The following is a 72,089-nucleotide window of genomic DNA, read 5'->3' on the forward strand; positions in this document are numbered from 1 at the left end:
ACGTTTAAACAAAATTACGAAGCCCGAAGATATTCAAATCTACAAGAATTAAATCTCGGTACAAATTGAGACTATACAAATGTTGATTAAAGACAAAGGATATATAAGGAGAAATTATGATGCAAAAAATGATGATTAAATTATGATTTTATGAACTTAATTTTATGAACTTAATTTTTTTAATCTTTGATTTTTAATTTTAATTTATATTATTTTATTTTGATTATGTTTTTATCTTAGTATTTAATAAAGATTTAGTATCATTTTAGTTCTAACCTTTCTTTATTTGACGAATATTATAGAAATGTATATATAATCGAGGATATTAGTCTGATTTAGTATCATTTTAGTTCTAACCTTTCTTTATTTGACAACGGTTCTAACCACCCAATCCTTCTAAAATCTTCAAAATATTACATTATTGTCACAACGCGGAGATTTGTCATTGTGAATCAAAACCTAAATATAAAAAGAAATATATATATAAAAAAGAAATTAATAATAATTAGGAATGTTGAAAGTAAGGCTTTTGAGACCTAAAAATAGAAAACAAATATATATATAAAAAAGAAATTAATAATAATTAGGAATCACGAAATCAATTTAATTCTTTATTCAAAATTATAACATTATCAAATTAACAAAATTATAAAAGTAAAAATAATAAAAAAGATTAATAAAAATAAAAATAAAATACAAAATATAAAATACAACAAAGTTAATAATTATAAAAGATCTTTTTGTATAGTAAAAATTGGCCTTTTTATACTTTTTTCAATCTTCTTTATAACTAATATTCATAACTATTCAAATATAATATTTTTATCACGCGTTATAGTAATAAATCCAAAAGAATTCTTTATGCAAATTAAATATAAAGTACAAATTTAACTAATCTAAAATTTACAACACCTCCCTACTTAAATTAGACCCAACATTCAGCGAATAATCAATCTTCTTTCGATCTCGACTTATTCTTCTTAATCTTTGCTGTCTTCTAAGTTCTAACGAAGGCTGACTCTTGTCTAGTATTCTTAGTTTCGAACGACCGTTTGTATCCGATTGTCGCTTGAAATTTTTGAATTCTATCTTCTGTCGCTTGTCACCCTGTGCAACGATCAGCTTTTTATCTCTGTAGGCCACTGACGAACTTGATACACGCCTGTCTTCCACTATTTACGATTGATGAACGATTATCGATGACATCTAGTTTCTTTTTCATCTCTTGTTTTTTGCTAGTCTGTCTTAATTTTTTTTACAATTTATCGTAGCGTGTTTTCTATCATTCTCTTGTAATCCACGATTAGCTCTTTATCTCGATCAGTGGCGTAGCTACGGGGGTGGTTTTCGGGTTTGGACCCCTCCCAGAGCAAATTTTTTTTTTAGATTATACGTTCAAAAGATTTAAAAGTGACTTTGTATCAAATAAATACCATTAATATTTATATTTTTCTGGTTTTGATGTTTGTGAAAGGATATTATATTACTATTGAATTTATTCTGGGTAGTATTATTATAAAGTCATTGAGAATAATCTACTAAATTATAATAACATTATCTACTAATTTATAATAACATTATCTACTAAATTATAATAACATTATCTACTAAATTATAATAACATTATCTACTAAATTATAATAACATTATCTACTAAATTATAATAACATTATCTACTAAATTATATTAACATTATCTACTAAATTATAATAACATTATCTACTAAATTATAATAACATTATCTACTAAATTATAATAACATTATTCATGCATTTAAAAATATTTATATATATTGTCGAAGATGTGGTTATGATTTTTAAGATAAACCCGGCCGAAGGCCGGGCAAAAGGGCCGAAGGCCCGTTAAAGGGGTCTGGGGGCGAAGCCCCCAGGATTTTATATGTATGAACCCCCTCTAAGGAAAATTCCTAGCTACGCCACTGATCTCGATAAACAATTGATTGGTCTGCGATAAACGATTGTTTTCACGAATTCTTGTTCCTATGATTGTCGATTTCCGTATCTTAGACTAAAGTCTCGGTAATAATTGGCTATATTGGTCAACGATTAACGATTGTAGCATAAAGTCTTGACCACTTGTTCTACCTAGTCGCTTGTCCAGATATCCACGTTGTCTTAAGATCTCTTATACGATAATGATTTCTTGTATCTTTTGATCCAAAATAAAAAATCCGAAATTGAGCTCGATTGCGGCATAAATTTTCTAATGACAAAAAGCCGTATCTCTTTATGAAGATTTTGGTTAATCAACAACCTGATATTTTGCTAAATATTATCAACTTAAATAACTGTTAACCGTATATCTTTAATAAAAATTTATAACGAATTTCTTTTAGCTACATCGATCACTTGTACATATAACGATCTCTTGTGACGAATTCCTTTTAATTAAACGACTAATTCTATTCTTTTTCGAATTACGACCATTGATATTGACACCATGTTTCATTGACCTAATTCTTTGTCTTTGTGTCGATCGTCATTTCATACATTCCCTTTCCCCTTTATTTAAAATCTCCTTTCAGAGTTAATTAGACTGAATTATTGTAAAGGGCCGGTCTCCTCCGCTCTCCATCACTAATGTAACATCTAGATGTTTTTTTAAGGATTGAGTGATTAGAACCGTTGTCAAATAAAGAAAGGTTAGAACTAAAATGATATTAAATCAGACTAATATCCTCGATTATATATACTTTTCTATAATATTCGTCAAATAAAGAAAGGTTAGAACTAAAATGATACTAAATCAGACTAATATCCTCGATTATATATACTTTTCTATAATATTCGTCAAATAAGAAAGGTTAGAACTAAAATGATACTAAATCTTTATTAAATAATAAGATAAAAACATAATCAAAATAAATTAATATAAATTAAAAATTAAAGATTAAAAAAATTAAGTTCGTAAAATCATAATTTAATCATTTATTCAAAATTATAACATTATCAAATTAACAAAATTATAAAAGTAAAAATAATAAAAAAGATTAATAAAAATAAAATACAAAATATAAAATACAACAAAGTTAATAATTATAAAAGATCTTTTTGTATAGTAAAAATTGGCCTTTTTATACTTTTTTCAATCTTCTTTATAACTAATATTCATAACTATTCAAATATAATATTTTTATCACGCGTTATAATAATAAATCCAAAAGAATTCTTTATGCAAATTAAATATAAAGTACAAATTTAACTAATCTAAAATTTACAACATATATCACTTATCAAATTCTTTAAAATTATTTCAGAAATGCAAGACATACATTAAATTTATCTGAAAAACAAAAATAACCCTATATAATAAACAATATATTTTTTAGATATAATTTTAATTGATCATATTACAAATATTTTATTTGTCATGATTCTCTAATAAATGGTTGCCCAGGCCTTCCCAATTTCCCTTAATACGGAATTTACATGTTTTTTTCCCATATTAGACTAATTGGTAAATCAGATATTTACCGTCAGCGTCTACATGGCAGAAAATTTGATGGAGGCAAACCCCTCCAAAATCTACCCATACCCACCTAAAAAAAATCCTGCGGCCTTCGGCCGCGAAATTTATAGACCTACGATGGTATAGTGATTTTATTTAAAAAATCTTATCTGCCACCATTTATAACCTTACAACATAATTCTATTTACAATCTTTCAAGCCTATTTAGGGAAAAAAAATTTAAAAATTTGTAAGTGATAATGAACTTTTATTTAAATAATGCAATCTTTTCATAATTTAGTATTCACTTTATTTTCATAAAATATATATAAGTGAATTAAATGAGATAACATATTAATATTTCTATGAAAAAGATCTAAAATATTGTAAAAAATATAAGACGAATAAATTTAAAGAGGTATATTTAGCTTGATTCCACATAATTAAAAACATGTATTGTAAATAGAGCTATTATATAAAATATTAGAATAAAATGAATTATAGTATATTTTGCATTGAAATTATAAAATGTTAAATTAAATATACATTATTTAAAAGCCTATATATTCGCTGTGAAAAAGATACATTAATTATTTTATTAATAATTTGGATAACCTTATTGATGTTAAAGCAAATTGTGTTATAATATCATCAATTGTAAATTTTTCAAAAACATCAATTTCGCTGGATATTAACAGTAAATTTTCCAAAAATGGGTCCGAAATTTTATTCCGCATTCGAGTTTTGTTAATTTTTACTTTACTCATGGCTCTTTCGACTGAACAGGAAGTTGTAGGAAGGGTTAATAAATATTTATATAATAAATTTAAATTTGAATAAGAACTTAATTGATTTAAAAGTCGGTATGGTAATATAAAAGAAAATTTTATCCATTTTTTTATTTTGGTCATGATTTCGCTGTTGATATTTTCTTTGGTAATTTGATCGTTTGCAATACCTTTAATTATACACAATTACAAATAAAATATCAATAAATTACTTTCATCAATATATAACGCGTCATTCTTTTTAACTTTTAAAAGATCTTCGCAAAAAATGATTTATTGAGACTCCAAATATAAAGAGCGAAAATCATTATATTCATCAACAATGTTTTGGACATCCAATTGATAAGTATTACAAATTTCGGATATTTGCCATCCTTCTATTTTTTCATTATCCATAATTCCAGCGGGAGTAAAAATGGATATCTGTGATAAAAAATTTAAACAATCATAATTAAATCGATCATTTAGGTGATTAATTATTGCATTTAGAACAGGGAAAAATATTTCCGTTCTATATCTATAATAATAAATAATAATTTAAATTTTTTTAATTTATTCAACTTGTTTTTTTTTTGTTCAACATAATTATTGAATTCTGTTTGATCCAATTTGAATATTGATTTCATATTATACAAATCAGTTATTACATTATTCTTTTTCAAAAAACTATTAGATAAGGAAAGTAATTTTAAAAATATATTGTCTCCATTAGCTATATTTTAAAATTATTTATAAAAATAGTAACTAATATTAACCTTTTAGTTTTTGTAATTTATTTTTTGTATGTTGTATTAATTTGGTTACCAAAGCCAAATCATTACCAACTGCCTGCATTTCAATACAAGCCTCATGTGTACATTTCAATATTTCTTTCAAAATAAAAAGACTTAATATAAAATTTTCATCTTTAATTCTTGATAATAACCCATCGGCAATGGAAGAGGTGCTTGGGTCATTAGAATCTTTTAATTCAACTAATGATGCTAAAATATGTTCATAAACATCTAAAAAGATTTCTACAGATTTGTAGGATGATGACCAATTTCTGAAAATATATAAGTTTCAAGTTTCATTAAAAATATTTTATTTACCTTGTTGTGTTTTTAATTCTTTTAAGAGATTTCTTGGACTTTCTCATTTGATATTTAACAAACACACCTTGACGTCTAACTTCATTCATAAAATTATATAACTCATCTAATATTCCCATTGCCTTTTTCATTTCAATTTTGCATCCACAAACATGAGCAACTACTAAATTTAGCCGATGTGTATGGCACCAAATATAGATGGCTTTTGGAGCCTCTTTCAATATTAAAGCCTGCATTCCTTTGTATACTCCTCTCATATTCCCTGCACCATCCATACTTTGTCCAACCAAATAATCAGGAAGACCAAGATCATTTAACTTAGAAAAAACATGTTTCTTTATATTTTCCCCAGTGGTTTCTGATGTTGTAAAAACATGTATGATCCTTTCTACAGGATGTGGATGCAGATCATCTTCTATATACCGTACAAGCAAAGCTATGCATTCTTTTTTAGACACATTATATGTTCCATCTAATATGATGCTATAGGCACGATTCTCTTTAATTGTTTGAATAATGCTTTTTGTTATTTTTATCTTAATAATTTCAGTTATTTTTTTCACGTGGCCATATGACAGTAAATTTATATAAGGTCTCGAAATTTTATCTGATTTTTTTCTCTGCAATTTTTCGTTGTTATCCATGTATGCACGTAAAGTTGGAACCGTTTTTGCCATTAATTTTATGAGACACATAAAATTACCTTCATTCGAATTAGAACCCCAAAAGGCTATATTACATTTTATAAGGTACATAATGGCATTGATAATATTATGAACTATATTACGATTTTCCATGATTATGTCAAGCTTATTTGATAGCAAATGATCTTGAATGCGTTTATTTGCAAGCCAAGTCATGTTTGCATATTCACAATCTTTATGAAGAGAAGATGCTTCGTGTCTCTCTAAGTCACGCTTTATGTTTTTCCAATTATTTACCCCATGTTGAGTCCAAAAAGTATTGGACTTAGGGCCACCAAACATAATACAATATAGACAAAAGACTTTGTCTAAAGTAGTGCTATAAGATAGCCAATTTCTGGGGTTGAGGGAACCATCTATATTAACCTTTCTATAATAGGTTATATTCATGCTCCTGTTTAAAAAGTAAAAAAAAATTTATTGGTATAGAAATAATGGATGGGTAAAAATTAATGAAAATAAATATTATTTAAAACCTCTTGTTAGTAACAGGATATTGAAATTTATTTGTACATGGCTGACAAGGGCCTACAGCAATTATGAAATTTATCAAAATATTTGTCATCCTAAATAATATAAAGTGAAAAGGGTCATTTGGTTCCTTTTTTTTGTATAGCTGAATAAGACTTGGACTTTGAATATCCTCATAATTTATTCCCTTCAAAAGTCATTATATAAATTTTATTTAAATATAATGCCTCATGCAAAGTAAGTGCCTCACTAGAACCGGGGATTGGATGAGGAGATAATACAATTTGTGAATCTTCAATATTGGAGATTTGCTATAAATAAAGAGTATAATTTGTTTACTTATGAAAATCTATTTTTAATATAATTTCAGCCAAATGGTCATTTTATTCTTAGCTACATTATAATTAAGTTAATCAATAAATGTTGGAAATATTTAAATGTCCTAATTTATTTTCTTCAAAAGTTATCATATAATTCGTATTTAAATTAAATACCTCATCATGCAAAGTAAGCGCCTCACTGGAACTGGGGATTGGATGAGGAGATAATACAATTTGTGAATCTTCAATATTGGAGATTTGCTATAAAGAGTAAAATTTGTTTACTTATGAAAAACTATATTTTTAATAAAATTTTAGTCAAATGGTCATTTTATTCTTAACTACATTATAATTAAGTTTTTAATAAAGGTTGGAAATATATAATTAACCTCATAATCATAATTTGTTTCTTTCAAAAGTTATCATATAATTCGTATTTAAATTAAATACCTCATCATACAAAGTAAACACCTCACTGGAACTGGGGATTGGATGAGGAGATAATACAATTTGTGAATCTTCAATAACTGAGATTTTCTATAAATAAAGAGGAGTTTAATTTCTTTCCTTATGATAACTATATTTTTAATAAATTTTTAGGCAAATGATAATTTTTTTTAACTACATTATAATTAAGTTTTTAATAAATGTTTTAATTCTACATGAATACATGATTGAGAAAACAGGTATTAAAAATATTATGAAGTCCAACATAAAGTTATCAGGTTACAATGGAAAGATGATACAAGTAATAGGTAAAGCACAAGTGAATGTAGAATACAAAGGGAATTCACATATTTTGAACGCAATAATCATAAACATCAATATGACTTTGTTAGATCATGTAAAAACATTTTTAAAATATACTTGAAAGATTCATAGGCATGATAGATGCAGATTAATATAAAACTGCGATCAGATGAAGAAATCATAAAACAATATTATAATGACTATAAAAATAAAAACAATATTAAGTATAAATAAAATTGTGAAATTCATGATGAAAGTATATTATCTAAAGATATTCTAATAGCTAAATAAAACAATGATAATAAACATACCTAATATAACACATAATGTAAATAAAGGGGATGAAACTCATAACATTTTGAAAATAGTTGATTCCAAATCATATTTTATAAGATTTATATTTAAAAAAAGTAAAAGAATTTGAAGTCTTAATTCAATTAAAGATGAAAAGATTTAAATTTAAAAATTCCTAGAAATTAACATTACCTTATTTTACTACATTATATTAACTTAATAAGTTTTTTTAATACTTTGGTTTTAAATTATTATTATTAACTTATTAAACATATTGTTAAATTGAACTTTATAAAGTATAAATAGATATAAAAATAGTGTGATAAACAGTTAAAAAACATTAAATAATAATATATATAATTTATTTTCTCTATACCCTGACTACTTTAATATTAATATTATTCTGGTAAAATTTTAAATCAGTTTCTATTAATTCACAAATTTATAGTTACAATAATAAATAAAAATATTACTTTTTGGAAGTAAGATGTTATTGTCTTTGCAACTGGGTTTCAACTCCATTTGTGATATTATATGGAATATCACAATTTAAAGATACCCAATTATTATTATCTCTTTTGATGGCTACCTTTGTAAATTTCATATCAGCTGGCTTGACATGAGGATGTTTATGTTTATAATGTTCATGTATCTTGTCACTTCTTATTTTAAAAGTTTTGCAATTTTTAATATTACACTTAACTTTAAATATGGTTTTGTTACTTGGCATCTAGAAAGAAATAATTATTATAATATAATTTTTTACATATTATGTTTTTTATTATTCTTTGCTTGCTGATATATGTTTTTATGCATGACTCAAAAAATTACCTAAAATTTATCCTGCTAAAATCTATAAATTTATTAAAAAACATAATATAAATATATTAACCTCTAAGAAAAGTACCAAATAGGAAATGTGTAAATATTAACTTGATAAAATGCTAAATGAAAATCGTTGACAAAGAAAATTTATATTATTTATTAATTGACAAATATCTTTACTTTAATTGACACTTTTCAGAAAATCAAACGATAACCATCATAATCGTATCAATTAATGGATTAAAAAAAGATTATAATTCAAATCAAAAATTACCCACCAAAAATCAATACCTACCCCCAAAAAAATAATGCATACCCCCAAAAAATTAATATCAACCCCTTAAAATCGATACCTACCTACAAAAATGCTAATATATTTTGGAGGCATTTGTCTCCTACCCCCCCCCCCCCGGCCATGTAGACGCTGTTTACCGTTCATGTGATGATATTAAAAATTTAACTATCTCCGAGGCGGGAAAAAATTTTCAAAATTATAATGGGTAGGACTGGGTTTGGAACCTCAAAATTAATATTAGCTTGCATCTGACTTGGGAATATCTTTTACAAATTATTAATGGTTGAGCTGGGCTTGATAAACTTTTTTAAAATTATAAGATCTTGGATGCTCCCTAATATTGTGAGCTTAAACCTGGCATGACATCTATCGTAAAAAATGAATAAAAATCTCATTCCCCGTCATTTTTGACGGGCTTTCTACTAGTATAGTTTATAAGGCTCTATTATATACAGTTGTTTATAAAATATTACATAAAATGCCACTTTTATAGACGTTTTTGATAGTTATATAATATATTACAGTTAATATTATAATGAATTTTATATAAATGCTTTTGATAATAAATATAATAACAATTTGCATTTAAGTATTTAACGCCATCTATTTAGTTTATAAAAACTTTAAAAGTTTAAAACATTTTATTATCCATACAACAATAGATGTAATAAATTTGATATCTTTTCTTCTCTTTTTTTAAGTGTTTTTAGGAAAGCTATTTTTTTTTTCGAAAAACAGTTTGAGTCAAATTTTTATATATTTTGATATTATTACAAACTACTATTATTTTAAGATATAATATACCAACTAGAGGTGGTGCGACAATATATAAAATCTTAATTGTTTCATCATATCTTTCTGGTCCTTATTTTATATTTAGAAAATATTCCACTTCTAATATGGCATCCTTGCCGTGTAAATAATTTCAGGCTTCAATATATTTGCATAATTATTTCTTCCAAAGATTTTTGGTGTTTTTATTTTATCAATTTATCCAACATATTAAATTATGATATTAGTTTACATCGTGAGTGTCATGGCTATTACTGCAAATTAACCAGCGTCTATTATTTGTGTTGCTATGTAATTTAAGATTATTACTACAGCTGCTGAGAGCATTTGATAGCATAATTTAGATAAACAATAATGGTCAATGTGTAGTCATTTATATCTATATTATAATTTTCCGATGTCCTCACTACGTCATTGTGACGTCATGTCATCGCAACGTCATGTCATCGCAACGTCATGCCATCGCTACGTCATGTCATTGTTACGTATTTATTTATTTTTATTAATTTATTTATTTTTTATAAAAGCAAGACTCAAATATAAGCAACTATTATATCCTGGTAAATAATATTTATAATTTATAAAAAAAATTATTTATTTACTTTTTTTATAGGTGAAATATTTTGAGAAGAAAATCCAAGAAAGCAAGACTCAAATAAAAAGCAACTATAATCTGGTAAATAATATTTTTCAATTTATAATATCAAAAATTAAATATCATTCAATTATTAATTCAACCCATATTCATTTTGAGAAGAAAGGGTAAATAATATTTTTAATTTATAAAAATGAGTTTTTACAAATCAAACAATCACATACCCTTATTTTCCAAAAAATGAGTTTTTACAAGGGCTAATATTAAAAAATAAATATCATTCAATTCTTTCAAGTAGATTAAATTATAAATGCTTATATTTTTTTTTACATTTAGAATACATCAATTTTAGCTTTTGATGAAATTCCCACTCTTTCTAGAGAGTTGAACCTAATATTGATTCCTCTTCAGGTTTAATACATTAATATTTTTAAAAATATACTATTCTATTTTCCTTTCCTTCCCTTTTAATTTCTTTTATTATCTTCACCTTTCTCAAACTTATTAATTTCCTATTTCATTCTCTTTAGCTTCCTTTCCCTTTTAATTTCCTTATTTTCTTTCCATTTACAATACTTAGTATGATATTTTTTATAATTTAAATAAATTTATATATCTATTTTAAGCATCCTATGTATTTTTAAAGCTATCCATTTTGCCGGGCCACACAATATGTCCTTTTATCTCTTATAAATATTTTGTCTAACTAACAGAAAAATATCCAAAGTACAATATTTTTAATATTTAACTAAATTAATATATCAATTTTTAAGGATCCTACTTTTTTAAAAGCTTGCCTTTTGTCAGATCCACAATTGCTCCATTCTCCATACTGATTATTTTGTATAATTCACCAAAAAATAAGTACATTATTTTTATTATAAATAATTTTATATAGGATTTTATATCTATCCAAAAAATCGATATATCTATTACAATATTTTTTTTATTCAATTAAAATTTTAAATTTATTCATAAGGATCCTACCTTTTTAACAATACTCCTTATTCTTACTAATTTTTTTGTATAACTCAATAAAAAAGACAAAACGGGGTTTTCTATCTTTAGGATTCCAAAACAAAATACATACTACGGTATTTATATTATTTAAAATATTCTATATCTATTCCCAAGTTTCCTATTTTTTTTAATTTGCCAATTGGACTCTCCGAATGGTATTTTATTTTAATCCTACCTTATAAAATTAACTTAAGAATTGTTTTGTTTTTACTTTAGTTAACTATCCCCATCTAATTTCCTCTTTATAATTGTTCAAATATTGATATATCAGTCATTAATTATGAACAAATGTAAAATAAACCTTTAAAAGAACATGATAGGCTTGATAAGTCCCCCCCCCAAAAAAAAAAAAATTTTTTTATTATAGCCCCCCAATTACTAGAAATATACTTCAAATATTGACTTCTCTACAGGTTTACAGTATATTAATGTTTGTTTAATTTCAACAATAGTTTATTTATATTTGTGGCTGATTTATTTATTTGTCTAGGCTAACCCAATCTTAATCCCTCACATTGTTACAAAACATGATAAATCTATTGATAAGCAAAGAAAAAAATGGCGATTCAACAAACGCTTTACCCGTTCTAGAGTTATTGGTGGCCAATATAATAAGGAACTGTGAACTCCTCTGGAGGTTTATTTTGTTTTTTTTCTAATGTTTTATATCTATATGTTTATTTTATATTCACCCAGTTGCCTCCAAATGATATTTTTTATCACCACTACCACAATCCCTATGCCACCTCTGCCTAATTTTTTAACAAATATAAGCATTTAATTCCACTATCATTCACCTCACTAGGAGTTAATATAAATAATACTTTATCCGATTCCCTGAGGAACTTTCATGAATATTTAGAGGGATGTTCAAACGTGAAGGTGTAGTGCGGTCAATTTCATTAGCATTATTAATGGGAAAATATGCGGTAGTTTTGTCATGGCCTTTATAACAATACTTACGACCGTTTTATGGTTGAGTTGACAATGTCGTTCATGATTCTATTTTAGAGGGGGATACCAAGACTGACACTTTGGCAGAAATATCATTTTGCGTTCTTCTTTTACCAGTACCCAAGACCTCAGCTTTATCAGCACGCAATGGGTGTTGTACACTGCTTTGGTAATCCGTCATTATTCATTACTTTCACCTACAACCTTAAATGGGATAATATTATACATGAATTATTTCCTCTGCAAACGACTGCCCAGATTTATTTTGTCGCTTTTTCCATCAAAAATTAAAATGTCATAAACGATTTGCTTTTAATTTTATCAGACACAAAATATAATTAATCCTCATCATTTTTTAAAAAAATTACCTAAATTTATATGGCAAGAAAAATAAATTTCTTAAAAAATATATAAATAAATTGCATATATGTTTCATTATTGAATGGCATTTTTGTAATTTAAATAGATAGCATTTTTTTGTACTTAACATAAAGATATAGATAGCCCTTACCAAATTTTATATCCGGGTTTGGCAAAAAGTTTTGAAAATTAATATGGGTAGGACTGGGCTTGGGAAATATTCCTCAACATTAATATTTGCTTGCACCTGACTTGGGGAATATTTTTTACAAAATATTATGGGCCGGGCTAGGAAAAAATTTTCAAAATTATTATGGGTTGAGCTAGGCTTAAGAAATTTTTTTTAAATTATAAGGTCTTGGACGCTTGGAAATTTTTTCCAAATATTATGAGCTTGGACCTGGCTTGAAATTTTTTAATGTTAAATGTTAGTCTTATGTAATCAGAAATATATTTACAAAGAATTTTGATATTGAGTAAAAGCTCATTTAAATATATTTTGACTCAAAAAATAGTTTCCACTCTTAGTCCTAATGGGTTGGACTCAATGACATTGGTTAGACTTGACCTAAATGGGGAGGGAGGGGGGTTAAAAATAATATAAATTGGATATGATTTTTAAATAAAAGGTAACATCTTTCTTAAAAAAACGAATAAAATTCTCATTCTCCGTCATTTTTGACAGGCTATCTACTAGTATCATTTAAAATGGAAGATAATATTTTGGAAATTTAATATCACACAATAATTTTCTCGATTACTTATCTAGCTTTCATCATGTCATCTAAAAGGAAGCTCTAATTACCATTTAGTTTTATTTTTTGGAATGGTCGTTTATACTCTCTTCTTCAAGAATTGTTCATTTGGTTTAGGCCTATAAATTTTTCCTTATTAGTACATTCTATAAAACATTGTCTAAAATGGTAACAGATAGTTTCTTGAACTTTTGTTAATGTAAGTTTCTAAGAATTATATTGCCTTATATCGTTTTAAAAACCAATATCAATTGAGGCATTTGTATGAATTAATTAACTTTTTTTATGACTTGTAATTCTTTAGACGCAAAATTTTTTTATATCAGCAATCAAAAATATTTTATACTGTAATAAATAGATTTTTTATTAAAAAAAATTATTTTTAGAAATGTCTTGTATGTTTTAATTATTTATATGCCAGTTCATTTTGTATGCATAATTTAATAAATGACAAAATATGAAATACAGAATAATTGTTCAGAGTTAACAAATTTTAAAAAGTATAATATATAAATATAAAACCCATTGGGAGATATGGGGGGCGAAGTCCCCCATAAATTTTTTATTAGTTGAGCCCCCTGAGATTGTTAAAGCTAGCGACGCCCCTGAAGACGATTTTTAAGACTTTACTTCAGGAAAAATAATATATCAAAATTCAACAAAATAAATTTGACAGCTTTGGGGGTGGTAAAAACTAATAATTAAGGATCCAAATAACTAAATGATTTTCAAATTATTAAAAAAAATAATTTGGATGAATATCTGTTGTAGATGCATGATATTATGGATAGTGATAGATAATTTTAATTAGATGCACTAAAACTTTGCTGTGTCCCCAATTAAAATAATGTAACGAACGGTGACCCGAAATGTGTTAAATAATGTATTGGCCTGATTTTCAAAAATATTTAAAGGATAGAACTCTTAGGTGGATTTAATATTGGTTAAGTAAAATTTATCTCTAGAATTTGCTGAAGTTAGGGAGGGACTCTGATAATTTTATATAAATATCAGGGGGATGGGGGTAAATTTATTATATCTGATTGCCACCTTCTCGTACCTTCGTTCAGCAGAATATGCCTGGAACTAATAAATTTGATGTTATATAAGACTCCTGAAAATTTAACTCATGGGAATATCAATAAATGTAGTGTTGTTAAAAAGCCCGATTCGGGTCGATTTTTAAAAACGGCCTTTTTAAGATTTTAACCAAAATAATATTGTGTAAGCCTGATAATTTTGCTCATAAATAGCTGAAAGATTTGGGCTTGCATTAACCAAATCTTAAGACTTACACAATATTATATTGGCTAAAATCTAAATCGGGCCGTTTTTAAAAATAGACCCAAATCGGGCTTTTTAACAACACTAAATAAATGGATTAGAATATGAATTACAATAATGTAACAAGAATACTAAGTTGATTTAGATAATCATGTATATTTATATTTTATTTTATAAACAGAAATGATTTATAGGCTTCAGTTTTTTATTATTTCATTATGTATTTTATTTTGAAGATAACTCCTTTGCCTAATTTTAAAATTTAATTACATTTTAATTATTTATTAAATATTGGATGTTATTGTTAAAAAAAGAGATAAGTAGGATAAATTTCTGATAATCGTTATATAAAAACAAATAAGGTATGCGCTATCATTATTCTCATTACTTAAATATAATTTAGATGGCTGCCATTAGAAAGAAGTTAGTCATTGTAGGTGATGGTGCTTGCGGTAAAACTTGCCTTTTGATTGTTTTCAGTAAGGATCAATTTCCCGAAGTATATGTGCCCACAGTTTTTGAAAACTATGTTGCTGATATAGAAGTAGATGGGAAACAAGTTATTTTTTGGAAAACTCTTATATTTATCATAATTTTTTGTAATGTATACAATTACATTTATTATAAAGTTCATATGTTTTATAAAATTTTGTAATTATAAAGGTTGAATTAGCTTTATGGGATACAGCTGGTCAAGAAGATTATGATAGATTAAGACCTTTATCATATCCAGACACTGATGTTATACTAATGTGTTTCTCAATAGACAGTCCAGATTCACTTGAAAATATACCTGAAAAATGGACCCCTGAGGTTTTCATATTTTATCAATTAGTAGGAAATTTATTACACAATTCTGCCTTGCTTTGTAAGTTGGATATAATGTGGTTTTTAAATCATTTTTAGCTTATAAAAATTATTTATTTTATTCTCTGTACCACTCAATTTTTAACTATTTCTATAAAAAATTTATATGTAAATTTCTGTTAAAATTATTTTTAAATGAAATTGAATATAGCTTTATATTTTTATCATAAATTGCATGATGGCATCAAATATAAGATGTTTTAAAGATTAATTCACCATAAGCCTCAAATTAGTGAATTTAATAATCAAATTTTAAAACAGAATGCCTGTTTAAACATAAAATTATGCTACTTTTTCTTTTATATAAAATGTTCTACTACAAATTTTGGTGAAATAATAATTGATAAAAAGAATAATCATTTTCCATATCCAATATTTTAATTGATTTTTTTGGCTAGGGAAAGATGGAAAGTGTCAAAATGTATCATCAGATAACAACAAAATTGCTTTATTGCAATAGAAAATTTGGATTAATTTTTTTAAAAAAATTTGGTTAAATCACATTTGATATTATTTTACCAAATATATTGTCAGGTAGGAGCCTTTTTTAAGATACTGAAATGTTCATCTAAGACCAATCTTTTTAAAAAGGTTCTCATGAAGTAAACAGAATATTAAATGTTTATATTTTATTTTTTTAAAAATATTGAAACACGTAATATTTTAAGATTTAAACAAATAACATTATTTAAATTCAAACTACTATCTTTTGTTTGCCTATTTGTTTATTACCAAGATGTGATATTATAATTTTTTTTAAAAAAATCCTTTTCTGTTAATGTACCAATCATATATCAAAAAGATATTTATCATTTTTTAATTTTCCAACAATTGCACATTAGGGAGTTGATACACTTTACTAATGGGGGGGGGGCTTTTAATGTCTAAAATTTCTATAATTTTTATCCAAAATGTTTATAATTTATTTTAATGGTTTAATAAGTGAATAATTGCATCTAACAGAATTTGAAACTTCAGGGACTCAAATCACACAACACCCTTGTTTAAATTTTTATGAATCTTATAAAAAGTATTTAGAACTACAGATTATGAATTCATTTTTTATAGTTATACATAACAAGATGGGATGAATTATTTTTTATATTAAATTATGTGGTTAGAATCAAATTATTGTCTTCCTATTTTCCTTCTTAATATTACATTCATAAAATTTTTTATCTCTTAATTGAAGATAAACAATTTACAATATTTCACTTATAATTTTCTTTATTGATATCTTAAAGAAAATAATATGCAACTTTAAACTTACATTTTATATATTCACAATAAAAATTTGGGAAATTTAAACTAGGGGCCTGCAATGGGTTGGTTTACTTGCTCATTTATTTTTAAAAATTTTAACATGCCCACCACTGGTTTTTTTTAAAAAAAAAGACTATTTTTAAAATAAATTTTGATTTAAAAATATGCAATATTAAAGGGAAAAAATTAAATTTAAACAAATCTAGCTTATACTGTTAATTGCATATTAAAAAAAATCCAAATATAAATTTTTTGAAGCAGGTTTGAATTAAAACTTACCCTTCGTGGACCTCTATTTTAAACTATTTTTAAATCAATTCTTACATATCAATATATAAAGTAATCAAATACAGTAAATCTTCTCAAAATTGATTTGTAATCAACCAGTATTCACACAAAGATATTTTAAACTTAAAATTATCCACCTCCCACCCTTAAAGTAATTAAATTATACTATAGTTCTTGGGCATAGGCTTTTTTTGCCTCGCTCTGTAGAGGCACCTCATATTTGTATTTTTCACCTGAATTAAATTTGTTCCAATCAGATGGAAATGAGGAAAACCTAGCATAGCTCTGTTGAACCTTCAACATTAGAGGACAAAAGTGCTATATATCATATATCACATAATTCTTACATATTTTTTTATTCTTAGCAAAATCAAAGTTCCCTTAAAAAAAATTTCTAGAACATCTATTAAATAACTATATTAATAAAGCAATATCAAATTTTTTTATTACCCAGCAAATAAATTCAAATAACTGGGTAATTTCATACCAAATCTATAACTTTTCCCCCCTACCTTTTTAATATCGATAAAATTTTGTATGCTGATAGAATATCATTAGAAAGTATCGAATCCAAAATTTTAGCCTCCTAGTACTCATAGTTCCTGAGATATCAATGGTCAAAAGTGCCAAAAATTACCTTTTTTCGAAAAATACGATTTTTAAAAATTGAGATAAGTTAAAAAATAATGATTTTAAAAATATAAGTTATATGTCATTTAGTAACTCTATTAAAGGCCTTTTATTAAATATTAGGGATTTTTTTGAAATAATATTGTTGCGGTTTTTATTTACGTTATAAATTTTAAACATGAAAACTCCAGGTGTTTCGCTTTTAAAATTTTTTTGAATTTAATATTTTCTTATTCTCTAACCTTATATCTATTCATAAAAAAATTTAAACTTGGGACAACCATAGGTTTTTTAGTTATTGAAATTTAAAAAAGTTAAAAATAAATATTTTTTTCAAAAATAGATGGCGCTCCATTATAAAATAACGCGTTTTGTTGAGATTATTATTTATTTAAACTTTTTTCTATTTTTAAACATATAGTAGGATTTTATATCATTAATATCATGAAATGAGATTATTTGGCTGCGGTTATAATCATTTTTTTCTTATAAAAAATTTTAATTTTCGAAAATTTTGTAGATATAATAGATAAATTAAAATTCATCAAAGATATTACCTATTTTCGGGTTTTCATTAAATTTAGTTTTTTTGACGCCATGATAATTTCCTGTTGCGATAAATTATATGTACACCCAGTAGCCGTTGATAGGCTAACTATTGTTAAAATATTATTATGAAAAGGATATCTTGTCCAGCTAGATAAACAAAAGAATTTGCTGGTCCTTTAGGGTGAAGAAAATTAATTTTTACTTCATCTCTAATTACATTCACTTCTTGTACAAATCCTAACCACCAATCGTTTTCATATGCACATGTTACATACCCTCTAATCTCATCGATTAATTAATCCTCAATCAAAGCATCCTCACGTGGATATACTATTTTCTTCACAATAAATGTCTGCGAATTAGAATATAGTTTAGTGTTGAGTTTAGTTAAACAATTACTCGCCTTAAAATGATTATATAATTCTTTCAAATTATTAAGAACTAACCTTTTTGAGCGTTCATTCCTCCCTTTTCAATGCTAGATTATGCAATCTTTTTTTCCTGGTAATACCCTACTAACTTCATCACTGCAAAATTCTTTTAACAATATCAACTTTTTTTTGATTGAGATATTTTTGCAGGCTTTCGATTTGGAGTTGAAAGAATTCCCTTTTCTTCTAAAAAGATTTTGGAATTATATGCCATATGATTATGTAGCGTTGAATGTCGTTTTTATTTTATTTGTGCTCCAATTAGGAGGCAGAATGGTCAGCAATTGATATTTTTTTATTTTTAGATAAATTAGGATATTGTAATTCCATATTATTAAGTAATATCATTATTATCTTTGTACCCGATTCTGGATTGTTAATTATTATATCTGAAATAAGCTTTTTATATTTTCGCTATCCTTTTTTTTAGATAATTTTTTTCTTTTTGTTTAGGAGATTTCTAATTTGTTTAAAGTTATATTGATTGCATCTATTGATGTTGATGCTGTGTTGATATTATTTACATATTAGCTATCAGAATAGTTATATTTTCAATATTTTTTTGTGATAACCGTTTACGACATTTATCACAAATATAGTGTTCCGCCTCAATGTTTGGGTATTGTGTCATCCACGTTATGACTTTACGCGGGTTCTTTTTATAATTAAAGTGTTTAGATTTTTTAAAAGGATTTGACGCATTTATATTTATACATTATAAATAATTTTAAAAAGAAATATAATTAATATCAAAATATTTGTAAAATAAAAATTAATTAATATTAGGGCAGGTGCACGAGAACTTGCTTTTATCTTTCAACAATTAATTATTATATTTTCTTGTAGGAGATATGGAATCTTAACTATCTTTTTAGGAAATTTAATCATTTATTATAAAAACAACCAATTTTTACAAGTTATCAATATAATAATAATAAGTAAGCCTATCAAACTATATATAATATTTTTTCATGATAATAATGCTGGAAAATCTTATTATTTATGTTTAGAAATGAAAAAAAGTTTAAAAAATAATAATCTCAACAAAACATGTTATTTTCTAAAGGAGCACCATCTATTTTTGATAAAAATATTTATTTTTTGATTTTTTAAATCGTAATACCTAAAAAACCCATGGCTGTCCCAAGTTATAATTTTTTTTATGAATAGATATAATATAAGGTTAGAGAATAAAAAAATATTAAATTCAAAAAAATTTGGAAAGCGAAACACCTGGAGTTTTCATGTTTAAAATTTATAACGTAAATAAAAACCGCAACAATATTATTTCAAAAAAATCCCTAATATTTAATAAAAGGCCTTTAATAGAGTTACTAAATGACATATAACCTATATTTTTAAAATCATTATTTTTTAACTTATCTCCATTTTAAAAAATCGTATTTTTCGAAAAAAGGTCATTTTTGGCACTTTAGACCATTGATATCTCAGGAACTATGAATACTAGGAGGCTAAAATTTTGGATTCGATACTTTCTAATGATATTCTATCAGCATACAAAATTTTATCGAAATTAAAAAAGGTAGGGCCGAAAAATTATCGATTTGGTATGGAATTACCCTACTAGGACTGCACTGATATTAATATTGTGGGATGGTATATATATTTACTTTTAATGGTCAGATTGGTCAATCTTTCCTTAAAACCAATCCAATAACTATTTTAATAGATTTTTTAAACATAAATATATTAATACTGGGGTGTAATATTAATATTGTACTATTTGTTATATATAATACCTTGTAATAAAAGGATAAAAACATAAATTTTGGGAATAATTATTATTTGCTTTGTTACTTAATATTTTATATTATTATAAAGAAATTAACAAACAATATAAGCACTCATCAACGACGATAATTTGTTTGAATTTATATTGGGGTTTCTTTAATCACATGACCTGTCAGATTGAGATTATCCATAAAAATAATTTTAATTTTAAAATATATTTTGTTCATTTAAAATTTTTTATAACATGAGTAATATATATTTTAATATTATAAAATTATTATACCTTGTAAAAAAAATTTATTGTTAAATTATTTGAAATAGTATATGCAATAAAGGTATATTAATATTTTAAATCTGAGATAAAATATTAATATTTAAATATTAATAGATTATGTATCACTCATCGAGTTTGTAGATTCTTTTTTTGAATATATTAAATTACTTAAACGATGTAGTGAATATTTTATTGGGCTCTTTATTAAATTTTAATATTAGAGGCTTAATTTTAACCATGTGTTTAATAATAAAAAAAACTATATGATATTGGTTTTTTATTTATAAAATAACATATAATAAAAACTAGATTTGCACAAAAACAATATTCAAACCTTTTTTTAACCAAAAATTTAAGATTTGTATAAATTTCTATATGAAATATAAAGAACATTTATTTTGGGTTTATTCATGTAAAATAAGTAAGATGATGATAATAATTAAAATTATGAATCGATATAAAAATCGAAATCGGTTTTGTCTTGATTGGTTAATTTTATATCTCAAAAGTAGATTGGTGCAGCCTACAAATAATTTATATATTATAACATTCATTTTTAAAATCTTTCCCTCTGAAATTCAAGGTGAAACACTTTTGCCCAAATGTGCCCATAATCTTGGTTGGCAACAAGAAGGACCTACGTAATGACGAGAACACCAAACGTGAACTCTGCAAAATGAAACAAGAGCCCGTCAAGGCCGAGGAAGGCCGCGCCATGGCCGAAAAAATTAACGCTTTCGCCTATCTCGAATGCTCTGCCAAAACCAAAGAGGGCGTCAGGGAAGTCTTCGAGACAGCTACCAGAGCCGCCCTCGCCGTCAGAAAGAAGAGGAAGAACAAATGCCAGATTATATAAATTATCAAAATACTGGAAGAGAAAGGGTGAAAGGTATCAAAATACATTTTTTGGGAGTTTAGCTTTAGGAGCTATATCCATTATATGGAAAAGGAGCTTTACCAACTATAAAATATTTTTAAATATAAAATTAAATTTGCTACAGGTTCTTTATTTGTAGCTTAGGTTATGGATAGGCATAATAAAAAAAACAGGTCTGAGCCATTTAAAAAAGTTAATTTAAAGTCAAAAACAATTTCTAAATTAATCTAATTGATACTTTAAAAAGATTTTAAAGAATTATAATTGCAAAAATAAGTTCACTAATACTTATCTCTTTTACAAAATTGAAGTGAATATAGATAACAATTAAAACATTTTTATTGCTATTTAACAAAAATATATTTAATATTATGTGAAGGACAAATTAATAAGACCCTTCTGTATTTTTCATAAATTTCTTTTAGTAATTAACAGTTATTTTTACATTATAATTGTTAAATGGTGTTCACCTCTTTTATTTTAATTTCAAAATAAAGGCTTTAATCTGTTTTTTAAAATTTTATAGCTTAAGGGGAAAGTTTGATTTAAACTAAAACTAATAATATAGATATCTTCATCATCCATCATAACTCTTAAATATGCCTATATGGGTGATACACTGAAATACTTCACTCCGGACCACTTAAAACATATAGTATAACAATAAATAATATCTCTAAAAAAAACTTATTTGCAAGAAATGCTTAAAGTAATATGACAACAAAGGCAAAAACAAATTTAAGTTATTTAGCAAAAATGGTTAAAAATTTATTGGCCTTAGCTTTGTTTCCCTTCTTGCCCTTCTGCCCCGGTCTCTCCTGCATATTGGTGATCGATAATATTGGGGATAAATGCTTGTCTTCGCCTCATGAGTTGTTCGATAAATTAAAAGTTATTCTAAAGACCAGGTGCATAACATAGTAAGTTAGAATCATTTGGAAATTTTTTACAGTGTCACAAACCCCTCTTGAATTTGGGAGAGCATCTGGAATATGAATATGCCCTGATATCAGATTAAATTTATTTATGACAATTGCAAAACCATCAGTTATGGATTTATATGTTGGTACTCCTCAAAATTTTCAGACAGTGATGTTTGCAGATTACCTAAATTTATAATCTGAGGTACACTGATACCTTCTTTAGCTGATACTGATCTAACTCAATATTGACTAATCCAAAAATAATATTAAAAATCGGAAACATCTTTATGGATCCTTGACAGGTCTATGGTGAACTGCAACAATCTACAACACTGGCGCCTAACATGGGGCTTGAACCTACGACCTCTAGGTTAGAAGCCTCGTGCTCAACCGATTTGTTTATATCAAATATTAAATTCATTTACAAATATTTATCAGCCCTAGCAAATTCGTTTCTCCTAAAAAAGTGCGTAGGGGTGACTGGGGTTAGTTAAACCGATTTTTACAAAGAAGGCTATAACTCCTGGTTTTTTTTTAGATAATATAAAAAGCAATATATGATTAGATACCTAAAACTATATTCTATAAAGGTGCCTTATAAAAAATTTCAAGAATATAATCATTTTTTTCAAATTTTATTTTTTGTAAAAGTCGAAAATTTTCCCAACAAGCCCCAATAGCGGGGTGAAGCAAACCACTTCAAGGGGCTTCCTAAACCATTGGTTTTTATAGGCCATAATAAATTGAAATATATTTTTATTTATTATACGTATAGAATAATTTTATTGTTTCATTGTTCAAAATACATAATACTTATAAATTAAAGCTAATTGTATATAAAATTGAAACTTATTTTTTGTTAATTTAATAAACAATTTGAACATATAAAAAATTTATTGAATTTTGAACATGTACCATGTGCTCATCTATGGCACATTCTGCATTAGTACCACTCTTCTCCATTATGATGTTTTATATATTCAAGCTTACAACAAATACAAATATCTTTGTGAATAATTTTTTTTACTATTTTTTTCTTGCCAATATTTTCTTTTTCCATCAATTTCTTTTCTCGATTAATTTCTTTTTATATGCAGATTATGTGAATATCTCTGCTCCTCTTTTCACTCTCTTGACTCTTTCCTATTTGGGATAAGGCAAGGGTATTGATAAATTGCTAGATGGACTAGGAATATTATCTAAATGAGCATAAGAGGTAGATGGAGCATCATTACATATATCTAAGGTTCTATTAATATTTAGAATATCTTTCTATACCAAAGATACCGAGCTTGATTCTAATACTGGGCTTTTAGGAAGTTCACATATAGAATCCCCATAAACTGAGGCAATATAATATTCTTTCTTGAATATATCTATATTCAGTGGATATATTCCACATACTTTAAAACCATTTGCTATATTGAGAGGTGATGCTGCTAAAGGCAAGACATCCTTAATAACAGGGGGAATATCATAAATTGTAAATAATTTTCCTGTATAATATTTTTTGAGAGGCTTAAAAACAGACCGATCAAGAGGCTGTAATTTATGGGTGCAGTGGGGTGGCAAAGATAATATAATTATTCCCGTATCTATACAAAATTTGACAGCTGAATAGGAGTGATGTGATATATGATTGTCAAGGATCAATAAAACTTTGGACATTGGAGTACACCGAGTGTGTTTAAAAAAATGTTTGAAAAAAATAATAAAATCCTCCTCTTGCATCCATCCTCAACCATTTGATACCATAGAGCCAGATGAACCATCTCTAACAAAATAATCATAATATTTTTTTCTGGGAAAAAGAAACATTGGAGGAATTGTATGGCCAATTGCATTTATGGCTAGTATACCCCTTTCTGCAGAAGTCATAGATCCTACCTGTTTTTGGCCCTTTTGTGTAATTATCTTGGATGGGGTTTGAACTGTGCTAAGTCCAGTTTCATCCATGTTGTAAATTGCCATACATTCTAATTTATGTTCATCTAATATTCCTAAATATTAAATGTAAAACATTTACTTAACAATCATTTAATAAACTTTTATATAAATAAAAAAAGTATAGAACATTTTTTCATTAAATCTAGTTGCCCTTACTAGTAGCTTCAGGGGACCTTAAGGAGAGAGTAGGATTTCTTAACATAAATCCTAAGTACCAGTCATGGCCAGCATTGAATTTTCCTTTCAAGATTTAGGAAATTTTTTCTTCATATTTACTGCCATTTGTTAGGCTAATATTTTTATCTAAAATACAATATAATAATGAAGAATAAATTTATACATTTTTAATTGAAAGGCCATAACAAATTTGGCTAGCTTGGATCAGATATTTAATTATATTTCCCTCTTCTTCTTCAGTGGATATCCTCTGTTTATTGTTTTGTCCTACACTAGTAAGTGTGCCACTTTCTTGATATCTCTTGTAATATCTCATAAAGTTTGATCAAGGTATACCTAAAATAAAAATGTCAAATAAAATATAAAATTATTTAATTATAACTTTAAAATTTAAGAACATAAAATTTAGATAATCTCTTTACCATTACAATTTAGATTTTTATTTGCATAATCTCTATTATTAAATATTGCTAAAATTATATTTTATTGTTTAACCCTTTAGGTTCCCTCATAAAATTAATATGTTGCAACACGATATTTAGTAATTTTTTTATTGATTCTAGTATAATATAATATAAAACACACAAAAAAAGTTTTTTAAATTCAAAATGGCGGCTCTCCCTGGTGGTTTCAAATTCATATCATTGACACCTTATGGAAACTTTCGAAACAGTCTCTATTTTTATTTAGACATAGTGGTACGTTGCATGATTTGCACGACCACCTTGTTCTTCTGGGATTTAACTTTGTACTACAGAAGGTACACCTTCGTGAGGTTCCTGCCTGAGGTTGATGAGCTGAGTTTTTTAGTCTAATTTCTGGAAGGATATAAGCTTTATTATTTTTTCTTTGCATTGATATATAATTATTATCATTATGAATATTATCATCCCTATTAACATTTTTACAGTATGCCAATTCGCTAGCAATTATTTGTCTTCGGAATTCTTTCGATGAGAGTTTATTATCTGTAAGAATATTGTATATTATGAATGAATTGATAATCGCCGCATCTATCAGCCAAAAAAATATTGGTAGTCACCATTTTCGCCACTTTCGCGAAATTTCATATAAAGACTTGAAATGGTCAACAGACCCCATATATTTATTATACATCTTTATCATTATTGGACATTTTACGTCAAATACTTCCCCTTTTTTATTTTTTCTCTTCACAGTATCCACTGATCTCGGATCAATATAATTGGGCATTATAAATACGTCACGATTATCTCGCCATTTAATTATACTTATATTATTTTTGTCACTTCTCCAGTCAAACTCACTTCTTTTTAATTTTGTTTCCATATTCTTTATAGGCAAGGATCTCCTATTTTTGTTTAGTGTTCCGGTAGCATATATACCTTTCTTTTTTAAATCGATCAATTTCAATTTGATAAGGTGTATCCGATTCATAATCATCACTATCAATTTGGTAACGTGTATCCGATTCATAATCATCTTCGGAATCAGTGGATGAGTTGTCTAACGAAGAACCTTCAGATGGAATGTCCAGATAATCATCCATATATATAACAAGCTAAAATTATTGCGAAATGAGTTGGCAAAATTTATCAATTATTTAAAAAAATAAATATTAAAAATATTGTTGTTAAGTGGCAGTGGTTAGTTTAATATACCACATTGAAGAGATCAAAATAATATATAAATATTATTTATTTGAGCAAAAATAAATATTAGAAAGATAGATAAAATAGTGAGGAATATATACATTTAAAAATATTTGATAAATATACTTACTTTTAATTAAAATTGGAATTTTAAGAAAAATCACCGTAAAAAACGTATTTTGAAATAAAGGCGCGAAAAAAAAAATAAAAAAATAACTCCTCCACAAACATATGAAAAAGAATATCTTTTAATATATATTCGTGGTGGTTTCATTTTATATGATTAACTCCTTTAGAAGATATAAAGGTTAAAAGGTGGTTTTATATTTGCACTACCGCGACCGAAAGGGTTAAGAGTTACATAAACTTAATACAATAATACTATACTTCATCATAATTTTAATCAATCTAAAATATAAGATCATTTTACAAATTACATTTAATAAAAATATTTAGATAATTTCTATTATTAAATTTTGCTAAAATTATGTTTTATTGTTTTAGAATTACATAAAATTAATACAATAATACTATACTTCATCATAATTTTAATCAATCTAAAATATAAGATCATTTTACAAATTATATTTAATAAAAATATTTACATAATTTCTATTATTAAATTTTGCTAAAATTATATTTTATTGTTTAAAAATTACATAAAATTATTGTGATTATATCTTAAAAATAAGACAGATAATGTAGATAAATTTACCTGTAAGTTGGCTAGTGATTGTTGATTTACCTTTTCATAATTAATAGCCTAATTACATTACAATATTAATTCATCAAATTTTAATATACTTCTAAATAATTATCAATATTAAATGATAGACCCTTATTTATTTTTTTGGATTCGTATTACCATATTGAATAATGTAATAATTACTAAAAAAATCTCAAATGGATTGACATGAATGGTTTAGCAAGCCCCGCTAGTTCTAAATTTACTAATCATGATTGAAATATTATATAGACATAATAGATATTCATGAAACTTTACCAAATTATAGAAGAGTGTTTAAACTTTACTGTAAAATTTAATTTACATATAAATGATTAAATATTTTAATAAAAATTAAAATTCTGTCATGTAAAATCTTTTCAAAATTATTTCAAAAGATTTTTTGTCTATAGATGTAAACTAATAAAAACTAAATTTTAAAATGAGATTAAATGGTTTGCCAAGCCCCGGGGTTTACCTAACCCCAGTCTCCCCTACTGTATTATGCACAATAACAATAGCAAATATTACAAATATATATTATCGAATAAATTTTATTTGGCTTCTGCTTATCGTGAGAAATTGAGGAGTTAATAATATCTATGTCATTGTGTTAATTCTTCTCAGTCTACTATTTTTTATCGAAGATTTAAAAAAAAATATATTGAACGAGATAAAAAATGTATAAAATTTACAAAAAAAATTGTTATCCTCTTTTTTTCAATATCTCATCCCCCTTTTCTTCTAATTTTTCCTCGGGTATTTTAAAGAACTAAATTAGCTTTATTACCCCAAAATTTAAGGTGTCATTAGTTGATCTCACTGAAATAAACGACATTAGACAGATGAGTGACAATTCTATATAACATGATTAACCCTAGCAATAAATTTCTCAGCAAAAAAAGCATATAACAACAGGCATATTTTTAAAGTCATTCTCTCAAAAGTAGCCTTGAATTGGAAAACCCGCAATTTGTAATCGTGAGTTTTAGTCTGTGTGGCAAGATAATGTTCACATCCCAGACTAAGCTCCTCTTCTTTTTTGGAAAATCACGTATACAGTCTGCTCGGTCTACTGTAGTTCTTCGTGAATATTAATTGGGTATAAATTAGGGCACACAACTCAACATTATTTAATGCCCTTCGTTGGTGGGGGGGGTAATTACTTATCGAGATATGTCACAATCATTTACCTAAAAGTTTCTTAATAAAAAATTAGAAATAAAGCATCACAAGTACAGATTGGCAAAAGTTTTTTGTGAGATATATTTTATTGCCCAGTGTGATATTTGGCAAATACATATAAGAGTGAAACTAGGATTTTATTTTAGAATTAGTTCCTCTGTTTTAAGGATATTCTTGATTTTGCTTTATAAATAATCCCTAATTTTAAGTTGACTTGATGGACTTAAATCTATTCTAATTTTAATGTATTGTAATACCAGAATAGAACAGCAAAGGTAATATCTTTATAGATATTTGTAGTAGGTCCCTTCGAAATTATAAAGCAAATGATTGTTATACTTTATCCACACATTTAGCCTTATCTAACGTTTTTATGTTGTGACCTAATAGTATTTTATTAAATAAGAGGGATATCGGAAAATTGGGAGGCATAACTATCACTGAAACGCTGGTGTACACTTCAATTGGTGTATTTGCAATTATTAGGGCAGAGTTATACTTGGTTTTATGGGGATATTAGAAAAAGTATTTAATTTTGGTCAATATATTTGAATGATCTTTCTACAGTTACAACATATGGTATTTGGGTTTTTATATGTTCATTGAGCACGATATTGGTTTGTATGGTTTAGCAGTAGCTTGGTTATGGTATAACAGTTAAAAACGGAGTTTGTCATAGTATGGAAGTTGATTGGAGTATGGAGTTCAGATATTGATTTTAATATTACGTTTGTAATGACATAAAGTCATTTTAAAAATTAAATGCCTACAAATTATTATCGAATTGAAATGAGGTAGCAGAAAGCTATTTGAGTTGACATGGAATGACTCCTCAGCCATTTGGACATATTCATTAAACGTTGCAGGAGAAGACGAAATTAATTTCCCCCTTATTTCTGGGGATAGGGATCCTGCACTAAATTGAGCTTCTCCTTGAGATTGACCAGATGACAGTTTTGTCCTAAAATTATATAGAATTTGCATAATGCTTATATTGTTTCCTCGTGATATTGTGTAATTTAGCTTAAAAATATTTACTTTCGATATTTTCCTTTGAAATATTTACTCTTTTAGTAGAAAAATTTAGTGTTTAAGAATTCTGATGCAATTAATGCTTAATTTAGCAAACATGTGGGCTACATACGGAGAGAAATTGGTTTTTTATTTGTGGAGGAAAGGTTAAATCTTTTTATATATATTGGTATAGATTCTATTGAGTCCAAAGAAGCCAGTGTTGCAGATAAGACCTGTCTAGGGTGGGAAAGATTGCGTCCACAATACTATTTTACAACTTTATCTAAACATATACCTGAAAAAAATATTAATAACTAAATTTATATCACGATTAGTGTTGTTGAATGATTCGATTTTCGCCCATTTTTAAAAACGACTGACTTAATATTTTAGCTAGGACCATGCTTTGAATTCACTCTTATACAATAATCAGTATGAATAGTTTGCTGAATTAATTGAGATAATCCATATTCTACACTTTATCAGTTGTTTATTATCACAAGCCCCTTATAAATATGTAGAAAAAACATATAAGTCGATTTTTATTTGTAAAACTGTTTTATCAATGTATTTTAAAAATTCAAACACGATTATAATAAATTACTGGTGCCCAAATGTGGATAGAGCAAAATTAATTTTAATTTACTATAGACACTTGTTTTTTTATTTCTTTGAATTTATTCTAAAAAGAAATATGAAAGATAACTTTTTTTGTAAACTTGTTAATTTAAATCTTAATTACAGATTATTTGGAATAAAGAAAGGGGGAGGGATTAGGAATATTCTTTCTTTCTTTTTTAAGAAATTATATATATCTTTATGTACATTTGGTTTTTATTAAAAAAATTTTTTAGCGTTACGCCGGATATTCTCCTCTTTGGACATACAAAATATTATATACTATACTATTTTTCTAAAAAATATATTATATAGATAAATTTATTGGCCTTATAACTCATTTTAGCTGGCATTTGTCTCATAAAAAATATTTAATAATATAATACATTTTTTATCTCCCCATATTATGTTATTATCATGATTATAATCTCTTTAGGGTTCGGTATATGTTATAAAAACATACTGAATATCTTTCATTGTTTATATTTTAACCTTTTAACGGTTCAGATTCTTTCTATATATTTTTACGATTGAATGTCTTGTTTTTTTATAAAGATTACCATGAAAACAACTACAAAACACAAAGTATAAAAAATTAACTAACCATTTTAATTATTATGTTTCATAAACAAATGAAACTCTTTTTTTGTTGGTTTTTAAAAAGAAAACTTTATTTAGGTGCCAATTTAAAAAGTGAAAATTAGTGATTATTCTCCTTTTAAATTTTAGCTTTTATCGCCATTTCGCTTACAATAAATTATTTTAATTTATATCTTGTATAATATACTTATTATAATAAAAATTTGCTTCAATTTTAATTTTTTTTTTTACTTGTGTAAAAAAAAGCTTAACTATAAATAATTTTAGTTTATAACACTATTACCATTATTATTTAATAGTCATGTAATTATTGGCTTTTTAATTTTTTATAAATATATTTTTTGTAAATATCCATATTCATGCATCAAAATATTTTTTTATATATAAATCTATATTTGAAATATGTTTAAAATAATTTTGTTTCCCTCAAAAAAGTAAGTTTTTTTAAAAATTCACATCTTCATTGAGCCCTAATCTATTATAAAAGTTTCTTTTTTTATGAATCAAGTTCTATTATTTTTACCAAAAAAATGACAATATTTATGGATAATGTACTTTTGAAATTATGAACGCCTTTTTACCATTCAAATGTATTTTTAATTACTCAAAAATATAATTTATTTAGAACAATATAATTGTTGGTATTTTTTAATATGGGAGAAAAAAAATAACGGTTTTTTATTTGTGTAAGATCCTAAGAAACGTCTTTTAAAAATCAATAAAAACAATGAAGGCTGACGATATGTGCGAATTTCAGAAGGTCAGATTCGCAAATGATATTGAAATTTTCATTAAAGATTATTATGGGGGACTCATCCATAATGATGGTACGTACATGATGATAACTCGAGCCTATTAAAACGACTTAGCCGAGGTTTAAGCAAATGACAATAAAATGTATCTATTGGCTAATGATATCAAATGAAAGATAATAAAAAGATTTATTGAATTATTAAAATCAACACGAGGGCCTCGTTTTGGTCTATGTTGAGAGAGGTGGAGGGTTAAAAATTTGTTAAAATATCTCTTCTCATTTTGAGATCATGAGAGGAGGAGGGGTGTAAAAATTATCCTCACAAGGGCTAATAAGATTTTTTTAAAGCAATTAAAATTAACACTCTATTTAGGAGGGAAAGGTATATTTATAAAGAAATATCTTGAAAGGGGTATCAAATGAAAGGTATTTAAAATTTATCGTTACCATCACTACTCAAGAGTGAGTCTTGGTGGGGTGAGGGGAGAATATTTCTAACATAATATATTTAGATAATATCAAATGAGAATCTGTTTTCCAAAGTCAAAAAATTTTTTAAAATAAATGATTCGCATTTCTACATTATGCACCCATCGATTTCGTAAATTTCAATTATAAATTAATTTTTATTTTAATATAATTTTGACTTAGGACGCACCCTAAAAAACTACTAACAAAAGTACTTGTTCTGCAGAACGATCTTTTTTAGGACCACACGTCTTAAATCTTATTTACGTTCTACGGGGATATAACAACGATCAGTTCATGTAATTTTAAATGTAAATAAATAAGATGAATCAAGCTAAAGCACTTAATTTAAATATGACAATTAATATTTTTACGAACTAAAATGAAATAAGAAGAAACACATTTTATTTTAAAAAATTATAAAATTTATTATATTATAATATTCACAAAATAAAAATATATTAGATAATTATTTAGTCATTTATAATATTAAAAATAAATGATATAATAAGATTTTCTATACTAATAAACCTACGGAAGGCCAGCAACTGAAGGATGAAGATAAATTAAGTTAATTTTTTAAAAAGTTTATCAATAAAGTTATTTTTTTAATTTTTTATTTACAATTCGTCTAACATATATACAGTTATTTTAATTGTCTATTTACATATGTACAAATAGTTAACCTTTAAAAATATATAATATTTTGAAGTAAAAGAATTTTTAAACAAATTATTTGAAGGTAAAACATCTTTTACAAAAATTAAATTATTTTCAAGTAAGAAAAGAATCAAATAATTTGAGTAAAAAATAACCTTAGAAATAAAAAAAAAACTTTTTTAAAGCCATTTCCAGACATTATGTTTTTTCAAAGCGGTTTTTGGGTAATGTTACCAGCAATTTTTTTTTATTTATAAATTCTAGAATTATTTTTTTTATATAATATATATTTTTTTTAATAAACAATCCTGACCCACATTTCAAAACGGAAGAGAAGAGAATTAATCGTTATTAAAATCAAACCAGTTTGTTGGCTATTAACGATTAAAAAAATGGGGATCTAGATTGTTTTTTTTTAAAAATATATAATATAAAAAAAATTAATTCGATAAGTTAACATTTTTTTTAGAAATAAAAAATTGATTGCTGGTAACACCCAAAAACCAATTTAAAAAACGTTCTGTCTGGAAATGGCCTAACATAAAAATTACAAGCTTTCTTGCTATTTTTTTTACAATTAATTAAAATTATATTAGGTTTTTTTTTTTAAATTTTGAAAATATCTTTATTTTGAATTGGGGTTGAGCCCCTTTCTCCGCCAAAATTTGAATCACTTTTCTACTTATCATTGTTTTAAAAAGGAATATTTTTATATAGGCAGAAATATTTTTTATATAACTACATAGAAGATAGAAAAACAATTTCTCTTTCAATTTTTTATTTTTATATAAATTTTTATAAGCCGCCACCATTTCTACTTTATTTAAATTATAGAGGGATTTTCACCACCAAATGTGAAAAAATTGTTCCATTTTTAAGAAATTTTGAGTCAACTCTAAAAAGGATAAAATGACTTGAGTAAATTCTAAATTATTTTAGAAATTCTTTCCGATTATATATTTTATATAAAATGACATAAGAACCTAGATTGATATGTCGAAAAACAAATAATAGAATCTGCCAATAATTCAAATTAAATGAATATGGTAGATTTCGACAATTTATAGATAAAGATATTCCTTATAAAAATTTTAAAAATTTCTTAATGTGGTGTAGCAATATATATAACTTGAACTTCATGTAATTCTTTATTGCAATCAAATAAACCATTTATAAAAATTATATTAATCATCTATATCCTATAATTACATTAGAATAATACAATCGTAAACATCCTCATCCCAAATACCCAGCAATCATTCTCAAACTTTCCTCCATTCCAAAATCATATAATGTGAGCCTATTATTCTTGACTATCTATCCCCGTCTTCTATATCTAATCATTACATCGTTTCCACACCTCCTTTAACCAATCCAAAACATCATGGTGCAGTTGCAAACCTCGGATGGTCTCAAGGCCTTAAACCTTGAATGGTCCTCGAGGATCCCATTATCATTTGGACAGCATCGCGGTTATCATAGCCAATTCAGCATCCACCCTTGTCATCAATTGTCACGTGGACAGGCCACAAAGCGTTGAACGATCCTTGAACAAACCGTTATAGCTTGCACCACTAGGAGGCAACTGTGACCACCCCCACCAATTTCCTCTTTATCGCACTATTCCTCCTAATTATCATTAACTGGGTAGACATGATAACTTGTCACTGGCCTGGCCCTCATCGATGGACTATCTTCTTTTAACTTGAATCTTATGGACAACTAAACCCTAGTATCTTAGATGAATACATCAATTCTAATTATCTTCCTAGTAGAGGCCAATGACATTGGTTGCTAATTCATAGCCGCACTCATTCTCATATTCAACCTCTATGATTACTATAGTTGTTAGCCCAAAGTCCCATAGTAATTTATAATTATGCCTAATTAGCTAGATTCTTTTATCAGTAACCTTTTCACAATGTCTGAATTAGCCATGTTCGCTTATCAGTAACCTTTTCCCAATATCTAAATTAGTCAGGTTCTTTTATCAATAACCGCTTTCCAAATGTCTAAATTACCATAAATACATATTAATAACCCATAAACCAAATTACAATGTAAATGTCATTATATCATTAGTAACGTTTTTGCAATATTAATCCCATAATGTTCCATTTTTACTGAGTCATCAATTTTCCAAAATTATTTTTATATCATCACTGTTTCAACCCTTTGTTCATGCCTGATGGGTTTCAATATGATTCACTAATATATTTTAGTTGAAGTTCAACGAACACAATAATAAAAATGAAACAAAATAAAATATAAAAAAATCAATTTTCTATATTAATTCCAAGGCTTTTATAACCCCCCCCCCCCCTTGAAAAATAAATTATCTATAATATTTACTTATATTATTAATTATTTATCGAATAACCACACTTCATAATATACAATAACGTCAATCTCTTTTTATTTATTTATCATCTCTTTTTAATATCATAACAAATCCTATTATCAATTTATTGTTGATCTTGTTAATTATCGTTATTCATCACTACTATATTCCATTAGTTTTCATTCATAAACCAAATCTTGTTTATATCGTATAAACTACTTCCTTGACACTCTACTTACTTACATCCTAAACAGCTATTCGAGCCATACTTTTTTAAATTCAATAATAACATAATCGACTCTCAAGAGGGAATTCAACAAGGAGACCCCTTAGGCCCAGCCCTTTTGCATCGGGATCCACAAGATAATCCAGGAAATTCAATCTAAATCTATCCTTACCTTAAATTCCTGGTATCTTGATGACGGCATTGTCTCGGGCAACCTCTCCACAATCATGTCCACCCCCCTCATCATTGAGAATCTCTCTCATATTACAGGACTATCTCTCAACCTCCCCAAATGTGAGATTTGCTTCCTAAATCCCATTTCTATCCCCTTAGACATGGTATATCACGTCATCAACAGAGAAGAAATGACATATCTTGGATCACCTATAGGGGGTGAAAAGGCTATTGAACAAATCCCTTAACAATTTATCCAAATTAAACACATTATTTACTTCCTCGTCCATCAATATTTTTTTTTAATAAAAAAACTATTTCAATATGCCTAAAATCCTTTACGCCCTGATATCCTTTCCAATATTTAAATGCCGCGACTTGCTCGTTTCCCATGAAACCCAAATTAAGGATCTCCTTGAAAAGATATTAAACGTAAAATTTTCCAAGTCATCCTGATTTCAGGCCACCCTCCCCAGTAAGTCTGATTGTATTGGTATCCGATCTCGATACAACTTTAACTCTCAGGCTTCTCGTCTTGCTGTTCAATCCAGCGTCTACATGGCCGGAGAGGGTAGGAGACAAATGCCTCCAAAATATTTTGGCATTTTGGGGGGTAGGTATTGATTTTTTGGGGGTTGATATTGATTTTTTGGGGGTAGGCATTAATTTTTTGGGGGTAGGTATTGATTTTTTTTTGGGGGGGGGGATAGGGGGGGGGGTAATTTTTGATTTATAATCTTTTTAAATCCATTAATTGATACGATGTTATCGTTGATTTTCTAACAAATGTCAATTAAAGTAAAGATATTTTTCAATTAATAAATAATATAAACTTTCTTTATGAACCATTTTCATTTACCATTTTATCAAGTTAATATTTACACATTTCATATTTGGTACTTTTCTTAGAGGTTAATATATTTATATCATGTTTTTTAATAAATTTATAAATTTTTTTTAGCAGGATAAATTTTGGAAGTAATTTTTTTAGTCATGCTTAAAAACATATACCAACAAGCAAAGAATAATAAAAAACAAAATATGTAAAAAATAATTAATTATTTCATTCTAGATGCCAAGTAACATAACTTTATTTAAAGTGAAATGTGATTATATTAATTGTAAAACTTCTAAAATAAGAAGTGACAAAATACATGAACATTATAAACATCCTCATGTAAAGCCAGCTGATATGAAATTTACAAAGTTAGCCATCAAAAGAGATAATAATATTTGGGTATCCTTAAATTGTGATATTCCATATAATATAACAAATGGACTTGAAACCCAGTTGCAAAAAAAGACAATCTTACTTCCGAAAAGTAATATTTTTAATTTATTATTGTAACTAAAGACAATAAATTTTATTGAAAATATAAAATTTGTGAATTAATAGAAACTGATTTTTTATTAAAAATTTTACCAATATATTAAAATAAAAAGTAGGCAGGGTATAGAGAAAATAAATTATATATTTTATCATTAAACATCTTTTTTAACTCTTTATCACACTATTTTTATATTCTATATATATACTTTAAGTTCAATTTAACAATATGTTTAATAGTTTAATTAATAATAATAATTTAAAACCAAAGTATTAAAAAAACTTATTAAGTTAATATAATGTAGTAAAATAATAAAAGTAAGGTAATGTTAATTTCTAAGAATTTTTAAATTTAAATCTTTTCATCATCTTTAATTGAATTAAGAGTTCTTTTACATTTTTTTATATAAATTTTATAAAATATGAATTGGATTCAACTATTTTCAAAATGTTATATATGTGAATTTCATCCCCTTTATTTACATTATGTGTTATATTAGATATGTTTATATTATTATCATTGTTTATTTAGCTATTAGAATTTCTTTAGATAATATACTTTCATCATGAATTTCACAATTTTATTTAAACTAATTTTTATTTATAAGATTACAATTGTTTTTACAGTCATTATAATATCTTTTATGATTTCTTCATGTGATCGCAGTTTTATATTAATCTGCATCTATTATGCCTATGAATCTTTCAAGTATATTTTCAAAATGTTTTAACAAGATCTTCCTAACAAAAACATTTTATTAATGTTTATGATTAATGCGTTCAAAATTTGTGAATTCCCTTTTTATTCTACATTCACTTGTGCTGTACCTATCACTTGTATCGTCTTGCCATTGTAACCTGATAACTTTATAAGTTTTTAATAAATGTTTTAATTCTACAAGAATACATGATTGAGAAAACAGCATTAAAAATATTATCGTAGTTAAGAAAAAAATTACCATTTGGATAAAATTTTATTAAAAATATAGTTTTTCATAAGGAAGCAAATTATAACTCCTCTTTATTTATAGAAATTTCAGTTATTGAAGATTCACAAATTGTATTATCTCCTTATCCAATCCCCAGTTCCGGTGAGGCGTTTACTTTGCATGATGAGGAATTTAATTAAATACGAATTATATGATAACTTTTGAAGGAAATAAATTATGATTATGAGGTTATTCAAATATTTCCAAAATTTATTAAAAACTTAATTATAATGTAGTAATAAAATGACCATTTGACTAAAATTAAAAATATCATAAGTAAACAAATTATACTCTTTATTTATAGCAAATCTCCATTATTGAAGATTCACAAATTGTATTATCTCCTCATCCAATCCCCAGTTCCAGTGAGGCTCTTACTTTGCATGAGGTATTTAATTTAAATAAAATTTATATAATAACTTTTGAAGGGAATAAATTATGAGGATATTCAAGTCTTATTCAGCTATACAAAAAGAAGGAACCAAATGACCCATTTCACTTCATATTATTTAGGATGACAAATATTTTGATTAATTTCATAATTGCTGTAGGCCCATGTCAGCCATGTATAAATAAATTTCAATATCCTGTTACTCACAAGAGGTTTAATATATAATTTTCATTAATTATTACCCATCCATTATTTCTTAACCAGTATTTATTTTTTTTACTTTTTAAACAGGAGCATGAATATAACCTATTATAGAAAGGTTAATATAGATGGTTCCCTCAACCCCAGAAATTGGCTATCTTATAGCACTACTTTAGACAAAGTCTTTTGTCTATATTGTATTATGTTTGGTGGCCCTAAGTCCTATACTTTTTGGACTCAACTTGGAGTAGATAATTGGAAAAACATTAAGCGTGACTTAGAGAGACACGAAACATCTTCTCTTCATAAAGATTATGAATATGCAAACATGACTTGGTTTGCAAATAAGCGCATTCAAGATCATTTTCTATCAAATAAGCTTGATATAATCATGGGAAATCGTAATGTAGTTCATAATAGTATCGATGCCATTATGTACCTTATAAAATTTAATATAGCCTTTTGGGGTTCTAATTCAAATGAAGGTAATTTTATGTGCCTCATAAAATTAATGGCAAAAACGGTTCCAACTTTACGTGCATACATGGATAACAACGTAAAATTGCGGAGAAAAAAATCAGATAAAATTTCGAGCCCTTATATAAATTTTCTGTCATATGGTGTGAAAAAAATAACTGAAATTATTAAAATAAAAATACAAAAAGCATTATTCAAAAAATTAAAGAGAATCGTGCCTATAGCATCATATTAGATGGAACATATGATGTGTCTAAAAAAGAATGCATAGCTTTGCTTGTACGGTATATAGAAGATGATCTGCATCCACATCCTGTAGAAAAAATCATACATGTTTTTACAACATCAGAAACCAGTGGGGAAAATATAAAGAAACAAGTTTTTTCTAAGTTTAATGATCTTGGTCTTCCTCTTGATTATTTGGTTGGGCAAAGTATGGATGGTGTAGGGAATATGAGAGGAGTATACAAAGGAATGCAGGCTTTAATATTGAAAGAGGCTCCAAAAGCCATCTATATTTGGTGCCATGCACATCGGCTAAATTTCGTAGTTGCTCATGTTTGTGGATGCAAAAGAAATGAAAAAGGCAATGGGAATATTAGATGAGTTATATAATTTAATGAATGGAGTTAGACGTCAAGGTGTGCTTGTTAAATATCAAATGATAAATTCCAAGAAATCTTTTAAAAGAATTAAAAACACAACAAGGTAAATAAAATATTTTTAATAAAACTTATATATTTTCAGAAATTGGTCATCATTCTATCTGTAGAAATCTTTTTAGATGTTTATGAACATATTTAAGCATCATTAGTTGAATTAAAAGATTCTAATGACCCAATCACCTCTTCCATTGCCGATCGATTATTAACTAGAAGTAAGGATGGAAATTTTATATTAAATTTATTTATTTTGAAAGAAATATTGAAATATACACATGAGGCTTGTATTGAAATGCAGGCAGTTGGTAATGATTTGGCTATGGTAACCAAATTAATACAACAAACAAAAAAATAATTACAAAGACTAAAAGGTTAATATTAGTTGCTATTTCTATAAATAATTTTAAAATATAGCTAATGGAGACAATATTTTTTTAAAATTACATTCCTATCTACTAGTTTTTTGAAGAAGAATAATGTGATAACTGATTTATATAATATGAAATCAATATTCAAATTGGATCAAACAGAATTCAATAATTATGTTGAATAAAAAAATACAAGTTGAATAAATTAAAATTTTTAAATTATTCCGCAGTAAACATAATCTATGCAATTCGATCATTCTTAGAGCTCTTAGATCTACTCAAATCCCCTCCACTCTTGAACCATCCGGTCTTTTCAGATGTGATGGGAATAGGCCTGACGGTATTTCTCAAATTCCTTGGAAGCGCGGTCAATTCCTGGTCTGGGACTACTCTTGCATTTCAAACAGTCAATATACTCGAGAAAAAGGAGACATTCAAAATAGCGAAATATTCCGAAATCTCTCAAGAATATATTTTCATCCACATTATTTCCACTACCCTTACTACTTTAGGGAAATATGCCTTATCCTTTTTCAAGGAACTCGGCTCCCACATTCGTCAACTAACCGGTGAACCCCGCAAGGGCTTCTTCTTAAGGCAAAGGCTCGCCATCGCAATACACAAGGCTAATTATATTAGCTTCATAGGCAGTCTCTTCCCACAAGATTATCCTTCCTAACCTCAATATTTTTTTTTCTTTTTTAACACCGTCACAAACATATCTTTCATTGCAAACGATCAAACTACCGAATAAAAAATCAATAGCGAAATCATGACCAAAATAAAAAAATGGATAAATATTTTATATTACCATACCGACTTTTAAATCAATTAAATTCTTATTCTAATTTAAATTTATATAAATATTTATTAACCCTTTCTACAACTTCCTATTCAGCCAAAAGAGCTATGAGTAAAGTAAAAATAAACAAAACTCGAATGCGGAATAAAATTTCGGACCCATTTTTAGAAAATTTACTGTTAATATCCAGCGAAATTGATGTTTTTGAAAAATACAATTGATGATATTATAATACAATTTGCATTAACATCTATAAGGTTATCTAAATTATTAATAAAATAAGTAATGTATCTTTTTCACAGCGAATATATTACGCTTTTAAAAAATGTAAATTTAATTTAACATTTTATTATTTCTATGCAAAATATACTATAATTCATTTTATTCTAATATTTTATATAATAACTCTATTTAAAATATATGTTTTTAATTAATAAAAAGGTAATATAGGTATGTGGAATCAAGCTAAATATACCTCTTTAAAATTACTCGTCTTATATTTTACAATATTTTAGATTTTATAGAAATATTAATATGTTATCTCATTTAATTCACTTATATATATTTTATGAAAAGAAAGTGAATATCAACCAAATTATGAAAAGATTGCATTATTTAAATATAAGTTGATTATCATCTACAAATTAAAAAATTTTTTTTTGCCCTAAATAGGCTTGAAAGATTATAAATAGAATTATGTTGTAAAGTTATAAATAGTGGCTTATTATAAGATTTTTTAAATACAAACACTATAACATCGTAGGTCTGTAAATTTCGCGGCCGAAGACCGCGTATTTTTTTAGGTAGATATGGGTAAATTTTGGAGGGGGTTTGCCTCCATCAAATTTTCTGCTATGTAAACGCTGGTTAAATCTATCATATATAATAGATCCACTCTTTTAGATACTGACCTCTCGTAGGCCTTTGGGACAGCAAATGCCCACTCACCCTTTGTCCTCCCGCATCTAGCATTCAAGAAGATCGGGATGCTCCTCTGATCGCACGTTTAGTTGAATACCTAATTTCTAACAGGCCCTTTGAGGACAATCCCAATTATTTAGTATTATATGCAAGCTCAGGTTATAAATGGCAAGCCATCCCTAGTTCCAATCCTGGCCTTAATTTCCATAGCCCTCCGCCTTGGCTGTAATGCTGTGGTTCTCTCCATTTGCATCGACTGCAGCTATCCCATCGAATCGAAAGCTTACCATCCCTTACACTGTAAGTTCTCCCATGGACTACAACCGCGTCATAAATCTATCACCTTCTCCTAGCTGCTCTTAAATAAGTTAATATTCCATCCACCCTCGAACCAGTGGGCCTCTCAAACGAAAACGCCATACGCCCCAATGTCATATCTCTCATTCCCTGGACCAATGGTCTTCCACTCGCTTGGGACTATACCTATGCCGATTTTTCTACCAAGTACAACCTTTCATTTTCTGCCATCGAAAAGGCCGAAATCCTAAAAAAAAACAGCCTTACCAACACCGTGTTTATTCCAATCGTTACCAATACCCTATGTTCGGAAGTTATGCACCCAATTTCATTAAAACCATAGGAAAAAAAATGAGGCAGATCTCAGGGGATCCCAATGAATGATTTTACCTTAGTCAGCAGATTTCCCTGGTAAACTGCCGGTCCAATTTTTTAAGCATTCACAATCGAATTTATAATATCATATATTTTGATAATAATATATAAAATGTAGCCCCTCCCCCTACAATCCTCCCCTAACCTTCAAATTTTTAAGCAGTGCACCACAAATTTTAGTCTAAACTATTTCCTAGAAGGGATGTTTCTTTATCGCTACATCACTATGGCTTTTCATATACCATTATACAAATGTTTTTCTATATTTTAAATCTATGCTTTAATAATGGTCCTTTATTCATCGATTGCATTTTTGGCTATTTTATAGGTATTGTTTAGCATTCTCCTGATATATTACAATTTTAACCGCGGTATTTTTAAATACTAACAAAAATATGTCAAGCTGGGATTTTGAAGCACCCCAATTTTATGATTTCGCTACAGGTGATAAACCAGCAGGATCTGGTGATGAGTGGTTTGGTAAGATATTAAATATATGCAAAACTTGAAATCTTAAATAAAACAGATAAAAAATCAAAATCTCCGAGTGTAAGGCTGAGAAAAAGAATCTCAAATAAAAGTATACAATCAATAAATTAATATTTAGAGTTTTTAATTGTTAAAAGGTTTAACAGAAGACCCCATTAAAATAATTACAAATGATAAAACAAAGTAATATATTTTAATGTAATTATTAACTGGTTATTGTAATAGCTCAAAAAAATTGCAACAAGAAAACATCAATAAGGATTTGTCAAAAATGAATAATAATAAAGGAATTTATAAACAGAATTTAAGAAAAATACAAATTATAATGAAATCATGTACTGAACCAAAAAGTCCAATGCTTTCAACACGTTTAAGGATTAGGAATGACCTAAATTCTAATGTATTATAATTAATTAAAAGTCAAACCTTTTTAAATTTCAATCTCAGAAAGAAAATGTTATAATAGCTAAACATAATCAAACCATTGGCAATAATGTAAAAAAATCTACAATTACCAAAATTATTCCCTTTAGCTTCGAAACAAAAGATATACTGATTAAAGCTAAAAGGGAGGAAGCAATAAAGAATGATCAGCTTACTCAAAAAATGAAACAAAAGGTCTGAAATTTCATATCACAATAATTACTGAAAATATTTTTAATTAGACAACCTCTTTTTTAAGGAGGGGGCTTGGTGGGGGTAGGGATAATTATTTTTTGAAAATTTGCTCTCTTCATTAAGCCTTTATAATAATTCTTATAAAGAATAATACTATTTTATATATCAATTTTTAATTAAAAATTAATGAATTTTGAGCATAATTTAGTTAAAAATAAGTGTATATCCTATTTTTAAATAAAAATTTCCTTATTAAGAAACACATTATAAATTGTGAACTAGCCCCCAAATCCCTCCCCCCCCCCCAGTTAGCCAGATCTTATAAAAAATATCTATCATAGTTATAGACCTGCTCTCTTTTAATATTGGCACAATACTTTATATTCTTTTGTTTTACTTAAGGCTTATGAATTTAAAGCTAACCCAATTCCTAACATAAGACAAAAAGCAATAGAAAGATCAACCAAACCAACTACCAAACCTCATACATTTAATCTTAGAACTGAAATAAAAGCACAAAAGATCAACCAAATAAATGTAAATTTTTATAATTGAATATATTAAGATGAGATCTTATAAAAATTATATAACTAAGTATTTCTATATTTCAAAATAACATATTTAATAAATACAAATATTGGGCATATTTCTAATTTTAAATTCTTTTATTTCCTTTATGCTTTGACATTATCTTAATAAGTATTTGAGAGATGATAAAAGTGTATAAGCTTTTACTTCTCAATCATAAATTTTTTTATAACATAATAGTTAAAGCTATGTCAATACTAAAATGATTTTATTATAAATGATATTGACAGCTTTTTTATTTATAAACATCTTAAAATATTGACATAGCTATAACATACTTAAAATATTTTTATGGTAACTTATTATTAACATCTATGATGGTTAAGCATTAAAATTTTATAGACTATTAGAGCTTTGTGTAAATCAATTTGATCCAAACCCATCCAAACTTGGTTTAGACTTGAGCAGGCATTTTCTTGAACTTGGTCAGATTTGGATTTTGTTTTTAAAATTTATTTTGGACTTGGACCATCCATTTGTTTTTTTAACGTTTTTACAATAATTGTTTCTAAAAATTACCATAAAGTTAAGTACTTATCATTTTTTCAATTTTTGTTGAAAAATGAATTTTCATCAATCTGACTAGAAAAAAATGGATCTGGCTTAGACCGATTTCTAAATTAAAATTGTAGACTCATATCTTTGAGAAAAATATTTTCAGATTGGCCCAACAAAAATAATTTTATGATTCTATCCAAAAAACTGACTAACATATTCCAATTCGGAGATATAAATATTTATAACCAATCATTTTAGTATTGGCAAGGCACATTCATCAAAAATGAATATATTTATCTGATTCAATTCAAAATTTACAAATATGAATTTATCATACTATATTTATTTTTTAATATTTTTGTGTTGAATAATATATTTAAATTATTTTAAATATTATCAAATTTTTTGAAAAATAAATGGAAATGTCAGAATATACAATCAGTAAAATAGGAAATAAAAGTGCTCTATTACATCTTGTGAATGCCTATTTTTTATAGACATAAATTTGAGTAGCATAAATTGCATCTAAAACAAGAAACACTTGGGAAGACTTTTAAAAATGGCTTTTTAGAAATAGATTTTTTAGGGCTGTGCCGATATTAAATATCGGATCGGCACCGATATTTAGCGTTTCTAAAGATATCGGATAGCCGATACCTATAAAAACCCCGATCCGATCTTTTTACTTTTCTTTTTTTTTATATTTTATTTTATATTATACATTATTATAATATTTTCTAAATAATTTTTTTTAAACAATGCAAATGCACAACATCTCTTAAATTTTATTTATTTTTTAAAATAGATTTATAATATTTTAAAAGTTTTTTTATATAAATAAAAAGGAACACCCAAAGTTTTATTTATTTTAAATCTTTTTAAATAATAACGCTAATTTTATTATTTATATTTTAAATATGGTATATTATTTATATTTTAAATAAAAGAATTTTTTTAAATATGGTATATTATTTATATTTTAAATAAAAGAATTTTTTTAAATATGGTATATTATTTATGGAAATATTTTACAAAAGACAAAGATTATTTTGCAAAATGCGTTATCTGCAGAAATCTTATTTCACGGGGATGAATAAAAACTAGCAATATCCGTAAACTTTTTTTAATATTGTAGAAATAAAAAAAATTGAATTAAATGCATAATTCGATTTTTTGCATAAAAAATATTGATTTCTGAATTACATTTGGTTCAGGGGGGGGGTGAAAAATTAATATAAATATAGGATCGGATCGGGTTTGTAATAGGATCGGTGAATAATATGTGGATCGGCACAGCCCTAACATAATATAATCAAAAGTCAAATTATTGTAATATATATATACTATATATAATTTAAAAAACACTCCATAAGGGTATGGTACGGGTTTATCATTTTTAAAAATCAAGCCATTACAACATTCTCTTTTAAAATCCCACATCATAAGAAAGACTGCTAATTTTTTGCATAAAAAAATCCTTCAGGATGAAATCAGTATTTTTTGAAAGATCTTCTTTGAAACAATAATCTTTACAAAATTTCTGAGGATTTTTTTAAAAACTTTGATTAATATTTTTTAGGTCATGGAGGCAAGCATATGAATTCAAATAGGTTCATGAAAGCTTAGAATAGTTTTGTTGAACATTTTGAGACGATCGACCTAACAGGGTCCGATTTATGAACAACCCTTTGAACCCAGGGTAATATCATTTCAGGACGGGTTTAGACCCCCTTTAAGAAAAATAGGCTTCGATTAAACTTCTGTTATCAAAATTTCCGCTAAAATGAGTTTAAAATTTCTGAATCCTATTTGGGTTTGCATCATTACCGCTAAGGTCTAATTTTTATTGGTGATGTTTCTTTGGGTCTAGGGTCGATTCTACTTGTCTATAATATCATAATCACTTAATATTACTTCATAATGGGCATCTTATTCAGTCCTACTTTCAATATTACTTTAACAATTGATAAAAGACAAACTTTTAACGAAGTTTTTTGTCCTTAGTAGTGTTCTTATACCGCTCTTTTTGAGCCGATTTTTAAAAACGGCTAACTAAATATTTCATCCTGAATAATATTATGCAAGCCTGAAGATTTTGTTAGTAGAAGGAACAAAGGTTTAGACATCTATTAGCAAAATCTCGAGGCTTAAATATTTTTCTGGCTAAAATATTGAGTTAGCCGTTTTTAAAAATCGGCTCAAAACGAGCCGTTTAACAACATTAGTCCTTAGGGTAAAATAATTAATTAATACTCAAAAAAATTAAATTTGGATTGTTAGAAAGGATTGAACAAATCGCCTAGAATAAGTGGAGCTATTGGTAAGTCTACCTTCTCCAAAGGAAACTCAACCATGTCAAATACAAGACGTGCCAAGCCTATTGTTAGTTTAGTTAAAAAACAAAAAACGAATACTTTGACTGGACCTAAAAATAAAACCATGAATAACGGTAATAATTATTTTATACATATTTAATTAGTGGTGTTAAACTGCTCGATTTGAGCCTATTTTTAAAAAATAACTCAATGTTTTAGCCACAAATATATAGACTTCGCTAATAGATATCCTAAACTTTTGTGAAATCTATGAACAAAATCTTCATTTCATAATATTTTTCTGGATAAAATATTTAGCTAGCCATTTTTAAAATTCGGCTTAATACGAGCCTTTTAATAACATAAATATTTTTGTTATAACAATATAAGATTTTTAATTTTAAAAACACTTTTTAAAAATCAGATTTTTTTATTCTTTATTTCTTTTTAAAATAGGAAATATAATTTAGGCTTGGTTACTAAAGTTGTTAAATCAGAGCATGATAATAAAAATCTAATATTGTTAAACGGTTCTATTTACTCCGATTTTAAAAAAGGCTAACTCATTATTTTGTCCTGAAGATTTTGCTCATAAATGGCACAAAGGTTTGAACATTATTAGCAAAATCTCGAGGCTTAGGCAATATTTTCTGACTAAAATATTGAGTTAGCCGTTTTTAAAAATCGACTTAATTCGAGTCATTCAACAACACTAAAAAATCTTTTAAGTAAAATTTAAAATAGACAGTTTGAGTTAGCCTCAATTTCAGACGATAAAACTAACCTTTATATCGTCTACCATTGTAAGCAGGGTTGCCAGGTCAAAATTTTCAAATTGCGGGAGAAATTAGGTATTTTGTGGGAGAAATATGAAAATTGCGGTAGAAATATAAAAATTGCTAAAAAAAAATTTTTCGGGCCTGCTGGCCTTCGGCCGGGATTTTAAATTGACTTAATTATCCGCCTATTATTTTTTATAATTAGTTTATATAAATACAATGTCGATAACTATTTTTCAAAATAAAATAACATCTTGATTTATTAAAATATATTAATTTAGAAACCAATGATCCTTTTTAAATATAAAACAATGTAAACAAAGATAAAGTTTTTTAAAAAACAAACGATTTATTTTGCAATATAAAAAATATATTTTATGCAAATGTCCCACAAAACATCCGCAATTGGAAATCTACCTTGTGTGTGTGTATAACATTATAGGGATTAGAAATTTGCAAAGTTAGGCCCAGCCCGTACCTGGGGCTTCGGGCCGGGCTTCTGCCTAATTCTATTTAAAATAATCGGGTTTGGGCTGGGCCTTTAAAAAAAATTCAGGCCGGGTCGGATTTTGAAATTTTTTTAAAATATATCTAAATTTATCAATTTTGTATTGAATTTTTTATGTAAAATAAAAAACAACATATAACATATGTCTTTTATTTTGAGTAATTATAAAAATTAATTTCTATACTTGAATAAATTCGGGTCAGGCAAGTTCGGTAAATTTTTTTTAAAAAAATTTCAGGTTCGAGATCACTAATAGGGATAGCGCTTAATTATCACGTATCAGATATCACGTTTAAATACATAATAAGGTAAGTACTCATTTCAATGATAATATTTTATTTATTATTGTTCAATCACATTATTATAATCAGTGCAGGAGAGCGTATCTACATCCATTGCAAAACAAAAATATTCTCCAAAAATAAGAAATAATACAGATGTAACCACAGTTGCGGCAATTGTAATCACTTATCTTGTAGTACAACATTCACAGAGCTACTTATCATTACAATGTGGTAGAATCTTTCCCCATAATATTTAACGACTCCAAGATAAATGAAAACTTTACTTGTAGAACAAAAATGAGCAAGGATCATCAATGTTTTAGAACCTGAATTCAGGAGGTCAATTCGATTTGAAAGATGGGCATACATATGCAATTCTAACAGATGCATCTAGCTATTTCAACAAAATTAAGGACGTTTCAAGAAAACTATTAAATTTCTTCCCCTTAAATAGTGAAAAATCCAAAGACATAGTTAACCATATAATGGTAAATATAGCAGATTCAGGATTATCAATAAATTGCATGTCAGCTTTCTGATCTGATAATGCCTCAGTGAATTTGGAAAAACCCAGAGTGTATTTACAGAATTGTGTCAGCACAATGTTGGTTGCGATATGTTCCTATTACCCGCCATCGATAGAATCTTTTATAAACCTTTAAAAATATATTTCTTAAATAAAGATTATAAAAGCTGTCCTAACATTTTGATAATTTTTTTCAATAATGAATGGCAGAGGTATATTTAGATTAATTTCACATGTAGGAAATCTACTACATGCTGTTAATGTGCAGTTGCAATCAGAAGAATCTTAACAAAAATTCACAAAATTATGCTGCAGATGTGTTCATCTTTACAGTTAAAAATTGACAATAAATTTTATGGCGCCATTGCTAAAACTTAATTATATTTTATTTGAAATTTAAATAATAGAACTAAATGTTTACCGTCGTTATTGAGATATTTATAAAATTCCTGGCATGACATAATATATATTTGCTCGGCCTCTTATGTTGTTAAAGCAATCCGATTTCTCTCCTTTTTCCAGGCAGACCTCATCAGGCTAAAAACGCGCTTTAGAATGAGGTAAGGAGAAGACATACTCGCAATTTTTTTCCAAGCATGGGGATTTATTGTTATAATTCTACCCGTTTCTCCTCTGCTTTTAGACAATCTAACTTTAAGTATTTTGGCGAATCATAAAAAATAGAGAGAATTACATTCTCCTCAAACAAGATATCAATGTCTTTCGGTATTTTTAATATATTTATTAAATTATAAAAACCATCAATTGATGGTTTCTGTTCCAAGGTTATAATATTTATACCTTTGTAAATAGAGTTATTAAAATCAAATTTTGATTGTAAATATTCTAAAATTGTCTTAATAAAAATATCTGCTTCATTTAAAAATGTATTAATTAGAGTATTATGTGAACATTTTAATATAATTTTTTAGCAATAGCGCCATAAAATTTATTATCAATTTTTAACTGTAGAGATGAACAGTGTAGCATGATTTTGTGAATCTTTTTTAAAAAGAGTATTTAATTTAAACTTAATTTTTATAAGTTGCAAAGGAATATTAATTGTATGAAATAGATTTCCTATATGTGAAACGAATCCCAAATATGCCTCTGCCATTTCATACTCGAAAAAATTTTTAAAAATTTTAGGACAGCTTTTAAAATTTCTATTTAAGAAGTATTTTTTTTAAGGTTTGTAAAATTTTAAAATTCTATCGATGGCAGGTATTAATGACAACCACCTGATAGGTATATTTCGCAACATCTCACACCATTCCAAGTTTTTAATTCATTAACTCTTTTAGTTGATAAATTTAATTCGTTAAAACATTTCATCACAATTATTTCGACATCCTCAGATAGTATATTCATTGCCTTCTTGCAAGAATTATGTAGTATATGGCATATACAGAATATTGGTATTAATTCATTATTGTGCTGCCTCAATTCGGTAACTTTGGTTTTTGTCAAAATTTACAGAGGCATGATAAGGGCAGAAAGCTGACATGCAAATCATTGGTAACCATGAATCAGCTATATTTAATGTGGCTAGCTACATTGTTGGATTTTTCAATATCCGAGGAAATTTAACAGTTTTATTGAAATGTTCTTATTCTTGTTGAAATAGCGAAGGATCGAGGGAAATGTTTTAATATTTCCCTTATTAAATGCATCTGTTAGAATTTCATATGGATGCCCATCTTTCAAATCTTCTAGAATTGACCTCTAGGATTTAGGTACTAAAACACTTGTGATAGCCTTGCTCATTTTTGTTCTGCCACAAGTAAGGTTTGCACTTATATTGGAGTCGTTAAATATCATGAGAAAAAGATTCGACCCACATTGTGATGATATAGCTCTTTGAATGTTGAACTACATGATAAATGTATACGATTTCCGCAATGTAGTTGCATCTGTATTATTTATTATTTTTGAGAATATTTTTGTATTGCAATCTATGTAGATATACACCCGTGTACTGACTTATATGAATGAAAGATTTATTATGGGATATAAATAAAACAGGATAGAAAGAAATTTACAAACTAGACATGTTTTTCGAATAATATTTAAAATTTATTTTAAAAATATAAAAATAATCAATTAATGTCTCTCAAAATTATTATTTATATATTAAAAACGTTAAAATACTAAAAAAAAATCGGGAGAAATTAAAAAATTGCGGTAGATTTTTGCGGGAGATTTTTAATTGAGGTAGTTTTGCGGGAGAGAGCTGTCTGCGTGTAAACTAAAAAATTGCTGGAGTCTCCCGCTGATGGGGAAGACATGGCAACCCTGATTGTAAGATTTCGTAAGTAGTATTTTTGAAATTGTTCAGGAGAGACAAAAAAACTATTTTAACTGTTATTATAATTATAATATATACTTATTAATGAATAATTAACTTTTAATTATAATACTTCTTCATTAGAATGGTTTTAAAAATATATATTAACATAAACGACTCCCAAGCCACTTACGAGTTTTTGTTAATCAGTTACGAGGATTTGATGCTTGTCTTTTCTTCGTTCCAATGTTATTTGATTTAAAAAATATACTAGTTTTTATTGGTTATTGAGATATAATTTTTTGAAAGATGATAGCTGGCTTATAGATGAACTCTTTTATCCAAAAAACGTATTTTGAAAAAGATGCTATTTATGAGCTCTTGAAGCGGTGCGATATTTAAATCCAAAGTAAGATAGAATGAAGGAAATATGGATTTAAATTTTATTTAATCTTCAAAAAAACATTTTTTATATATATAAAAATAGACTTCTTATATTTATAAATTTTGTATTTTAAAACATCAAATTATCGTAATTCATTATAAACAATTTCCTGGGGTTATTTATGGAAACTTGATGCACATTAAAGTCACGCTGCCACCATCATTTGGACAATTTGAAAATTTAAAACTATTTGTTGTGGATATCAATACAATTTCTTGTGGAAATAAAGTACCCTCCGGGCAATAATGATCTACATTAAATATGCTGTATTTTAGTATATATCGCCGCCAATTAGCCCTAACCATGTATAAGAGTTAGGGGAAATGCTTTCGACTTATATAACGAAAATTTTAAGTGTTGCTAGATTCTATACGTGATTTCTAACGTTAAATTTACATATTTTTGCTAAATTGATTAAAAGAAGAAAACGTCCGCATTGGACTTTGAAAACCCATAACCCGGGATATATTTGAGCTAGAGCATTAAAATTTTGATTTTTATAAAATGCACACGCTATTTAATTAGCAAGGTCCTGTTTTTTTTGATATAAATATTAATTAAATATTTTTTAACTGTAATAAAACCGTTAATTAAAATTGTGTCGGTAAAATGTATCGGTTATTTTATAGCAATACAGCTAAAAATGTATCTCAATAAATAATACAAATACATTATATTAAAATATAACTAAATAGTATAACTTATAATTTACATGTATATAACGATTCTGTTGCTGAAACTGAAATGCCGTGATTTTTTAAGTTAATATCAAATATAGATAAGGCTCCAATTATACTGAAAGTACCCTGAATCAATGCTCTCTTTAAATTATTGGCTACTACTACAGACTAATCGAATTGGCCAATTTACAAATATCAGATGTAATGTATTTGATACATAAAAAAATCTTTCCATAATGAAGCCTATGAAATTCGGTTTGATTTTGAGTAGTGCCCGATTTGGGTCGATTTTTAAAACGGCCCGATTAAGATTTTAGCCAAATTAATATTGTGTAAGCATCAAGATTTGGCAAGTAGAACAAACCTTTCTGCCATCTATGAACAAAATCACCAGGCTTACAATATTATTTTGGTTATAATCTTAATTAGGCCGTTTTTAAAAATTGACTCGAATCGGGTTTTTTAACAACACAAAGTTTGAGGTTTCTAAATTTGAATGATAAATATAATAGGTGACTATCTTGTATTACACTATAATTATGCCCTTTTAAAATAATATATTTCTTCTCCGTTTTATGGCGATTTCCAGTTTTACCCAGGTGTAGGCCTTTAAAATAATATGTATTTCAAATAAATATAAAATTAGTTACCAAGGTTATGGAGTTCAGTTTTGCCACTGATAAAAGAGCCCAGCAATGGAAATTGGCACAGGAAGCAAAGGATAAAAAGAAATGAATAATTATAATTATTTTTAAGAAAAATTTATAACCACACTTTTCTACAAAAATAATTATATAATTGATATTGACTTAAAATTTATTTTAACTATATTTTAAATTATTTTTTTTATGGATTATAGAAAATTTTAACATATATTTTTATATTTCTTCTTTTTTATATCAAAAAATTTTTTAAAATGGATAATAATAAATGATTTTATATAATATTTTCGAAAATAAATTGAAATTTTTACCATTATATTTCATTGACTATTGATAATTTATTTTACCCTTTTCCTTCGCCTGTAATTTTTTTTACCTCATGATTTACTTTATTAATATGTTATGTATATTCATAACATAATAATTTGAATTAATAACAAATAATAAATTTAACAAATAATAAAATTTTATTTTCAAAATTTATTATTCTTTATTTCATATTCTAATTTCTAACTTCTAAGCCTTTTTTTGTATAGGAATGCAATGCCATGACTAGACATTAATGTATTAGTTAATTCATTAAAATGCATCTAAAAGTAGGTATAAAGGAGTTCAGTAAACGAAATTTAGTGGTCTGATAAATTTTATTTATTTTATGAGCAGGCCACAAAATGATGTCTATAACTGATTACTTTATTTACATACAATTATTGGATCAATCGTCAATTTAGGAATTAATATATATCATATGACATGACATGACTTTAGCTTGAACCATATTGTATTTAAATTACTTTAAAGTTGGACTTGTAAAAGGCCCATTTATCGATACGGTTTCCATTATTTCCTTCTATTCTTTAAAAAGTGCGCGAAGATATTACAACAAAAATATCGGAATAAATGATATACTTATTTATTTTTTTCAAAAGATGTTGAGCGGATTTTATATTTTAGGAACATTTTCTTTTAAAAAATAAAATTGTAAATATTAAAAAGATATATTCCGCTTTTTTAAAAAAATTCTATTATGTTCCAATGTCGCTTTAATTAAAGGGGCACTTATCTATCCAGGATAAGATCTTGAGCGGTAAAAGCGCGTTTTTCAGCATCCCAGAAATTTTAAGTCTGTCCTATTTGACTTGTTTTTTCAGTATTTATATATAAAATATTTAGTCGCTACGAGCAATAATATTTTTAAAAATATATAATCAGTACCCTTTTTATTTGGGGCACGAAATATGACGTATTAGATTTATTGGAATTTTAGGGGATTTATTTTTTAAAAACAAAATCTAATACTCATTTTTTCACAATTTGCCTAATTTTCCAATTATTAATTTTTTATAAATATTTATTAATTATTCCTTCAGCCCAAGGTTGCAAAATGTTTTTTTATTCAAAAATGTGAATCTATTTTTCTCTTTTTATAATGACGGGCCTCAAAAATATATGGGCCTGAATAGAAATCTTATTCAGATTTACAATACCTTGTTTATTCCGATAGACATTTATTTTAGCCACTTTATATTTTATTTTTAAGAATTTTTCTTATATTATTTTCACTAAAAATTAATACACAGAGCCATAGTAGAGTAAATTATAAATTAGCAGCGTCTACATGAACGGGGGCGGGGGTTGGATAAATTTATTGGGGGGTGGGAGGGTTATCTATTAAATTTTTAGATAAATAGGACAAAATATATTGCTATAAAAATTAATACTTTATTATAGACCTATTATAAAACAATGATATTGCTGATAATCGACTAAATCTAATAAATCTTTCTGCTCTCCTTTTAAATGTAATTTAAAAGGGTTAGATATTCTCAGCAAACTCATATTGATGCCAAACAATATGCTATAATATTGCATTCATTATAAATGAGGGGGTTTTTAATTGAATTCATGATCTATTAACTCTAATATTCACAATATTTTGGTAGTTGGTAGTAAATAATTTAAGTTATCTTTTAAAATTTATGAAAGGAGTACGAATATAATAAAAAAATGTGTAATTAATAATGTGAAAACATCGCCACCGAAGCTGGCGGAAATTTTCAGGAAGGAAGGCATAGATTCAATGAAAATCCTGTCATGTATACGCTGGATATTAGGTATATATAGCCATCTCATTTTGAAATTTCACCTATAAAAATAAACTCCAGTATTTCTTAAAAAACAATTCACATGAGGCATATATTTCTAAGTTCATATTTAATTAAAAAGATCAGTTGTTCACAGGGGCTTTTGGACCTCCTTCCCTCTCCCCTACCAAACCATAACAAGCAAAAATAGAAAATAATTTTATCGCCCTCCTATCACCGCCCAGCAGTAGAAGTCCGTTAATCATAAAATAATTGCCAATAACCGGTCAGATATCCGGCTAACGATAAACACAAATTTTAAAAAATTAATGAGTATTTCTTTTTTTAAAATATGATTTATAAATCTAAACCATAAATCTCTTAACACAAAAATATATAATCTTATTTATAAATTAATATAAATAGATTTTATAATATCTTAGGTTGTATAAATAATTTATGTAGAAATATGGGAAATTATATAATTTTTCAAAATTACTTTTTTCAAGAATATCAAAATTTTCATTTTCCTTTACCGCCTATATTCCATCAACTTTGCTTAAAATACCGTAGTTTTTAATAGTCCATAAGTTTTTATTTCGGATAGGAAACATTTGGATAGGATCTATAATACACCAACAGATAATACTTTCTAAACAATCATATTAAGTCAAAAGTCCTTTTTCTATAAAATATCGTGTCATTTATTTAGGAGTTGTTATTGATAAATCCGTATATTTCTATTCAGATATGGTAAAACTCACCCAGAATGCACCAAAAGATAAGAGTATACCACAACTTAGATCTTTTCTTCGGCTCGCGAAATATCAACATTTTATTAAAAATCTACATAGTAAAGCTGCGCCATAACATAAGTTTTCTATCGGTGAATCAAAGAGGAACAAATTTCTTTTGAGCAGGGAGTTATTGTTTATGAGGAAACATACAACTTATTCAGGATTAGAAACGGTATTCTTCATTATTATTTTGCCATCGACAAGTCTGGAAGTAAAAGTTATTGCTGTAGCATTATCAAGACCATACTTGATGTGGAAGAGAATCAAGATTCATGAAAAGCCTCATGTGCCAAAAAGTATTTTAAGAAATGTGTTGATGCAGGGTTATTAAAAAAAGGGCAGGACATATTTAGAAAATTTTTAATTCAGGATCAAGAACTATTTTTACTATTGTTGAAGAGGTATTTGTTGGCCTTAGCATCATTGAATGTGATATGATGTCAATCAAATTAAGAAATGTGGTGATAGAAATAATTCTGGTGAATCCCGAAGAAAATATGACTAAATTAATATTTAGATTATTGCTGGAGGTCCTGGTGCGATATTACGATATTGATAGAGATAGGTTGATGAAATAACATATTATTCCTAGCCTTTAGAAGTTGACTATTGGTTAATTGTGGTGGATTTCTACTCGAAATGGTTAGAGATTGACCTGATGTAGAATACTTCAGAGGAAGCGATGATCAAAAGTTTGCTAGGTTCGAAATACCTACATATAAAGTGTCAAAATAATGAAATGCAGTTTATATATGAGGAATTTCATCGCAATGAAATTAGCATATGTCATATATGGTCCACCCACTCCATATCATCACCTAAATAAATAAATTGACTATCCTTACCCTACTTTAAAACTTAATATTGGGCTATAAGAGAGTTCATCTTGGATCTGTAATAGGCTTTAACACAAGTTATAGCGACCATTTAATGGAGGAGCATAGCTCACGGGGAGATCTCTTATCAATGATTATGTTCTGTAAGACAAGTAAAAACTAATTTAGATTGGATTACGCCTAGAGGCGGAATATGAAAATGAAAAGCCAATGCGAGAAGTCAAAATAATACTCAAAAAAAAATTTTTTTAAATTTATATGGCTAAATAACGAGAGTATCAAATATTAGAGATAGAACAGGTTGTTACTTTTATATCGTAGAGATTCCTAACGAATGCTGCATAAATTTGCAGCAGTTGAGATCGTACAGTAATTCTGAACAGAATTAATATTGCCAAATCAATGATGGAAAAAAAATAATCGGTTATGGCTGCTTATCAAGAAATCTTAAGCTAACTGAAAAGTTTATAGGAAAAATTACTTTATGTTTAGAGAAATGATAAATTAAAATGAACATTCTAAAATATAATAATACTTTAGTATTATATTTATAATATATTAAAGTGTATTCACGGCAAATCAAATAAAATAACACAATTTATGGCTTGACCCTTGATTTTATAAAATCTCGTGTACTATTATCATCTGTATTTTTTTTTTTTAAATGTTAAATTATAGATTGCCTAGATATGGCCCTCAATGTGCCAATTTTAATCATTTTTGAATTTTTAAATTTTAATATCTACAGTTGTTGAACTAGCATATTTATTCAAAAATATTTTATAACTTATTAATAACTTTTTAGTTATAAATTTTTTAATGACTAAAATATTTATAAGAAAATATCGGACGGAGAAAACAGAAAATAAGTATAAACGGAAATTTGTACTTTTAAATCACTAAATATTAAAATATACTATATGCTACTTAGATCTATCACATTGTTAAGATGAGTCCCAGCATATATATTGGTTTCTTAAATTTTTTTATCTGTATATTAAAAATATTATTTAAAAGATAGATTACTTTGAAAATCTTTTATCATTTTTTGAATATGTTGTCTATATTTATCTAAAATGTTTTCATATAAAGGAATTTAATAATAAAAAGTACCATCTTGTTTAATTTGATTTAGAGTGTCACAGAAGGATTTCTTTTAACCAATAAGGTGGTTCATGTTGGAAATTTATATAATTTCTTTATTAAATTGTAATGTACTTATAATAAATATTTACTTCATAGTTTGTTTTACACAACAGTAATTAAGATTAATTTGGAATTTAAAAGATGATAATATAAAAAAATATATAATAATTATTGACATCAGAGTCAGACATCTCCTATGTCCTATACCCTTGATCATCAATCGTTCCATTTTGACATATATAGAAACTCTTAGATTGAGCGGCTTACATTTTTCAAAAACTTCGAAACGATGGTGAGAAATAGTATTGTTAAAAAACCCGATTTAGATTGATTTTTTAAAACGGCCCGACTAAGATTTTAGCTAAAATAATGTTATATAAGCATCGTGATTTAGCAAATAGATGTCCAAGCATTTCCGCCAGCTATGAACAAAATCCTTATGCTTACATAATGCTGTTTTGATTACAATATTAGCCAGGTCGTTTTATAATATCGGGCTTTTTAACAACACTATTGAGAAACATTATTTTTTATATTATTAAATTCAAATTGAAATTATATTTAGATAAGAAGAAATATTCGGTTGCGTAGAGAATACTTATATAAAAAATCAATAGAACAGAAGCTAACATCAATTAAAGAGAAAAAAGAAAGATTAAAACAATGTATTGAGGATAATCACGTTATTGATACTGACTTGAAATACAAAGCACTAGAACTCGAAAAATCATTAGAATGGGAAAATCAAAATTTACAAAGTAATTAATAATTATTATTTATATACTTATTCTGATGTTTTTCAATATTTCTTTAAATTTATATTAATAAAATTCTAACTCATCTAAGAGAATTCAATCTTAATTCTACATTTATACATATACTCATATTCCTAGCCATGATTTTTCTAACAGGGTTGCTTTAGGTGCCACCTACATTCCTTCATTAATTCTATTGAAATGATTTACACCTTTAGTTGTATATTTTTTTAAATTAATTCTTGTTTTCTACTCTTTTAATGCTTTTTTATTTTAAAATTATTATTTTAAAAAATTGCCCTTTATAATCCTAACACTGCATACATTTTTGGGGAGATGATGGCAGGAATGCAGGGTGATTTTTATTATTTAAAATTTTATTTAAAAAACTTCCAAATTGGGAAAAGGGCTTTCTACATTGGATATGCAGATGGGTAAATTATTAGACTAGGCAATTTTTGCTAAAAAATGTTTTTAAAAAATAATATTATTTTTAAATGTATTGAACTAAATCTGTCAAATTTTTCTTATTCTTTAAGAAGATTGAATATTTTTATTAGTGCTTTTAACTAGGTAAGCTTTTTTGACCTTAACTTGGTGTTATATCTAAACATTTTACCTCTGAGTCTGACCCTAAAGTTGATTATTGATTGCCAATCTACTACCATACCACCACAGGTCAACTTTAAAGTCATCTTTGGCTTTAGAAAAATTTTAAAAAAAACCTCCACATAGTTTTCAATTGGGTTGTAAATTTTTAGTAGTATAATATAATCAGGTGCTTAACTAAGGTGGATAGGAGGGGTCACAAATTTGTATTAGTCTAATAAAAAAATTCTACCTACTTGCCCCCCCCCCACCCACACTTTTCCCCAAAAATGTATGTTATAATTAAAAATTTAGAGATTGTAGAGGTTATTGCAGTTTAATATCCTTAATATTTTTTCAAAAAAATGGAAAATAATTTCTAAAATTATAAGGATTAATATTCAAAAAAAATTAAAACATGCGAAGTTCGTAGTATAATAATGATAAAAAAAATTTAAAATATTCAAATATATACTAATATTACATTATTATACCATAATAATCCAAGATTTCGATAAAAATAAATATTCAAAATATTTAACTGTACAAATAAAATCTTATTCAAATTTATAACTTATAAAAATAATTATTTAAATACAAAAAAACAAGTTATTACAACAATGTATACATTATACTATAAGTAAGAATATGTAAGAAAAAGTTAATAAATTTAAAATAATAACTAATATTCAAAATTTTTACAATAAGTATACCTAAAGACCTCTAATAAAATGTATGAGAAATCCCCTAACCCCGCCCACACCCGCCCATCTAAGTGGGCGAGCGGGTGGGCGGGTAAGCAAAATCCTGAATAGCCATGATGTTATGTTATTTGCAAAAAGTATTTAGTCTTGACTCTGTGAAAAATGAATATTATCTTTTTATAATATATCAAATTAAATGTAAACAATTAATCAACATAATCTCATAGTTGACCATTATTTTTAAAAGTGGGTGACTTAGTAATTGATGATCCAATATCAAAGCTATTGATAGTTTTGTTCATATTTTGGTAAAAATCTCTAGTAATAGGTAATTTTTTTTGGTGAAAATATTAACTCAGGTGATTCAATGGAATATCTTATGGAAATTTTTAATCTAATTTGTAATGATGCTGATTTTTATTAATCTGGAATATAATTTAATGTTTACTTGTAATGTTAATTATAATATTTTTAGTCCAGGTGGTCCATGCTCTATTTCCAGTTTTTATGTGGTGTAGAGTTTTGTTTGGTTGAAAATTGGCTCCAGGCTGATCAACAGAATGTTAAACTAAGCTGTGTAACTGAAATAAAACATTATCATTTATTACCAAGCCATAACAGTTATAAAAAATGAAAGGATCGAACTGAAACGTTTATAGTTAAAATAGTTTTCTTGGTACTTTACCTTTTATTATCAGTCAAACAAACTGCTTTTGCACAGATGTAAGAGACATTTCCAATGTTAACCACTTTTTTATTTCTTAAAAATTGGCTAGAATTTTTGTCATCAATTATTAGCCGGCAAAATATCTTGGTACATAATTAATACCTTTATCAGATTGATAAATGAGGGATTATCGATCAAGGAAATTGGCTGATCTATATCTATTATATAATTGATTGCCACTTTACTGGCCAATTTTTGAGAAACACCTAATATGAATGTTGTTGGATTGATTAATTTGTTTGAATTAAAAATCGATTTTATTGCATTCTTTTATAGTACACCAAAATTATGTAGATATTTTTTCAATCTCTGAAATTTGAAGTGTGGATATTCGAATTTAAAATAGTTATAATTTTATAAAATATATGAACAATACTTTTGGATATTTCTTTAGGTTAAAGTTGATTGATTTATTGTGTGATACATAATTTAAATCCTGTAGTAAATATTTTATTGAGTTTTATCGTATTTCGTAAATTTGGGAAAAGGAAATTCGAGCAAATATAATTTTTTAACAAAAATATGATTGTTATCTTATCAAAATATTTTCTTCCATAAAATTTCAAAATTACATTAAAATATAAAGGATAATAATTTTAACATTAATAATGAAATTATAAATTAATTTTATTAATTTTTATAGTGCATTTATAAAATATTATTATTAATTTTTTTATAGTAATTATGTAAAATTGAAAGTAGCGAAATAGCGCTATACTTAGTAGCTACTCTTTTAACTTTTAAAATAGCTCTTAACTTTAACAACTCTCCCTATCGATTCTACAACTTGAGTTAGAAAGCTTGTGGATAAATTTGAAACTAGGCCAGCGGCTTAAAATTATCTAAAAATTGGGAAAAAATACTTCCTTAATTTTTTTTAAGAATTTTTAACTATAAATGGGGTTAAATGGGCCACCACATTTAAAAAAATATAATAGGATGTATAAACTTTGTTTGGATATTTTAGAATCCTTGTCGTTTTTGGTTAAATCTTTTATGAAGAAAAAACATTTTTTTCCATATATTGATTCTTAATTAATATCTTTCAGAAATATACAAGAATTATGATGTCTTGAATTTGGGCCATGTACTTAGTTTGTGTGCGAATTGTCACCCAAATCTCAAGGGTCAGTTAGACTCGTGACCGATTTGACTTGCAATGAAAATGGCCCATTACGTTGTGTATTATAGTGTTTTATATTTACTTTTTTTGCAAATGCTGTTTTTTTTTGATAAATGAATTCAGCATACTATATTTTTATTTATATCCACATTAAAAATGTTAAAGTATAATTCAGAATAATCATTTATATATGCATTATTACTTCGTGATTTTCCGATTTAAAATATAAGGAATTCTTTTTATAATGAATGCTTTCCTAAACATTTTTGAAAAAAAATGGATTTAGAACATTATAATACTGCGGCCAACGATTTGGTAAAATATTCTGTCTAATGAAATTAAACGTTAAAATAATATCTATTTTTTTTAAAAAAAATACACCATTAAGATCCTGAAATCGACGATGAGTATAGATACGCTGGAGTTGAAGATCCTAAAATAATGATCACTACCTCGAGGGATCCTAGTTCAAAATTGAAACAATTTACAAAAGTGAATTTATTAATTTTGAATTTGATTTTTTAAATATTTTTTTTTTACAATTCTTTAAATTATAGGAATTAAAATTGATATTCCCGAATTCGCAGAGAATGAATCGTGGTCGGTACGAAATAAAAATGCTCCTGGAGGCTTGCAAGGAGAATAAAGTCACCGATTTTATCTTAGTCCACGAACATAGAGGACAGCCAGGTATGTAATATAAACAGCCTATTATTTATGATATTTATTGCTATTTTATAATATGAGATGTACCCGATAGTTTAAATTTTTAATCGATAACATAAAACATGCTGAAAAATGATAATTATCCTCATAAATAGACATCGATACCCGTCAAAAATGCGGTATTCCAACGTTGATATATTCGTATAATCGCTCCAAAAATTGTATAAGTTGGAGAGGGGAGATATATCTTTTCCGAAAAGAAATTATTATGATAAAAATAACTAAATATTTCAAAATGTTAAATTTACAATTTAATCACCCTTGCTATTTCTATTTTTTTTTGAAAAATATCCCTAAAAGCTTTTGATAGCTGAAGAATACCCCTAAATTTCAGTATATTTTTTTTTATATTTAATAAACCTAGTGTAAAATACTTATATTTTCTCAATCGTCATTTTCATCATAATATCTTCTACAAATTTTTCAGATAACATTCAAATATGTCATTTACCATTCGGTCCTACGGCTTACTTCACCTTATCGAATGTCGTTATGAGGCACGATATTCCGGATATAGGAACCATGTCCGAAGCTTATCCCCATCTCGTATTCCACAATTTTAAAACTAACCTGGGTAAAAGGGTCACGAATATTCTCAAATACCTATTTCCGGTTCCCAAGGAGGATAGTAAACGCATCGTAACTTTTTTTAATCTGCGCGACAATATCTCATTTCGGTTTAGTTTATTTTTTTTAGATTTGTAACTATCTTGAAAAATGATGCTAACATATAATTAACATGTGTTCTAACTCTAACATTTTTTTAAAATTTTTATCAGCTGAGCGGTTTTTAATATCGCAATTCTATGCTTAAGAACCCACATGAATTAAATCTCGAAATTTTTATTTATTGGTAAAAGTGGGTTTTCGTTCTAAATTGCTAAAAACAAGAAGAAATTGGGAATCTCGCTTAATCTCCTACAAAAATTTTTAAGTAAATTTGAAATTATTTATAGATGTCAAAGATACACTTGTATTTAAATTGAGTTTTTTTTAAAATAAATAGATAAAAATGATGGAAATATGATCAATATACCTAAGTGTTGTTCCCAGTTCCTCCATTTTAATCGATTTTCAATAATACTTTTAAAATTTTCTAGGAGCGTAATTTCCAATTTTTTTTAACGATTTAGAACCTATCCCTAAAAAATGGAATCAGTAAGAACTATATAATAATTAAGCTACGATTTATTAAGAATAAAATGTTATTTTAGGGACTCGGAACAGGATCTCGCTCCAATCCGTTTTTTTTTAAATTTAGATTTGCTTTTCCAATTTTTATCGTTTCCCGCGTTTCTCTTATACTATGACATTTTTGGGATCCCCGGTTATTTTATTTATTTTTTATAGAGATTTTATTATTTATATTTATTAGACATCATTCCTACAAGAAAGAAGACAAGATCAAATTGTCCGAAGTTGGTCCTAGATTTGAAATGAAATGTAAACTTGCTAAATTTTTTTACTCTTTTTAATTAATTTTTTTTAAAAAAATAATAAAATTTAAATATTTAAAGTGTATGAAATCAAATTAGGAACTCTTGACACTGCTCAAATATCTGATTCAGAATGGAGTTTAAAACCTTATATGAATACCGCCAAAAAACGCCAGTTTTTGAGTGATGAATAAAGATTGTAGTTATATTATATTATAAATGTTATTTCGTGTTGTAATATAATAATAAAAAATTGAATGAATTATGACCATTTTTTATAGTATTTATTTTGTTTTCATTCTAATTCGCTAAAAACATATTAAAAAATTGGGAATTTTGCTTATATCTCCTAGAAATTTTTTTTAAATTAATATTAATCATAGACCTGGTCGTATTTTAATTTTTTTAAATATACCCAGGCCGGGCTGTATATATTAAAACCAAATATTTGAAATAGCCATTATTAGCTATATATAATTATTTTAAAAAATCCAGGCCGGGCCTGAAAATTTTTTTTAAAAAATCTGTGCCGTGCAAATGGTACCTCTGTAGGTCTCTGATATTAATAGATGGTATGGAAGTAAACAATAGTATGTAAATTGGGTTTTTTTTAAAAAAAATTTCTAAACATAGGGGAAATATCATCAATATTCCCAAAAATTGTTTCCAATTCTAGGAACAATGATGATATTTCCTCACTTTTTAGAAAACTCAATTTAGGTTTACTTCCTTGGCATCCATCAATATTACTTTGAAAATTTTCTCAGAGATATATGCAAGATTCCCAAATTTTAGCGATTTAGAACTTATCCCATTTATTTTGGTTATTAAAATAAGTGTAGTGTTACGGCTCGATTTGGCTAATTTTAAATTAAGATTTTTGTCAAAATAATATAATGCAAACCTCTAAATTTCGTTAATAGATGTCTAAATCTTTCTGCCATCTATAAACAAAATCTTCGAATTTGCATAATATTTTTAACGCATATATTGGGTTCGCCTTTTTAAAGATCGAGCCGTTTAAGAATCATAAATCGATGTCAAAATAACATTACAAAGGTCGCAGACCGGACGCGGTATGGAAGGGAAGTTTAGTTCTCCAGAAATGTCGATTTAAAAACAGAAAATTTGTACCGCACACAAGTTTTATCATCTATTTAAAATTCTGAAAGCTTAATATTTACGATTAAAATTTTATTTTAGAAAAAGGCTCTGGTAATCTACTGAAAATATTTGTTTGATCTATACCAATCTGCCGTAAACCTTGAGAAGTGAAACAAAGAAAACGTTAGTTAATTTTAAATTATAAATAAAATGAAATTATAATACAGAATCAAGACTCCTAGTTATTATAGTAAACGCTTTTCAAATAAAGGATAGTAATTTGTCGAATTAATATTTTTAAAATAAACATAACGGCTCCGTCGTTAATAAAAAATCAAATAGTCGTTGTTTAGCAAATTTTTCTATCTGGACTGACATATATCATGACCCGTCTAATAGAAGTATACTAATTTTATATGATTGTACCTAGAAGTCATCACGTTTTTACACCATTATATCCCTACTATCTTTGTCTATTTAGAACTAGTAGATCACTATTAGCTAGGTGCTGATCTCTATAATAAAAGGGGTATCGTATTCCATATTAAATCAACCAAAAAAGTCGATTCTCAACCCGACCCCCTTCGATTTTTTAAAAAATTCTAGTAAAAATATAAAATTTTAATTCTCAACTCAGCTTACTTCATGAGATATGGCCATCTTTAGAAAGGCGGAAATTCCTAAATACGCTATATTTAATTTTAAATATCTCAAAAAGTAATTAAGCTAAAGACATGATTTTAATTTTATTAAATAGCTCCTTATTATGATATAAAATTTATTTTATTGAAAAAAGTATATTACCAAAAACCGGAAATGGGTATAAAATAAAAATGGCTCTTTTTTTCTTTTAAATTTTTTACAGATAGACATTATACTTCTTAATATTTGTACAAAATCCTAGATTGGGACGAGTACTGGGCCAAAAATTATTACACTTTAAATATAAGTGATATGGCTTAAATCTTATATTATACTAAATGTATAGTAATTTACAAAACAAATAAAAAGAAAATTCATTTGGGATCGGGTTGGATATATTTTTTTATAAATCTTTCTGGCCGTGTTATAAAAATTAGGCCCTATGCAGATCACTAGTAAACATTGTGTCATATTTAGCACATTAGCTATTTTATTTTAGAAGGAAAATTATTGTAAAAATATTTATAACTTTATTTAGCTAATTAATGGGAAATTAATATTCTAATAAACATATTAGCATTTGGCCATTAAAAATCTATTTTCAAAATTGATTTCCATTCTTAAATATTCTACGTTGCTAACAAATATATAATTAATTCTCGTGATATTAGTTCTCGCATAATTATATAAGTCAATAGGAGATATTATATGATTTTCATGAGGGCGTTGCAGGCTTGCTCTAGCCGCCATCCTCTTAGTAATTCCCCCTAAACTATCACAAGGGTTTTGCCATGTGCAGTTGCAAAAAAATGCCATTCTGCCTTGATCCCAAAATAATTATAATGGTTGTAGAGGTTTATAAAGTTTTTTTTGTTTTTATACTGGGTAACAGCTCCATCAGAAAATAAAATTATTGAAATCTTATCAAATTTTTCAAGAATAAAATTAATTTTATTTGAAATAAATGAAAAGAACAATTGTGTTTGAGACAATCTGATATAATCACATAACTTAAACGTTTGATGATATCGCCTTCGCCGTAATAAATCATTAAAGGATGAAGTGTTGCCTGAATATTAGTCAACCTTGAGCGTGATCTTGAACTACAAAAGCGTAGTTCTCTGCAAAATCAGATATTATTAGATATTCCCCATCCTTCAAATTCGATTTTAATGACTTAAAAAATGAAAATTGTTCCGAAGAAATAAATGCATGAGGAATTAAAATATTTAATTTTTCAATCAAATACTCAACAAATGCGTTGGCGGACTTTGTTAAAGTTTCGAGTGTAGTACGGTCAGCTGCCAATTATTGTTTAATTAAATGTTATATAATCTATGGCATTATTATCAAACAAAAGTGTAGTCTTTCTTTAAGTTCCAAAGTGCCGGGACACATTTGGCATTTCCTTAAGTTACAGCAAGGTTGGGGTGGATTGCATAGACTTCGCGCAATGTAATGTTATAATCTTTTAAGGGAGGAAATGGAAAGTTATGCTGGTTTGCAGTTAACTTATCTAATTTACCACCAATTATAATTAACTTAAAATTAATAGAAGGTAATGTGATAGGGATCGTAGAAGTAAAAGGTAAGATGCGATTTGTTGAATATTTTTTTAATTTTTTCCAGCAAGAACTACAAATTTTTTGATTAATAGAATTCACTTGTATCATCCATTGTAAACACCTCTAAGATCGTAACATATTGATTGATATTTTATTCGAAATTTGTTGCAGCATTTGACAGGAATTGTAGACATTTAAAATATAATTTTTTTAAAATTAATAAATCTAATTTCTTAGAAAAATGGCTATGTAAAATTAATCAATAAAAATGACGGCTGTTGCCGTTGGAATATAATTATTTTAATTAATTATAAGTAGATTAAAATAATCTTTAAAATGAAAATATATATCTGACGATCACAATAAGAATTAAATTTCTGGCAATGAAAAATAAACTTCATCATTCATTCACAGAGTTGCCAGGTCAAATCTCGAATTTAAGAAGAAATTTGGGATGAATATAATCTTTAGGTTGGGGTGAAGAGATTATTGAGCTTACTTTTTATTATCATAGTTGTTACTTTTTACAAAATCTTATTATTTATTCCTTATAATGCTTCCAAATTAAGGCGGTTTGCGTTATATTTAAAATAATACAATACAATTTGGTAAATGTTGTTTTGAGTTTTATAACATTTAAAAAATGCAAAATAATAAGATTTTTTAGGATTTTAGTATTAATGCTATTATTCAAATATGCCCACTTTAAAAAAAAATATTTACTCTATATTTGGTATAATATAGGATTTAAGCCATACTACTTATATTTAAAGTGTAATAACTATTGACCCAATACTCGTCTCAATCTAGGATTTTGTACAAATATATAGAAGTATAATGTCTATCTGTAAAAAAAATTTTATTGAAAAAAAAGAGCAATTTTTATTTTATAGCCATTTCCGGTTTTTGGTAATAGACTTTTTTTAATAAAATTAAAATCATGTCTTTAGCTTAATTAATTTTTGAGATATTTAAAATTAAATATAGTGTATTTTGGAATGTCCGCGTTTCTAAAGATGACCATATCTCATGAAGTAAGCTGAGTTGAGAATTAAATTTTATATTTTTACTAGTTAGTGTATATACTACCATCATACAAATTTTAAAAAAAATCGAAGGGGGTCGGGTTGAATCTTCAGTTGATTTGATATGGAATACAACATAAGCAACATAAGATAGAATGTTTGGAAATCCTTAAGATTTGAGGCGAGTTTAGGATCCATTTTTCTAATTGGTATACGATTACCGGTAAAAAAACTAGTCTTATATATTTATTTTAAACTTTATAAGTAATGTATCGGATCTCAAAATTTAGACCTACAAAAGGTCATAGGTAGAACTTTACACGGTTTAAGATCGTATTAGGTATTTAAAATCGAAAAACCTATATAATTGAAGTCAGCTTTTATACAGCTTCTTGCCACAACTTTAAGTTAATAGCAATACAAACTTTATTTGTGTCATTTTTTAAAAATATTTATTTTTAGGACTACGACATTCAACACTTAAAATTAGGCTTTAGAAAAATTTACTATTCCTAATTATACCAATCGAATAAAAATATTATATTTTATAATTTATTTTCTTTTGAAAAGGCTAAAAGAGAGTATTTAATTTATGACATGCCTGTTGAGGCGAATTGCCTTAAAAAATATCCGCAAAAATCAGGTCGGATATGATTTTTATAATGTGTTTCAAAGATCGCCTGGGGGCATTTATATAATAAAATATGCACTATGAGATAGAAAAATATTCATGATTGCCAATGTATTTTCTTTTCGGACACAAATTTGGATTAGAGGTCAGCGAGGGTTGCCATCGAAATTTTAGAAAATTTTTTTGGCTCTGTTTTTATTATAATTTTATAAACAAGTTGCCCGACCAGTTATAATTTTTTATTTAAGTAAAAGACACAAATTTGCTTAATTATTATTGGAAGTTGTTCGCGTTCTCTCAACATCTAAGCGATGTCCCAACTCATCTTATTTTTGAAAATTAAAATTGAATTTCACGACGCTGGTCAAGACTATCTTAACCCAATGATATCCTGGTTCTCTAAACTACCTGGAATAGAATGAGGTTTTGTAAGTTTTAGATTTTTTAAAAAAAACTTTTGGGTAGTGATCTGGGTCATCTTTTTTTTTAAAATTCAAAATATCTGTTTTAAATAGTGATCTTTTAGATTTAAAAAAAAATAGGAATATGTATACATTCATCTAGATTTTAAAGATTTTATCACCTGACATCAAATTATATAATTTTTTTAATCAAAAAATGGTGTTTATGCTGCTCTGAAAAGAATTAAGAACCTAAATTAAATTGGGTTATAGGACGCAGCCTCAATATTTTTTCATTACATATAAAACTCGAGCCAAGTTTAAACAGTAAACATCGACGAAAACTAAGCACAATTACTTCTGACAATGGTGCAAATTTTGTCAAAGCTATAAAGTTCTTACAGCCTGAAATTGATTATGATATAAGGAGTGAATCAGCAGATGATGAAAATATGGATATGAAGTATTTATATATATAATCACCGTAATCAAGAAATGAGTATAACATTAATGTTAATTTTTGGTATCAACTTTCCTATCATCTTAATGTTAATTTTATTTTTGGTATCAACTTTCCTATCATCTTAATGTTAAATAAATCGAAGTAGACTATATACTTCTAATGTTAAATTATTTTTTTTAAAAAAAGAAAACTTTTTGAAAATTGATAGACAAACGTTCTTTTCAGTCACCCACCTTCTATATAATTTTGTAATACAATTCTTCTTATATATGAAACTATATTAATAAATATATCAATATTTATCTTTTTTTGGAAGCTCCAGAATTGGGAAAACAATTTCAAAATTATTATCGGTTGGCCAGGTTTGAGAAAAATTTTTAAAATTATATGGGTTGGGCTGGGCTTAGAAAATATTTTTATAATATTATTTAATTGGAAGCTGAAAAAAATTTTAAAATTATTATCGGTTGGCCAGGAAGAAAATTTTTTAAAATTATAATGGGCCGGGCTGGGCTTGAAAAATATTTTTATAAATTATATTTACGCTTGTGGAAAATTTTTCAAATTATTATCAGCTTGGGTGTTTGGAATTTTTTTTATTATTAACTATGGATCAGACATTGACCTAAAACAAATAAACCAAGGCCCATAAAATCTGATTTTGATTGTACTATTAAATTCATTATGATTTTTTAAAATATTTTATTCCAGTTCTCAACTACCAAAATTATTATGATCTTTGATTGGGTTGGAGAAATTTTTTCAAAATTATTATGGCCTTGGACCTTGCTTGGGAATTTTTTCAATATTAAATAATAGTTATAGATGATCAGTAAACAAATAATATTTATATGGGTATCAAGTAAAAACTTTAAATATATTTTGACTCAAAATATAGCATTTAAACTTAGTTTTAATGGATTGGACCTGACCTGAAGGTGGGAGGGAATTAAAAATTGGATATTATTTTCAAATAACAGGTAACAGTTATCATAAGAGTAAGGAGAAAATTCTCATTCCTCGTCATTTTTGACGGACTCAGCAATGCTGACTAACAGGAGCTCTGGTACTCTTAGTTATATATTTTTCATTTTGCCCTTCAAGAAAGGCGGGTCATCATACTTTTCTCCCTTATTCGATGATAGATGAATCAGAAATTAAGAATATCTTATGAGGTGTGATTCACAAATTTACCTCTTTTTCGCCTAAATTTTAATATATTATAAAATATATTTAGTATCATATAAACAAACTAATTACCCCTCAACCCGGTCATTCTTGACGGGTTATTAACTAGTATAAATATAATATCGATGACATACTGAATACTTTTTATCAACTATTTTTTCCTATCCGATTTAGTGTACGTTGTGCAGCTCATACACTTCAGCTTGCACTTCAAGATGCAATAAAATTATCACCCATGGATACTCTTGCAAAAACTAGGAAATTTAAAATTAAGACAACACACTTATCAAAAGTTACTGAAAAATATGAAAACCCCTAAACCTGTGTTAGATTGCCACCGATGGTATTCAACCCATTATATGTTAAAGGCTGATTTTACTCAAACTAATATCAAATATTTCTTTTCAGAGCATCTGATTATTTATTGACGAAGATTGGGAAAAAATAATAACGATTGTTGAAACTTTAAAACCACTAAAAATCACAACCAAACTTCCAATTAACACTGACAGATTTTTATTCAGAATGGTTTAGATGCTGCATTGAACTAGAAAAAAATTCATCATTCAGAGAAGAAAGGTTTATCAAGAATGAATTTTTTTAGCTTGCCATATACCTGAACCCAAGATACAAGGTTAATTAAAAGTTGAGTAAATAAATTATTTTGGATTTATATAATTGTTATTTTATGGAATTGCCATTTAATTAAATATAAACAGTATAAATCCTTAAATATTACAAGTATTACCTAGTAATGGTGATAAGATTTGTGCGAAAAGGCATCTTGTCAATTTAAAGTAGGATTAAAAGCATAACAGCCGATTTTATCAGATATTAGCTCCGATGAAGTTATTGAACAAGATGATCTAGAGAAATTGATAAAACTTAAAGAAATACAGGAGAAAATTTAAAAGGGGCCAACGATTAACTATAATTACAGGATTTATCGATTTTAAAAGATTAAATAAGAAGGAAAATATTTTGCATTTTTGGGAGTCTGTTAAGTTGGAGCACCCTGATTTATATATTATCCAAAATTTTATTTGCTGTTCCTGCAACCAAGTTAATTTATCATATTTTCACATATATATATAAATTAGCGTTAAAAAGATATTTTTTACATTTGAAATTCATTCTTTCACCACAAAGATCGGGGATGAGTGAACAACTCTTGAAAGATATTATGCGAATATGTCTAAATAAAATTTTTAAAATAGATACATGACTATGCTTTGTATTTTTAAATATATTTTGCCTATAAATAAAATCGAAAATTTATTTTTTATACCAAATTTATGTCTAGTTTTTTAATTATGATTTAAATATCATTAACTCAAAAATTCTTAAACCAGAGCTGAACCCGGAACTAAACCCGGGTTCAAAAATATTTTGCTGAACCGACCTTGGGCAAAAATTTTGCCGGGCATCCCTGTATTTAAGGTTGAGTCCAAAACCTGTTAATGAGACGTAATGATAGTTTCAAAAAATTTCACAAATTTGTTTTAGACATATTTATATTT

At 26.6% G+C, this 72,089-nt stretch overlaps 4 protein-coding genes and 1 long non-coding RNA gene across 5 annotated transcripts; 3 read left to right on the forward strand and 2 right to left on the reverse strand.

The window, feature by feature from the left end:
* Positions 1–4,947: 4,947 nt before the first annotated feature.
* Positions 4,948–5,427, reverse strand: LOC135922254 (uncharacterized). The gene is made up of 3 exons (XR_010570814.1): positions 5,348–5,427; positions 5,012–5,301; positions 4,948–4,968 (listed from the first exon to the last, which is right to left on the reverse strand). It is a non-coding gene; the product is annotated as an uncharacterized LOC135922254 (long non-coding RNA).
* Positions 5,428–5,453: 26 nt separating this feature from the next.
* Positions 5,454–7,359, reverse strand: LOC135931879 (uncharacterized). Its single transcript, XM_065469188.1, has 6 exons — positions 7,293–7,359; positions 7,017–7,103; positions 6,750–6,833; positions 6,528–6,709; positions 5,537–6,445; positions 5,454–5,469 (listed from the first exon to the last, which is right to left on the reverse strand). The coding sequence occupies exons 4-6, from the start codon at positions 6,614–6,616 to the stop codon at positions 5,454–5,456; spliced, it is 1,014 nt and encodes a 337-aa protein (XP_065325260.1). The 5' UTR covers positions 6,617–6,709; positions 6,750–6,833; positions 7,017–7,103; positions 7,293–7,359.
* Positions 7,360–15,020: 7,661 nt separating this feature from the next.
* Positions 15,021–30,678, forward strand: LOC135922229 (ras-like GTP-binding protein RHO). Its single transcript, XM_065456640.1, has 5 exons — positions 15,021–15,128; positions 15,170–15,325; positions 15,430–15,579; positions 21,404–21,709; positions 30,153–30,678. Exons 2-4 carry the CDS (start codon positions 15,170–15,172, stop codon positions 21,674–21,676), a joined length of 579 nt encoding a protein of 192 aa, XP_065312712.1. The 5' UTR covers positions 15,021–15,128; the 3' UTR covers positions 21,677–21,709; positions 30,153–30,678.
* Positions 30,679–42,321: 11,643 nt separating this feature from the next.
* On the forward strand, positions 42,322–52,937 carry LOC135922120 (uncharacterized). Its single transcript, XM_065456536.1, has 8 exons — positions 42,322–42,429; positions 42,476–42,529; positions 42,576–42,621; positions 42,664–42,838; positions 42,886–43,056; positions 43,459–43,593; positions 46,423–46,591; positions 52,613–52,937. Exons 1-8 carry the CDS (start codon positions 42,345–42,347, stop codon positions 52,699–52,701), a joined length of 924 nt encoding a protein of 307 aa, XP_065312608.1. The 5' UTR covers positions 42,322–42,344; the 3' UTR covers positions 52,702–52,937.
* Positions 52,938–58,116: 5,179 nt separating this feature from the next.
* Positions 58,117–63,776, forward strand: LOC135931318 (U3 small nucleolar ribonucleoprotein protein IMP4-like). The gene is made up of 6 exons (XM_065468348.1): positions 58,117–58,249; positions 61,777–61,880; positions 61,946–62,078; positions 62,542–62,791; positions 63,490–63,557; positions 63,632–63,776. The coding sequence occupies exons 2-6, from the start codon at positions 61,830–61,832 to the stop codon at positions 63,742–63,744; spliced, it is 615 nt and encodes a 204-aa protein (XP_065324420.1). The 5' UTR covers positions 58,117–58,249; positions 61,777–61,829; the 3' UTR covers positions 63,745–63,776.
* Positions 63,777–72,089: the final 8,313 nt, after the last annotated feature.

Source organism: Gordionus sp. m RMFG-2023, chromosome 1 (genome assembly GCF_954871325.1).
Source record: "Gordionus sp. m RMFG-2023 chromosome 1, tfGorSpeb1-WG-v2, whole genome shotgun sequence".
NCBI lineage: Eukaryota > Metazoa > Nematomorpha > Gordioida > Chordodea > Parachordodidae > Gordionus > Gordionus sp. m RMFG-2023.

Excerpts from the sequence above, each read along its gene's own strand:
- LOC135931879 (XM_065469188.1), bottom strand. The coding sequence starts at position 6,616 with ATGACAAATATTTTGATAAATTTCATAATTGCTGTAGGCCCTTGTCAG. Across the intron at positions 6,446-6,527 it reads TATCCTGTTACTAACAAGAG|GAGCATGAATATAACCTATT; the intron begins GTTTTAAATAAT and ends CTTTTTAAACAG.
- LOC135922229 (XM_065456640.1), top strand. The coding sequence starts at position 15,170 with ATGGCTGCCATTAGAAAGAAGTTAGTCATTGTAGGTGATGGTGCTTGC. Across the intron at positions 15,326-15,429 it reads TAGAAGTAGATGGGAAACAA|GTTGAATTAGCTTTATGGGA; the intron begins GTTATTTTTTGG and ends GTAATTATAAAG. Across the intron at positions 15,580-21,403 it reads CTGAAAAATGGACCCCTGAG|GTGAAACACTTTTGCCCAAA; the intron begins GTTTTCATATTT and ends CTGAAATTCAAG.
- LOC135922120 (XM_065456536.1), top strand. The coding sequence starts at position 42,345 with ATGTCAAGCTGGGATTTTGAAGCACCCCAATTTTATGATTTCGCTACA. Across the intron at positions 42,530-42,575 it reads AAAAAGAATCTCAAATAAAA|GTTTAACAGAAGACCCCATT; the intron begins GTATACAATCAA and ends AATTGTTAAAAG. Across the intron at positions 42,622-42,663 it reads ATTACAAATGATAAAACAAA|CTCAAAAAAATTGCAACAAG; the intron begins GTAATATATTTT and ends TTATTGTAATAG.
- LOC135931318 (XM_065468348.1), top strand. The coding sequence starts at position 61,830 with ATGATCACTACCTCGAGGGATCCTAGTTCAAAATTGAAACAATTTACA. Across the intron at positions 61,881-61,945 it reads AATTGAAACAATTTACAAAA|GAATTAAAATTGATATTCCC; the intron begins GTGAATTTATTA and ends TTTAAATTATAG. Across the intron at positions 62,079-62,541 it reads CGAACATAGAGGACAGCCAG|ATAACATTCAAATATGTCAT; the intron begins GTATGTAATATA and ends CAAATTTTTCAG.